Source organism: Dreissena polymorpha, chromosome 6 (assembly GCF_020536995.1).
Source record: "Dreissena polymorpha isolate Duluth1 chromosome 6, UMN_Dpol_1.0, whole genome shotgun sequence".
NCBI lineage: Eukaryota > Metazoa > Mollusca > Bivalvia > Myida > Dreissenidae > Dreissena > Dreissena polymorpha.
This window is the reverse complement of record NC_068360.1, coordinates 5,829,886-5,901,974: the sequence shown is the minus strand read 5'-3', so window position 1 is coordinate 5,901,974 and position 72,089 is coordinate 5,829,886. Positions and strand designations below refer to the sequence as shown.

Below are 72,089 nucleotides of genomic sequence, written 5' to 3'. Positions count from 1 at the left end.
ACTTTTCCGCGATTAAGTTTTATTTAACTGGATTAGTATAGGCCACATAACAGACGCTATTGTACTGATTTGTACTAAACAACATTTTGTCATAATCAACAGTTTTAACATGCCGCAGTTCTCCTTGGAAGTTAACCTTTGATTGAGTTATGTTAAAACATTAACACGGTATTTGTTGACAGTTTGTCCTGTCACAATTATATATTAGTTGAGCCAACGTGTGATAAAGATCCCTTTTGGGGTGGCGATAAATACTATTATATTGTTCAACAGTGGGAGACTAAGAAAACATACGTTACAATTAATTTGTCTACTTTGCCTGCTTCTTCTTTATATATTTTTCTTGCTAATCGTTTAAGTTTAGTTTTAGTTAAGTAGGTATATCAATTTACATTTTTTGATAGATATTTATTTGGATAGTAATAGTATGTTTTATTTGACTTGACATCATTGAACCGGTTTATTCATTGATAAGATCGGGATCTCCACAGGTGTTTAATCTCGATTGTTAGGTGGGGAGAAGGGTCCGAATGATAATGTTGTCGTCGGCTTACGAATCACATTTCACAAGTTTTAGACAAATATGCATACGTTATAAACCTAATTTAAGTATTACATAGATAATAACTTATCTTTATTTTGATGAACTACGTTTAAGGTATAAAACTATAATTATCTATGTGTTGTGTGCCGCATACATACCATCTTGCTTTTTTAAATTTGCTCACAACGGTCCGAAGTCATAAACATTCATTATGCATTGGTTGCTAAAGCACAGTGTATACTAACTAACCTATGTTTATTGTTGTTTGCTAGGGTTTATTATTATGTTTTATTTTTTTATTTTATTTTTTTGGGGGGGGAGGGCTTTTATAGAAGATTTCAACTAGTCCTTCAATTAACGAAAAAAAATATTGGTATAGGAAATATAAAAGAGTAATAGACAGCTTCATTCATGCTGTTCTATTATGGTGTTTTAAACGCATATAATTATGTATGGTTGATGAAGCACATTGTATGCTACCGATGTTTATTGTTGTTTGATGATGATGTTAAGTTGGTGTTGCTGTTGTTGTTAATGATGATGAGGAGGAGGAGGAGGAAGAAGAAGAAGAAGATGATGATGATGATGATGATGATGATGATGGTGGTGGTAGTAGTGACGACGACGACGATGATGATGATTTTGATTATGATAATGAGATTTGAATTAAATTAATGCGCAAAGATTTTTCTTTTTAGCGGCCAAGTGCAGATATCTGCGCTCGGCCGCTGTAAGGGTTATGTAATATTTGCAATCTACATAGGAGTCAATAGCAGATACCAAGCACCATATGCTATGAGAAACAAAAGCAAAATATTGGCAATCGCTGAAATCTCGAATATGACTTAATCATTTTATTAAATGAAAACCGGTAACTATTTTAAACGGTTATTATATTGCAACAACTTAGCGGTGTTTATCCAAAAGACCATTGTTATAATTACAGGGACGTCAATAGGCCAAACTATTCAGGAAATATGATTTGAGTCGTCAAGGATAGATTTTGAGATCAATGTACGTCCGATGAGATTTAAAGGGAGTTGGAGGCGTAGGGACAGATTCGTTCGAGTACGCGATCATTTGAGAACAAATTATGTTGAAGCTTTATCGGAATTCCGGAAATTTGCGATCGGTACCGATTTTTCCTGGTTCTTTTTTATTGATTCTGATAAGTTAGCGGCCGGCACGGACATGAATATTTACTGACGAAAACCTCTTCGCTACTTTCCGAAAATCTTCGACATGTTGCAAATATCCGTAATATTCCGCACTGTACTCACCAGAAATTGCAACTAGAAAGACTACAATAAATCAGTTATCTACGGCTCGGGCGGGGATTTACCTTTTATCCCTGTAAGGGACCTAATGCCCCAGACTACCGGCTATTTTTTCCGGAATTCGAACTTGATACACTTGATATCCCTGAATTAAATATTTATATCCGCAATTTTGATCTCTAGAGTGCTGACTGTTAGTATTGTATTTGACTGGAATGACTGTCGATTATGTGTTTTTAAGATTAAAACAAGCTTACGAAGAACTTTGTGTTTGCTTTTTTTGTACGCTTTCTTTTTAAAAATGTATTGTCCGCCACGGACGCAACAATTGACCAAATGTACCAGATTGTGGTCTCTTTAAAGTGCTATGTTTTTACTGCCGTGATATCTTTAACAAACTACACATTATTGATCGTGGACGTTTTATACTCTTATTGAATTTGTTTCCCCAAAATATGCTCTTCTATTAGTAGATGTTTAGGTGACGATGTTCTAATTATAGATCTTACACGGCCAAGAAACACTAGATAGGTCTTTGCAAAGAGAGCTGTTGGATATCGTGAATGCGTTCAATGTGGCCTGTTTATTTCAGAAAGCTATGTGCAATGTTTTATGGGGATTTCTATCAAATTGCCAATTGCAAAATGTGATTTAATTCATTCGGACCTACAAGCGGGAAACTTCTTCATTAAAATTCAATGGGCTTTTAAGAAGTTCGTTGAAAGGCCAAATTTTACGTTAAACGCCGAAAAAATTGCTACTCAGTCTTATTATCACTCTTTTTGTAAGATTTACCAGTAGACGTTCTTCAGTGAATTAAGCAAACACACAGTGCCGACAATATGGAAGGGTATTTAGGTAAAAATTACATCCTTCTTTGTGACTGTGTCAGGATTCTTGATGGTACTTTCAATTAGTATGTACACACCTTTTCATGCTTGATGACACTTACATCTTGCCTGATGTACAATGTCTATTTACATTCTGCTTAATGGTATCATGCATGTGTACAGATGCAACATTCTTGTTCGTTAATTGCATGCTGCATATGTGTATGTTGGTTTGTGCAGAGAGACTTGTACAATAGGCGCAGTGCATAATGGAATCAAATATTAATGCGTTTAATAAATTAACGCGATGGTAAGATGTGAGTTTCACCCAAGCACAAAGCAACATACTATCATGCATGATACAATGATGTCAATTGACAGTCATTCCGAAATGCTACGGAGGACTACGGAAATTTACGGCGTATAACGGAAATTTTATGTTATAGGAGAAATTGCGCACCTTTGTAAGATATTTGCTACTGAACCGAAATTAACCGCGTGTTTGTAGACTTAACTTTTTTTTGGTTAATGACTAACCATAATTTTTGTACAGTAATTTACCTTCAATAACCAAAGAAAGTCTATGGATATATTTCAATATATGCTACTAATGCATGTATGCAGAGCTCCAGATAAGACGCTTAAAGTCGTAAAAAATTGAATTAAATTTAGTAAAAAGTAGACTTAAATTCTGTGCGTACGGTTACACATTGGAAAATAAAATAAGAATTCAAAATTTGTGATCATGCGTAAAACTCAATATCAATGCATATAATGTAAACATTTTATCAATGAGTTCCCACTCGTCTAGGCCCTCATTACAATTATGAAATCAACAGCACTTTAACGTTATTATGAATAACAGACCATCTTTACAACAGTCGAAAAGCCGAACGTTTTCCATTATCTGGTCCTTTTATCGCAAAAAGTCTGCTGTAACCCGGCAATTGTCATGAGCTCTTCTTAGACTATAAACCTAAATGCGGATGTGCCAAAAATTATATTTACCTGAAAAAAAAAGAATTAATAATAGACTTTAAGGCTGGATTATTATAGAGTGTAAACCAAGATTTTGCTGAAAAAGTTATCTGGAACTTTGCATGTATGTTGAGAGGAAATCGATTACATAATTTCAATTTTACTAGAGTACTTTTATATTGCACCACATAAAATGCTTTTAAAACTATAATATTGAAGTGCACATATAAACTTTATTATAGATGGGTAGGTATTTCGTGTCAATCTCTTTCACATATGAAAGAGCTGTTGGTCATTGCTGCTTTAAGTACATATAGATGCATGACACAATTTAGATTAAGCAAAATAAAACACTAGGTATTTGCCAAGAGTCAAATATATACGAGCAGTAAGAGCGTAATCGTGCACAGCGAGACTTACTCATGTAGAATTGAAACTCTTATTGCTTTCTTTCGAAATAATTTCATGTGTCCGATCTAATATGCAATATGCCCGGTGTTTTTTTTTTGCGGATTAATGTTCCGTTTTAGATCCATAATTAACGAATGCCTCAATATTTTCAAAAATTAACACCGGAATAATGTTCACCGACATTTTTTCATACAGATTGGATATAAATATTATAGAGCTTAACAAAAAATACATTAAGCCCTGTTTCTCCCGGCACACGTGCTGGACACACAGGTGGTTAGCGTGTGGCTATGATAATAATTAGTGAAAACATCTTTTTGAATGATAAATAATCATATTAAAACGAAAAATCAAATTTTCTATAAAAAAAAAATCACTACCGTTTTATATATAACAAGGTATCCAACTCGAAATCATCCGAAAACGGGGTGCATCGTTTTGAGCGGCCATTACTAAATTAATTTTGCAGCGATTTTCATGACCCGGTCTTATTCAACGCAGAAATGAATTTCCGTTTAGGAAATGTATATATATTGTTATATTTCTACACATGCTGGGTCAAATTTTAAGAAATAAAGCTATACATAATTCGCTTGACCCAGTTGTGATCGATCAGACCGTATTTATGAATGAAATCTCCAGTTGTAAAAGACACAACTCCGCATTGGAGCAATGAAATCACTCTTGTGTTTAAAATGTCAGTTGGTTGAAATGTATGTAAACAAAGGTTTGAAAATGCGCTGGACAGTTAGTTTTGATGCATAATTCTACGGCAAGCACGGTAAGAATGTTTTGTTCATACGTTTTATTGAATTATGGTATCGAGGTTCGTGAACTTTGCAGGGAAAATGCCCATTTCCCCGTGAAGATTTCAGTCATGAATACTGTCTGATCGATCACAGCTGGGTCACGCGAGTTGTGTATCGTGTTATTTCTTAAAAGTTGACCCAGTATTTGTAAAAATATTGCAAGACATATACATTTCCAGAAAGGAAATTTATTTCTGCGTTGAATAAGACCAAGATCGTGAAAATCGCTGCAAAATTGATGAAGTAATGGCTGTTTTAAAACGATGCATCCCGTTTTCGGATGATTTCGAGTTGGATACCTTGTTGAATATATATTTAACTTATTTTTTTTAAGAAAAGTTGATTTTTCGTTATAATATGATTACTTATCATTCAAAAATATGTTTTCACTAACTAGTATTATAGCCACACGCTAACCACCTGTAGCTGGACACTTTTAAAAAACACTATACAAATTCAAGTACTTATGCACTTAATTGATTGTAAACAATGACGGTTGAAATCCGTGCGTGGGAATTTTTCTGGTAACCAAGAGCGACGTCAACGTTCATGACAAACCTGTTTATATGACATTTATTTATTGATTTTTTCCAACTTGATTGAAAATTATGTTTTATGATATTTTAATACATGTAGATGAAGTAGTTGTTTTCTCAACGAGGAGTACAATAGTTGTACAGTACTAGACACGAGTACTTGTAACTTTCAGGTTTCTCTGTATACCACAGACATTATATAGTCATAAAATGATAAATATGTGTTTATAGAAATTGTAATTATAGCATGGTAAACAGACTAGAGAAATCTGAAAGTTTCACGCACAGGTCTGTGGCAATGAGGGTTTGGGCTACTTTATAAATATGAGGTCGATATGCAATGCACATCGGTAGATTACGTCTACTGTAATTATTTTGACTAGGGAAGGGCCACAATTCCAACACATCAGCCCCGTTATGTTCTGAATAAAATACATGTATAATTTCTTGAGTGCCAATTGCATCTTACAAATATCAAAAACATTCACGGCAGTCAATTCATTGTGTAAACTTACTGGTCTTCATGGCAATAATGAACGTATTTAGTTTAATGGAGATTATATAACGAAGGGAACTAATTCAGCTTATTCAGTTTACTAGTCAAAATGATTCGGATGTTTTCGCTTTTTTTTTTCCGAAAAGTAATTTATTCAACATACGGAAAATAAACGCGCGCCACCTGATGTCATAATTTAGTAACTTGCATTCTGCTCACTGCCTGTTGCTAACTGCCGTTGTTAATGACGCTTAGTGGCAAAACCGATTATGACTGGTTTCAGGAATAATGAACACACAAACATTGGATAGTCACCAAGCATGTTGAAACAATCATCAAGTATAACCGATAGAGAACAAGCATGTTGGAACTGTCATGAAGCATGTTAGAATAAACATCACGCATAATGTAAATATTATTCATGAATGATATAATGTTGCAGCAATCATCAAGTATAAACGAATAGACAACAAGCATGTTGGAATTGTCATAAAGCAAATTAGAATAAGCATCAGTCATAATGTAAATATTCACCACGAATGATGTAACTTTTACCTAAATATCCTTCCATAGACATGTGTTGTTACTAAAATAGACATAGAGATTTGAGCATTGGGAGTGACCTAATCATACTGTGCTTTAGCAGTATTACGGAATACCGTTAGTGCCATCGTGGTTACACATTAAAATCCAGAGGGCGAGAACGCGAGAACGCGATAGTACGATGGCGACAATGTGACAATACGATGATGACAGGGTGACAATACGATGGCGACAATGCGATAGTACGATGGCGACAATGCGAGAACGCGATAATACGATGACGACAATCAGACAGTGCGATGACGACAGTGCGACAATACGATGGCGACAGTGAGATAGTACGATGGCGACAATACTACAGTTCGATAGTGCGAAAATACGATGACGACAGTGCGAAAATACGATGACGACAGTGCGACAATACGATGGCGATAGCCGACAGTGCGATAGTACGATGGTGCCAATGCGATAACGCGATAGTATGATGGCGGCAATTCGAAAATGCGATGGCGACAGTGCGACAATACGATGGCGACAATGCGATAGAACGATGGCGACATTGCGATGATACCACGGCGACAGTACGATATGACTATCGCATTGTCGCCCCCGTACTATCGCACTGCCGCCATTGTATTGTCGCACTGTCGCATTGTCGTCATCGTACTAGCGCGTTTTCGCAATCGTACGAACGCATTGTCGCCATCGTATTGTCGCACTGTCGTCATCGTACTTTCGCGTTCTCGCATTCTCGCCCTCTGGATTTTAATGAGTAACCACGGTGGCCCTAACGGTATTTTGTACAGTAAATTGCGTAAAATCTGGTTTGGAATAACAATTTATATGCCGAAAACAGATGTTGAAAACCCGACTTTGTTTTATAAGTAGTAGTCTAAATATACAATGAGTTTTCCGAGCATTAAATAAACATATTAAAATAAAATTCATGTTCGTATCAGTTGAAGTTCTTGTTAATAGTAGAAGCAAAGAACACAATAAAACGCTGATTGGGCTTACTAATTTGAGGCAAGAAAAAACACATCGCGCTATTATATATTACATATAACGCGCATCCGCAAAGTTCGAGCGCCCGTCTCGGTGCCGTCGTTTCCGGTGAAAGTTTCGCACAGGAGCTACCGAGTTTGGATATGAGACCACGAATCATGGCTTGACTTTATATATCAGTCAGCGTAGTACCTGACCAGACTGCGCGGTTGGACAAGCTAGGATGGACCAACTTTGGCCGCATATGACATAAGACCCATTTTCGCATGACGCGGGTCATCTGACCTTTATAATGTGTATATAGCTTTGAATGGAATTTGCACATAGTTTTTGGCATGGACTTATTGTTATGTTAATGTGTTGCACGCTTTCAAAAGCAGAGGGCATATATAAGATCAATTATACTACGGAGTTCATTTTCTGTTGCAAAATGAAATGCAATAAAGATTGTTACTCAGCGGTGTGTACAGTATGACAGCGTTGTCTGTCTGCGATGCATTTATACTGGTTCTAAGCTGGCATACTCACCAATTGGACTCAACCATCTACTCGAACAAGAAATGATAAGTTCTACTAGCATAAACCTTTAATTGTAACTCATTTTAAAAATATTCATGTTATTTATATTATTCAATTTATTATTCAAAATTATAATTATTATTTCCTTTATTGTTGTTTTTCGCATTAAGAAACTTATTCGGCTTACGAAACTGAAAAAATCCCATTGGAAAAAAATCCCATGGGAGAAAAAATCCCATGGGAGAAAGAATCCCATGGGATTTAAAATTCCCATGGGATTTTTTTTTTTTTTTTAAACACGACTAAACGCATTAAAATATCGTAGTTGTTCATCATTTCATAAAATATGATGTTTCTGAAAGTTTCATGAATAAATCTCTCAAAATAAGAAAAAAAATCCCATGGGATTTTTTTCTCCAATTTTAAAATGGGATTTTTTTATTACTATATATTTTTATATATAATTGGCATAAAACCAATATACAGTCCTTAAATAACGTTAAAATACTTGCAAACGCAAATAAAACACGTTTTTTAAAATGTTCAAAATCCCATGGGATTTTTCTCCCATTTGCAAATTATGGGAGAAAAAAAATCCCATGGGGGAAAAAATCCCATGGGAAAATCGAAAATCCCATGGGAAAATGCAAAAATCCCATGGGAACCCCAACTTTGCTTATAAATTTCATAGTGAAGAAAACGCGTTTTTTGAGTGAAAATAACCAATTATTAATCAACGATAAGACTTTTATCGCATACTATGTCTCAAAGTAGCAAATCTTTAAGAAAAAGGGTACTTAAGTTTGCGAAATTTCGGTTTCGCAAAGTTTTTCCGGTGGCCGTTATGATAAGATTTATGTTGTGTTTTATCACTGAAAACCTATCCTATCCTCGAAAGTACAAACTGTAATTTTAATAGAAAACTGCAACAGAGCTACCCGAAAATGCTAAATAAGCTTTATCGATGTGAAGCTTCAGCTTGTCGTTTTCAGATGCGTGTTTTCAATTTTAAATAAGAATTATGTTTTCCAGAACATGACCAGTTAAAATTTGAAAGCAACCTACGTGTACAAAAGTATAAGTAACACTCAACTTAGCAATTACATAGTATCTTTTTTAATAACAAAAACTCAAAATTAGTCGAAATTTGTTTTTTTTTCCACAAACATAAGATACTATATTTTTTTGCCTACCCTTAACTTCTGTGTGTGTGTAACTATGGGTAAACATTCTTTAATTTGGATAAATAAGATGTTATCATCTTAATTGATCATACATACTGAGTTTCGTGTTAACATAGTTGATTATGTGCTCTGAGTTTGTATATATCCTTAACCTATATATTTCCGTTAGAATGTCTGTGCCGTTTTGTTATCGCCCAGAGTTGTTTTTCATAATTAATACAATTCTTAAAAGATTGTAAACTGGTATAACAAAAACAAACTTCCGCTGCACCAGAAGGAGTGGAATCTATTCTAAGCCATAGACCATCATATTTTTGGAGCGACCTACTGACCAACAGTAAGGCCAAAAAACACCACAAAAACCGACCAAAAACATAAACAAGAACTTTGAAGTGTGGCCTGCATGCAAACAACATAAACTATGAAATGTACGTTTACTGCAAAGTATCACAATTCAAATCAATCGTACACATGATATAAACTGAGATATATTTATTAAACAATTGCTGAATGCAAATGATCATGAGAATCATGACGATCTGGGACAAGATTGAATGCAGATTGAAACTTCAAAACGTTTTGTTCAGTATGCAACATAAGATGCGCATAGCCGATTCATCTATAAATATTTAATATATATCGGACAACACATACAAAACTGCTGCTGTGTTAATATATCAAAGTATTTGATTTATTTTTCAGTAAATGATATACATATATACATAGCTTTTTAAGTTAGCTTATTCATCAGAGATTATTAAGTTATAAGGTTCCGTGATAATGAAGGGGTAAGAATTAGGCCAATAAACTTGTATACTGGTGTTGCGAACAGATAAACTCGTGATCTGGACCCATTCACATGAATGTATGTTTTTAAATTGTAAATTTATGAAATGCTAAAAAAAACATTCGGCGATTTTCAAATAACCTTATGTGCGACTAGTTGAACCACCTTTTCTACCTTTGAACAAGAGATGAACATCCGTTAGTGAACAATATGACAATCGTGAATAATATACATTAGCAAAGTCACGGTTTCAGATTGGTTTAGTTTTTCTTGTAGGATCATGTTTTTATGTTCAAAAATGCATCGGTATAATAAACAACTTCCTTCTTGCAAGTTCGTTTAAACCCAATCATACATGTTGTTCTTATTTCTTAATAGAAACAAGAAATATCTTTAAAAAAGATATACGGCGTTGATTGTGGTTGTAGTTAATGAAAGGTAAAATTTTCAATGAATGAGATCAAAGATAGCGAATGTCTTTTTCTGTGCAGTTCTTAGCTGCAGCAAACGCAGTACGGGATGATACGCAGAGTTTTCGCGGCTTATTTTACATTATTACATATTGCTGGTCATAAACGTATAGATACAAAACAGAAAACCAAAAGAAGAATGGAAGTGAAATTAAATCATATGAGTCAACCGGCCACACGCGAAGTATCCGTATATATTTTTAATATTTATACGCGCGTCCTTCGAACAAACCTGTTTTAGTGGTTTGTCTGGCGTTGCTATTTGATTCGATTATTAATAGTATCGAGAATCATTGCGCTCATGCTTAATTCATTAGTCAATATGATGGCATAATTCTTGTTAAATTAATTAAAGATAATATTTATCATGGTATTGTTGTAAAACACATTAAGAATCTATTATTGACATACCATAGGATATCGCTGGATATCTTCATTTAACATCTGTCTGGTCTAAAGAAAATTCCAGTTCACCTAGTTCACGCTATAGCGTCTTTATTATGTAACGATTATTTTCCTGGCCGCGAACTCCGATCAGCACATAGGGTAGACACGCAGCGATGACCTGTATGTAAACTCTGACATTCACACACAGTGGCCGCAAATTGACCCGATATACCTCGCGAGTTGAAATGCAATGCATTAAAAGTGAGTCTTCGCTTCCACTGCTCTCTATACTTTAACATGTTAACATGTTGACAGGAATATGGAAGTTAGTACTAAATATGAGAAAATAGCCGTTCTCGCGCTGAAAATCTTCTGAAAATAAAAGGTGGACGCACACACTGTATTGATGTCGAGATTGAGTGTAAAACTGTTCTATCTATTAAGCCTTTTCATTAGATATAAAATTGTGTCATGCTGAACACGCAGTAAAACAGTGTTACAAAGACGCGGACATGTTTCCAATGTTCTGGTCGTATTCTCAAATCAGCCAATGCAATCAATGAAGTGTATTCATCCGTACTTGGCCGCGGGAAGTTTTATTTGAATTCTATTGGACGCTAACAAAGGTCAGGCTAAGGTGAAAAGCTGGCGTATACAGCTTACGCCGAAAAAACGGCTTCTTTTTGGACTTCTATAAGAAGGGAGACAAAATATTTCGAATGGACAACCACTCAGAAGTGCGATTCGAGCAATGGGGCACAGACGAGCTAGATGGTGAAGATGAAACGTTCATAATTGTTTATTGTGGGGATCAATGGAAATGGCATGACATAGTATCGACCCGTGAATTCCAAACAGTTTGCGAGATTGAAACATAGTCTAAGTACGTCTATTTTAACTGTGGTAAGTGGTTATTCAATACATAATGTTTTCCGCCATACATGCACACAGTAAAACAGCATTGTAAACATTAGTCTATTACTGAGAGAAAATAAATTGTGTGTGTGTGTTATTTAAGGATATATTTCGTGTAATAATTAGCATTTGTTTTGTAAATATTGTTTATCATTCACCCAAAAACATTTAATTTTTACGAGGAATGCATGCTCAGCTTTTTAAAATAATCAAAGTTACCCTGAAAAATCTTATGCCTATGAATTCCGTCGTATGTATCGGCCTGTAACATTTATGTGTTTAAAAAGGGCTGGAGAAAATAATGAACGTTTAAATCCACAAATGTTTACCATTCATACATTGCATTTTAAGATTGCATATTATATCAATAACTTTGAAATTTTACAATAGTATTTGTTTTATGTATATTTTATAATTTATCACATCTCGTCTTCTTAGAAATTTGATTTTGAAATTCTTGTAGTTCATGTTCATGTACAGGTGTATTATGTTTCGCAACTTTTCCACTATCAAAATAATATAACTAAATGTCATTATCCTCATATGACATATTCATGTGTTATGGTTGCTTGATGTAGAATGTACTTACAATATATGGATTTTTATAAACAATACGTGTTCGGAATCGCCTTGAACGTACGGAATATACTTGGAACCAAACATTATTATGTTCATGGTTTCAATGAGGTATTGTTATGTATATTTATCAGTAAGACGCCCAATGAAAGCGGTTTCAAATCCAATTTTCTTATAAACACATTTTGGTATAATTACTTATGTACTGATACTTTTACTCAAACTCGATGTGAAATTTGTTGGCGAGCCATTTATTATTATGTTTGTATTTGTATATTTTTCTGCTTTAAATGTGTTTTATTGTTTGTCTTATAAACATGTTTATGATTTATATAGCTTTATGTATTTGATATGAGTTTAGATTGTGCAGTGGTGTTGTTCGTTTTAGCATTGTGTCACTTGTATGAAATAACCACCATTGTATTGGAAAACAATTTTCAACTGAGAAATAAACAAGAGGAGGGGGCTCCTTATGTTGATGTGAATGTAAATGTTAGGATCTAAATTATATCCCGTTTAAAATATTACTTATATGAACCTGCAAAATTGTTAATTCAGTAACGCTTTCTTTACTTATACATGTTATAAGCTATATTTTTACCGAGGATTTTGTGAAAACAATTCATTAACAAACGTTTAAACTACCTGTGAAAGGTCTCTTTATTTTACGAATGTGTTCAGCCTACTGAACATTCATTAACATTTGTGACTTAATGTATTGGAATGATATAATAATAATTCCAGATTTGTAGTATCGTATAAGTGATATATATTGTACGAAGAATGGTGACGTTTTAACAATCTATCTGCACTTTGTCATTCAGTCGTTTGCTAAATGGCGAGACATAATGCTTGCTTGTTTTCAATTAATTGCATCATATATTAAAAGGGTCGCACTTATTGCTGCTCTATCTATATAAATACATTACTTATTTTTTTAAAGTAAAGAATATTCATCTTTTTCAGTCCGTGTAAAGCGCACTGTAAACCACACCGACACAGAAAGACGTTTGTATAAATAGAATAACGCAAAGCATATCGAATATGTTCTAATATATGACCCAAATATTAAAACGGCAAGTATATGTATTTGACAAAAAAGTATTTAAAATTTACTCGAGTAATAATCGAAATCTTCCTGTAAAAGTGGTATACTGTTGATATTAACTGACGAACTAATCAATGACTTTTATACCGTTTTAAATATCTCAAATTGACACTCCATAGTGTCGCCACACAGTGTTGAAACGTAGTGGATTGACGTAATTGATCACAGATGTTCGTATTTTTTAACATTGTCATGAAATGAATTTACCATCTGCTTGTGGGAAGATTTATTCTTACCGGAAAACACTTAGAAGCGGGTATGCCAACCTACGCGCTATTCGGGCAGCCAAAAGCAAATTGCCATATACACTTGACGTATAAATATAAAGAAGCAGTAGTTAACCTTCTTTGCCAAATTTACGTTTTTTTTCTGGAATTCAACGTAATGCATTTAAAGATGAAACAATGCTGACACAATAACAATATCATTAATACAATTAATTAATCATGTATACAGAAATTTAATTTAGAAGCATTGTATCATACTTACATACAGTTTGGTGTGTAATTTGAATTGAACTTTGTAATCTTTATAGGGGATATATACCACGCGATTTATTTTCTTAGAGTCTTCCTTTTAGTAATGAATTGATATTTCTTTGAACAGTATGTTTAATTGGTATTACTAATATGTAATTTAATAATCCGTAGACTATGTGTTGCGTATTTGCGAGAGAAGATAACATATACAATGTTCACCAAATACATAATACAGGAACATAAATTCCTGCCTCTCACTTAAAGAAAATATGACATAAGATGACTGCTGTTAAGAGCTTATTATATAAATTTGCATTGTATTATTTAAGAAATAGAAAAGCTCAGTGAGGGCCCTATGGCAGAAGAGTGACCAGCCAGGCAGCCCAAAATAGTATATGGATCGAAGCCGAACATTTTTGTGTAGATAAATGTCAATAGAAATAAAAATAAATAACACAATATAAATTCCATCAATATTTATCAGTTACTATATATGTACCGTAGTATTGTTGTGCGCTTGTTGTCTCCCTGAAAAAGTTGGACACGGACAAATACTCTTCTTTATACAAAATTCATTTTTATTGTAAAGCATTTCACATATTGAGGTACATTTTATATAAAGATAACTGCTTATATCACACACAACATGTTGCAAAACATTTATCCTAAAAATAGCATTTAATTTTTGCATTTATTAAGATGTGGTTAATAATAACAAAACACATACTCGTGACCTGCCAAACGAATCGTGCGTTTACCCTAAGTATTTAAAGAAAAATCTTTGCTTTGTACCACTTGCACAAATGTTACAAATAACTAACATTCTAGCGGGCACTATTAGATGCGCGCGCATCTTTACAGGGCACTAAACAAAATAACGGACCTATGAAGTGTATATACGCAAAGAAGAAAACAAACTTATGTGAGGAATAATAGTTTTACTTATAGCAGTTGTACGCTAATTTTTATCAACTAGACTACGTATCCAGAGCCACTGATTTCCACAAAATGACGATTTATTCGAATTTAGAATAGATCAGACAAATGTTATATCACACAGATTTTTAAATGTAATTTTAAAAATATCGATTAGGGGTGGCTTATGTTAGTTGAGATGTCAGAGTGTAAGAGGGACATTATCTTTGTGGAAAAGTTAATCATACTTGTTTAAACCACAGGTAACAGCTGTCCAGGTTTATTCCAAATATGCTGGTTAATTAATGCTTGTGAAACATGTTCAACTGCATGATTATTTTATTTCATTGAATGAAAATCAGACGAGGAATCTTATTCAAGACTCGAAAGTGAAGAAGAAGAAATCGTTTAATGCGATAATTTAACAAATCTTAAGGACAAAAGTATTGGTTTAAGTGATGTGCGGACCTGTTCTTACAATTAAAAAATTAGCGAAGACGACGTCAAGGAAAGAACGTTTTACTCCCTGTATACGTATGGTACAGAAGCCGTTGCGCAAAATTTCTTAGAATGGACGGAATGGATGAATGTTCTAAAGGGAAATACTTCATTCAGAGCCATCACTAACACGGTAGATGACAAAGAGCGACTAGAAGGAAGCCTAGGAGCGCGCTATAGCATAAACAATATGCTGTAGAGTAAATAATAATATAAATAACGAGAATTGTATCTTTCCGGCGCGCTTTTATCACTTCTAAAGCATGAATAAACAAGGGAGGCAATTCGTGATGTCACAAATTTGCAATAAACAAACAGTCGCAATTTATTATTTCGCTTTACGTGTGTTTAAATCATGTTTAAAACCTCTTTTCTGATTGGATTGAACAGTCTAAAATCATCCAATCAAGAAAGTTGAGACATTAATCTTCCAGAACATTTAATGTCATTCTGCATGCAAGCTATATAAAAAAAACAATCGTAAACAAAAAAGTTCTGAATGTTTTTTGTTTCGCGGTTACAGACAGCTGAAATCAATAAAATATTACGTTTGAATCATGTATATCAAATGAGAAACAAATTCATACCTTTATAAACCAGTAAAAGTCGGTAAAACCAAAATCTTTGGGAACGATCATCGTGTTTTGCGGAACCGCGGCGTATTGTTTTTCGGAAACCGAAGATCGGTAATTTCCGTAACTTATCGGAAAAAATCAGCAGACAGGTTCTCGTTAAATATGTGTATGATTTTCTAAAATATTATACCATGAAATTGTTGTATAGCAATTCACAAGTGATTTAAAGTAAAATTTCATCGATTTCGGTGAGGAACACAGTCTGACACTGCTTTAAAATACGAATCAAGGCTCAACTTGAGTGCATAATATATGTAAAAAATCATATTTCAGTTTATCCTTCTATCCGATAGTTTCATCAACTCCTAAAGCTCGTTCACCCATTTATTTAGTAAATGGTCACACATATCTGATGAAACTTGAATTACTTATTTTTATTCAGAAACTTCTTTCACATAAAAGGTTTTTTTCTGTTTAAAAATGTCGATTTTCTACATTGTTTGAAAAATATAGGCAAAGATTTAATATAAAATGCCGATACTGTTGAAAATATTTCTTTTAATCAGTTTTTTTGGTTTTATAATTAACAAAATATCACTTTATTGATTAATATAAAATTTATAGCAAACATTTCATGTTTTCCAATACAATAATGACATAACTGATTGATAGGAAGACATGAACAAATCAGGATTGCTAGGGTTCTCGTCTGGATTGGTCATGTTAGTAAGGAAGAACCTGATATCTAAATTTATTCGCCTGTATTTGTTGTTTAGACATAACATGTTTAATTAAATGTCTCAAAGTTTTGACAATGTTTTCATACATTAAAAAAGTCAATGTAACTCTTTAGTGGCTGAGAAGAACTTGTTGCCGACTAAACAGGAAAAGAGGATATATGCTTATTGGATTTTATAAAAATATATGTAAAAATCATTATGCATTTATGTTCTGAGCAAAAGTGGTATTTCTAGTTAAAAGAGGAGATACAATTTTTAATAATAAATAATATAATTCTGGAGAATTTGTGCATTTCATTTAGTATAAGAATAGTACCAGTATTTTTAAAAACCCAATAACATTTTTTTGAACGTTTAACCCCTTGTTACCAAAAATATTTATGATAAATAGAGGTTTCAGAGCAATCTATTGAAACAAACAGAAAATGCTTTCTTAAACACTAGATATTGTTTATGCAGTAATTTGTCATCAATTACTTATGTTTAATAAAACATTGGTTCATTCTATCTTCTAATTAATTTGTCGAAGTAAAGTGGTTTAACCTCCCTTTCTGGAACGGACTTTCATTTAAGCACATTTAAGGACGGACTTTCAAACGACAAACACATCTTATACCTACGTTAGAAGGTGTTACACGAAATAATCGAAGTGAATGATTTCCGCACTGATACGAATGTATTGAAGAACGTTGTCTCATAAGAGGTAAAGAGTTTACATTTGTATTATTTTATTTATTGACCCGGTATGAAATATATGAAGGATTGGTTAGTTTAAGGTCATTAGCTCAATGGTGAAATAAACACTGATTTTAAAGTTTGCACACATACTTAACAGTAACATCTGACATGCGTTATTTAACGCATTTGACAGTATTATAACAAAGTGTTATTTTTCCATTCGTATTTTAAAACTTATTAAAATGCTTATTTTTAATATGCCTAAAACCGTTTAAGGATTTTTCTCTTCTTACGATAACAAGGTAACAAGAGGATGTCAAGGTTAAAAAAAGCGTTTCTACGTGTGTGCTGCTTTAGAAAGCGAAAGGTACATACACACACACCCATCAAACAAAATAAAATATAAAGTCCAAGTGCCAAACCTGTTAAATCATAAAACAATGACATACATGTATAATATACGTGGATTGGAAACACAACAAAAGTAAAACCCTTCGAAACTATTACAATGCAGAGGAGACAAAAATACTACCATTATTTCGATTCAGAATACTAATGCCTGAAGCGATTGGGAATACCCAACGCCAGCTTAGAAGGTGCATATCAGTAGATAGTGTGTAATTTGCAAAATTAAAGATTAACCGTGTATTATATATTAAAAAATTTAACGCTTTTCGCCACAACGATACTTATACATGTATGCAACTTTCATATGGCATATGTTGGACGACCGATTTTTGAAAAGTTCTGTATTTGGTTTATATATCATAATTCGAAAAAGTGAACTTGAAGTGGTTTTAGCAAATGCAATGCATGATATGATTTAAATAGAAATGATACATGTTTGCATTCATTTCATTTCTCTTTTATATGTATGTGATAACATATAAGTTAAGACGGTTTTTATAAGAACATAAAGTATTGGCACCTCCGGATAGGTTATTTAGTTTGTTCTAAACATTGCACGCTAATTTTATGTTTATGTTATTATGACCAATGCATAACCATTAATCATTTCCGAAATAAATTTCTATCACGTATGTTAGTGCCGAATACAAATGAAAATGTATACAGATGCATCATGGGAAATCATTACGTAACACAGATAATCATTTATTTGAATATTAAAAAAAAACGTAAAAATACCTGGACAATACCATATACGGAACGGAAAGTGTAGTTACGTAGCACTTGTAGCAATTATATATCAGACTTATCCACCGGTATGTAGAGGTAATAGAACACTACATACATCAGCTGTACATATGTTTGCTTGGTTTGTGTGTCTTTATTATCCGTTTAAGTTCGTCTCTATAAAGTGATTTCTTTGCATATTTTACATTTAAACTCATGTAGTCCATATATGGGGAAAGGTATCTCAGTCCTCCTCTATTTTCGAATTGCTTTTTACTTATACCGTAGCAGCAGTAGTAGTAGTTGTTGTTGGTGGTGGTGTTGTTGGAGTTGTGTAGAAAGAGTAATTCACGTTTTTTTGTGTTTTGTTGTAGAAGTATTTTCAGTACAAGTAGTTCTTATAACATTGCACTTCTTTATGTCAAAACTTGAGGTCGCCGTTTTTCATATCAAATGTTGTATTAAAACGTCAATTTTATTGTGTAACATAATCCGGACGTAACTTAAACCTCCAAAGAACTTGGACGGAACGCACTGAATATGCGATGATTTGTCTTTAAAGTAATCGTTTTGTGCATATGAACACCTGTCATATTCGCAACTTGCGTAAGTAACGCGATCTTTATTAGGGTAATAATCATAAATCTTAAGAACTGCGCCCGGTGGCAACTCATTTGATAACATTAAAGCTAGTACACGACGGCGGGTTTCAATTGTATTTTTATCATGTGAAAGGATTCATTATTTACACTGGAGTTTGCCGTTTACTAGTGTTATGGCTGCTATGTGTTTTATAAAATAGATCTTTATAGTATATAAAATAGATCATAACTAACTTGAGCTTTTTGCACGAATGTGAAACAAGTATTCGGTCTGAAACCATTATTTTGTTTAACGCAAACAGGAATTCAGATGAATACAAATAGTATTCTATTTAATATAAACAACTGAGCTGTGATCAAAGGATAAAATGAGGATCGTTTCAATCGTTTTAGGAAGTCTCATGATTGTTTTACTCTGCCTGTTGGTGTTTCAAGTGATACATTCTCGCAGAAATATGTCGGATAGTGATATGTTTATTCCACCCGCCCAGTCGCGACGCCTCAGTCAGCAAGGGACGTTCACAATCTCGATGACACATGTCGTTTATAATGCCTCAGTTGCTACAAATACCCAAGCGGACCGGAGGGACCACACCGACGTCATGATTCAAATACATGTAATATTATGTTTATCATCTAATGATTTATAGTGCACATACTTGTGTTGGTGAGGCTGAGATATTTGTGATAGAGGTGCTGGTTGTTGTGGTGTTAGAGGCTATGATAGTGATTGTGTTGATGGCTTTGTTGGTTAAGGTTATTATGGTGGTAGTGATAATTGTTGTGTATGCGGTGGTAATGGCAGTTGTGTTAGATGTTTAAATATGTTCATTAGTTGTTAAAAATGTGTTTACTTTAAGGTGTTTCCGTTCTATTTGCAATTTATTAACTGTTTGCTTCAATAGAATAATAAAACATACAAAGGCTTATACTAGAATTATTACTTTCTTTCTACAAACCTACCTGTTTTAATTCAATATCATGTTTTGAATTTCAGCTAATTAGGATATGCTTCTCATAAGAAAGCTTGATTTTTTACCTTATTGAGACATTCCGAACAATAACAAGATAACAATGTTCATGATAACAATTCGATTACAAGTGAACTTGCATTTTTTTCTTACAGGTGCTTGGTGACCGTGGTTAACGAAGAAGACCTGAACATGTGGTTTAATTTATCCTGACTTATACTAGCAGTATCATATCGTTTTGAACTCAACTGCCAGGCAGATATTCGACTGATGTTTAGCATGGTCTTCGTTAAATCCATGGCCCGATTATTCGTGTGATGACAATGCATTCATTTGCTTTTTATATTGTATATAAATAAGTGAATCTCCAGCTGCAGCAGCAGAATTGCATTCTTATTTTTTCACAATTTTGCGGTCCTTTATTTAAGGCAAGTGACAGATTGCCAAAACAGTACGACACAATACGAAACGGTCAATGTTAAGCATGGTGGGGGTAAACCGGTCTTAGAGAGCTCAACCTCACACTTGGCCCAGCCATATTCATGATACATATAAGTGTAAATAAAATGTAACCTCATAGAATTTTAACTCTAATTAAACAGTCATACAGGGGAATTGTATGTATCATTTCGTTATTTAATTCCAACTCTTATTATTGACAACAAACCATATATCAAGTGTCTGTTTCTATCGATGAAACTCAAACTGTGTTTCATAAAAAGAAAACATGTATTCTTTTAAGATGAGGAAGGATTTTCTGTTGACGTCAAGGCTAGTGTTTATCAATTTAAAAAAAATCATCAAAATATTATTTTACCGTTTTAGCAATTTAAACGTTGACTAATAACACACTAGAATAAAGATCAGATGACATGGTGTCTAAAAATCAACGAAATCGTAATTGTAGCAAATACTTTTTGTTCAGTATTCAATGCATTCTTGTAACATTAACATGCATAAAAAATAGCCCACAAGGTTGTAACAACTAAATGGCTGGAAATAGCATTTATAATTCAACCTTCGTCCCCAAGCTCTCGAGTGCTACTACACACTCCTGGTCAGCACATTAGGCGCGTAAGAACAAACTTCGAAATACACACACACTCACATACACGCGCGCGCACACGCACACACTTTCTAAACAATCAGTTGGGCTGTCGGATTAGCACAGTGGTTGTCTCCCGGGATTCTAAGCGACCCGTGTTCAATCTCTTCTCTAGGCGCATTTGAGCTTGTTTGTTGGTCACAATACTGGACTGGTGCGGCTTCATCCTGCTACTCCGGTTAAACCCCCCCCCCCCCCCCACACACACACCGAAGAAGACAACACCCACATTAAATATATCTTATTACACACTAAATAGCTGGATATTGCAGTTTTATCAGAGCAGGTATGAGGCCATACCTGAAAGCGCATCTAGTTTTATATACATGTAGTGATCGAGGACACTGAGTTTAATAACGTTTGATTATCATTACTTCACTGTTCCAAACCGATCAATTTATCAATCATAATGATAATGCCTTGTATAGAGGGATATTATTAATTCACGTTTAAAAAAATAGTTTTCTATGCAATATAGTGTCTAAAGCTAAACTTTAAACCCAAACTAGCACCATAAGATATACTTTCCATCATTTTATAAATTAAAGAAACAGTACTGTAAGGAAATAAACTATTATATTATCTATAAATCCCGGAACGGGATCCCATTAACGAGCCGTTAAATGAAATGTATAATTAAGGCCCGTTTAATAAGTTTGTTCACATGATTTTGCCAAAAATGTTGCATGTGGAATTGATTTACTTTATTGTAACCTATGATTAATTGTTAATATAATTTCAGACATCATGCACGAATTCGCATTAAAGGTAGAAATTTGTTAAAGAAGGCCAATCATTATTTATCTCCCATAAACAGAAACGCCACTCGTTTTTCGTTGTATCAAAGAAAATACACCCACTATTCATAATAAATGTTAAACATTGATTTTCGTTATATTCAGATTGAACAGAATATTTAGCGAAAAATTCGCATATATTAGCACTTATCTTGAGCGTAATCATTTCGGTCTTCATGAACAACATTTCATTGACGCATCTGGCGTAACAAATATGAGTTTTATAAATCTTAAAAGATTGCACATCTTGATCTGCTTGCAATAAATGTGAATAAAATTATCTTTTGCATGCAATGACGAGTTTGAATATTAAACTTGATACTAGGATGCATCATTCACAAAGTTCTTTGCTTTTACAAGTTTAAGCGCTATTTTGTCGGTGGAACGTAAAATGGATGATAATACTAAATAAAATAGATCATTACAACCTTGACCTTTTTTGCGTATATGTGAAACTTGTATTCGGCAAGAAACCTGTGTTCCGATTTAAGAAGATATTGCATTAACAAAGCAACTGAGCTAAAATCGGAGGAAGAGAATAAAAATCGTGCCAATCTTTTAAGGAAGCCTAATGGCTTTTTATCTTTGTCTGTAAGTGTTTTAAGTATTACATTCTCGCAGATGTTTGGCGGGTATGATATAGTTCTTTCTTTCGTTCAGACACAACGCCTTAGTCAGCAGTAAAATTTCACAAACTCAATGGCATCAGGCCTTTATAATTCCTCAACCTCTACAAAAATACAGACGAACCGGAGAAACCACACTGACGTCATTATTCAAGAACATGTTATATGATGCTTATTTTCTAAGTATTAATGGTTCATAAAGTTGGGTTGGTATTTTACTCTGGGTAATATATGGAGATAAGACGCACAGCTTTCGTTTTCTAGTTGGTGTTGCTGTGGTGATTGTGTTAGTGGTACTGGTGGTTTTGCCGTGAAGATTGTGGCAGTGGTACTGGAGGATTTTGTTGTAGAGGCTTGATAGAAATAGATGTGGTAGTTTTGTTGTTTGCGATTATGAATGCGGTAGTGATTGTTGCAATGGAAGCGGTGGTCATGAAAATTAACAAAGAGGACATTCATATTTGATTTAATTCATCCTTACTTATACCATCGAAATCATAGTGTATTGAACGAAAATTCAACTTGCACGCAGATATTTGACTGATGTCCAGCAAAGCCTTCGTCAGATCTATGTCGACATTACAAACAGAGTTGTAACAATGTATTAATATGCTTTCCTATTTTGTGTTTGCATTTATTGTATGCTTTCCGATGGTTTATAGAGATGTATTAGTGAACTAAAATTGATATTTCACTGTTTCAAAAAGTGAAACATAACAGTGAAAATTATCGATAATTTGCATTGCTTGACCGTTACTATTTTTTTACATATCTTTGGGTTCCCTATTGTGACCCCCCCCCCCCTGTTCCCAAGTCGATTATTCTCCATTGAATGTTTATGAAAACATATGGATAAGCTTCCCTTCAACAAACATGTAATAAAATTATAAAATTTTGGAACGCCCAAAGGGAGATTATATTGTCCGGAACGGCAAAAAATACAAAAATAATTATTAAGGAGCATAAAATATAAAAAAGATTTGTTGGATGTGGTGGAATACGCCCCTCGTGACAATACCATTTTCTAGGATCACTCGTGAATTAAATTCGATATTCCAGAAAATAAATCCAACAAATATCCTCTCTATATTTCATTATTTATAATTCTATAATATCTTATGATGGAAAACCAACGATGTTTCAAAGGTTTGCTTGTATCGATGAAAAAACTGTGTTTGATGAAAAACACATATTCGTTAAATATATGGAAGGGTTCTCTGTTGACATCATTTGCTAGCGTTTACCAATTTAGAGTGCTATGAAAACTTTCATGGTTTAAAACCTTGAAAATTAAAACGCATTAACTCTATAATGTATCTTATTTTTGCTTAGACTACATAACTAACAAACTTATTTACGGAGACATGCATTTAATGGCGATGAAACGAAAACATGATATTTTTTACATATTTCAACAAGAGATGTGTTCGTCAGAAACACAATGCCCCCTATTGCGTCGCTTTGAAATAAAATTTCAATACATCATTTGGCAGGTTTAGAAATTATCTTCCTTTAAAAGCTTATAAATTCCCTTGGATTTATTTTTTTGAATTTTAACATTGACGGATGACCTTGACCTTTACCTTTTACCACTCAAAATGTGCAGCTTCATGAGATACACATGCATGCCAAATATCAAGTTTCTATCTTCAATATTGCAAAATATATGGCAAATGTTAAAGTTTTCGGACGGAATCACAGACTGACAGACAGACAGACAGACAGACAGACGGACTGACAGTTCAACTGCTATATGCCACCCTACCGGAGGCATAAAAAGATTAATGATAACATCCAAGGTTTATTAAATTTTAAGCAATAACATGTCACGATTCGGAAAACCGAATTTGTGTCAGTCGTTTCTAATTATTGATTGTGTAATTTTAAAATGAATGAACTTTCAAGTGTTTGCATGAACGTTGTACAACTGTTGGAACGATTTCTTCTTTTCTTACTGCATTTGTGAAACCTTCTAAAATAGCGAAGCTATAAATTAATTAAATTTAAAAAGCAACAGAAGATTTAATTTATTAAAAGCAAAAACTGAAGTAACTTGTAAAACGGTAATAACATAACGAGAAATTTAAACATTGATTTATAACACACTAGAATGAAAAAAAAAACAATTGTGTATTGTGGCACAAAATAAGGACTCTTACTTAAGCATCAAAAGATCGTAGACGGATCATATCGAATATATGAGTATGTATCTTTAAAGCAATCGTTATGGGCTGCATGAACAACCTTTAACGTGTTCATCTGTTGTATCTAAAGTGAGGTTTATTAGGGTATTAAATCATGAATCGCGAGAAACGCGTCCGGTGGCAACTCATTTGAATAAAATTATTGCTAGTGTAGGACGAAGAGTTTTATTTTATGTTCATTATTTAAATGGATTCATTATTCACTACGCAATGAGACGTTATTTTTTTTATGGCTGTATCGTGTTACATTAAATGGATTTATGGTTTATACAATGGATTATAATGACCTTGAGCATTTTGCTCAAATGTTAAACAAGTATTCGTCCTGAAACGAGTGTTCTTCTTGACGATGAACTGGACTGATAAAACTAACTGAACTGTAATAAGAGAATAAAAATGAAGATCGTTTAATCATTTAAGTTAGCATAAGGGCTTTTTTACTCTGCCTATTAGTGTTTCAATTGATACATTCGCGCAGAAATATGTCGAAAAGTAATATCTTTATTCCACCCGTCAAGCCACGACGCCTCAGTCAACAAGATTCTTTCATTAACTCGAAGACACACGAGGTTGATGATGCCTCAGCTTCTACAAAGTCCCGGTCCGGATATAGTATAATGTATTTGTATGATGTATAGTGCATAAAGAGTTGTTTGATGTTTTCTTGTTTTCGGGGTATTAGAGGTAGGGGTGATCACAACTCTCTGTGTATTGCAAGTGGGGCTTAGATGATTGTGGTAGTGGTGCTGTTGGTTGTGTTGGTTGAGGCTGTGATATTTATATTGGTGGTTCCTTTGGGTAAGGCGTTTATGAAAGTAGTGGGCTAAAAGACGGGCTTATTATGATAGTGATGGATGTTAAACAATGTTCATTAATAGCTATAAATGGTATATACTGTGTAAAGAGTGTTTAAATTAGATGTGAAATTTCGCTACACGTCAAGTGAACAATTAAACATAGAACATCCTATAATAATAATAAAAAAGAAAAACAAAACAAAAATATGATGATCATCATCATCCTCATCCTGATCGTCATCCTCGTCATCATCACCATCATTATTATCATCAGCATCACATAATCATTATCATCATCATCACAATCATCAACATTATCATTAAAATAGATTTCAAAATCAAAATAATTTATGTTTAAATTGCCATACAAGTCATGATGTTCATAAAGGCATGCATGTCAACTTGAAAACATGTCCTCAATTTAAAACAAACAAACAAAAAACGTATTGATATACATATTTTCTAAAGTTCCAAACGTAGTAATACAAGTGTCTGATAATCTGTTACATTTTTCTATTATACGAAAATGTGTTCCGCACATTAAAGGCACTTTACAAAACACAATGAGGACATGACTAACCTATTTTTAACCAGGCATCAATGGTATCCTCATTCGAGAAGAATCAGAACTGTGACCGTGAGTCATCTCCGGACCAGCAAATGTGCGATTGTGTGCTAAAGCTTTTGTTTATTAATATAAACATATGAACGCAATAAAGTTTGTGATCGTATGTAACGTTTATATCATTGAAGTTGTTGTTGTAAAAGGCACAATACATTGTAAAAGAAAAAGTAGTTTTAGTAGTAGCTGTAGTAGAAGAAGTAGTAGTAGTAGTTGTAGTAGTAGTAGTAGTAGTAGTAGTAGTAGTAGTAGTAGTAGTAGGTAGTAGTAGTAGTAGTAGTAGAAGTATAGTAGTCGTCGTGTAGTAGTAGTAGTCGTACTATTAGTCGTAGTAGTCGTAGTATAGTAGTAGTGGTCGTATGTTAGTCGTAGTGTGTCGTCGTAGTCGTCTGTAGTCTTAGTCGTCGTAGAGTCGTCAGTCTCGTAGTCGTAGCAGTGGTCGTGTATAGTAGTAGTGTAGTGTAGTATCGTGTAGTGTAGCAGTAGTAGTCGTAGTCGTAGTCGTAGTAGTAGTAGTAGTCGTATAGTAGTATTAGTAGTAGTAGTAGTAGTAGTAGTAGCTGTAGTAAAAGTAGTATAGTAGTAGTAGTGGCAGTAGTAGTAGCTGTAATAGTGTAGTGTTTATTAGTAGTAGTAGTAGTATAGTAGTAGTAGTAGTAGTAGTAGTAGTAGTAGTAGTAGTAGTAGTAGTAGTAGTAGTAGTAGTAGTAGTAGTAGTAGTAGTAGTAGTAGTAGTAGTAGTAGTAGTAGTAGTAGTAGTAGTAGTAGTAGTAGTAGTAGTAGTAGTAGTAGTAGTAGTAGTAGTAGTAGTAGTAGTAGTAGTAGTAGTAGTAGTAGTAGTAGTAGTGGTAGTAGTAGTAGTAGTAGTAGTAGTAGTAGTAGTAGTAGTAGTAGTAGTAGTAGTAGTAGTAGTAGTAGTAGTAGTAGTAGTAGTAGTAGTAGTAGTAGTAGTAGTAGTAGTAGTAGTAGTAGTAGTAGTAGTAGTAGTAGTAGTAGTAGTAGTAGTAGTAGTAGTAGTAGTAGTAGTAGTAGTAGTAGTAGTAGTAGTAGTAGTAGTAGTAGTAGTAGTAGTAGTAGTAGTAGTAGTAGTAGTAGTAGTAGTAGTAGTAGTAGTAGTAGTAGTAGTAGTAGTTATTAGTAGGTAGTTAGAGAGTAAGTAGTTAGTAGTAGTAGTGTAGTAGTAGATTAGTGAGTAGTATTAGCAGTTAGTAAGTAGTAGTAGTAGTAGTAGTAGTAGAATTAGTTAGTAGTAGTCGTAGTAGTAGTAGTAGTAGAAGTGGTTAGTAGTAGTAGTAGTAGAGGTAGTAGAGAAGTAGTAGTAGTAGTAGTAGTAGTAGTAGTAGTAGTAGTAGTAATAGCGGTCGTCGTAATATTAGTAGCAGAAGGAGGAGTGGAAGGAAGAGGACCAGAAGGAGGAGGAGTAATAGGATTATTAATGAGACAAGAAGTAGTAGTTTGAATAGTATTGCTCTTTTGCATCTGTTTATTTTCAAGTTTTGTTGCTATTGTCATGTCGAAACAAGATGTTACCGTTTTTATATATCAGACGTAGAATTTTATCTCCGGCTTTGTCTGTAATGTGTATTGTGACACACACAAAATTAGGGCTGTAACTTAAGCCACAAAAGAACGTAGACGGGTCAGACCGAATATATGAGATATATGAGTATGTATCTTTAAAGTAATCATTTTGGGCTGTATGAACAACCTTTCTGTTTTGCATCTGTTGTAACTTAAGTGACTTTTATTAGGGTATTCACTCGTAAATCGCTAGAAAAAGTGTACGGTGGCATTACATTTAAATAAAATTATTGCTAGTGTAGGGATACAGGTTTTATTTTATGTTCTTTATTTAAATGGATTCATTATTCGATACGATTTGCGACGGTAACTTGTTTTATGGCTGCATCGTGTTACATTAAATGGATGTTTATGGCCAGTTAAAGGGATCATAACTATCCCTATATATTTTATAGTGAACAAAACATTTCAGAGAAGTTGATTTTTCGTTATAATTTGATTATTTTTCATTCAAAATGATGCTTTTTCTAATTATAATCATAACCACACGCTAACCACGTGTGATGAAAGCGGATTTTCTAATGATGGCAGTGACTAGCGCTTACCGATTTAGAATTTGTATAAACCTATATTGTTAAAGACCTTCAACACTTAAAAGCTTAATTCAACTATGTATCGTTATTTGTGGCTAGAATACATTAGCGACAAGGTTATTCACGGGTACCTACTTGTGATAGAAATAAAAGGAAAATATACACATTTTTGCATAGTTTAACAAGATAAATTATCGAATCCCGAGGATCTAAATTTGTAAAAATGCAATGTCACGTTTTGCCATAATGAATTCGTGTCAGTCGCAATGATTTACTTAGTTTGTACTTTAAAAACGATTGATCTTTCAAGTTGTTCGTTTGTATTTGGTACTACTGATAGACCGCCGAATTTGCCTGTTTGTATGTCTGCCTCGTGAATACCTGATAAATGCCAATATATAAAAAAGCATCATTAGGTTGTATTTATTGAAAACCAAAATAATTTGCTCTGTATTAATATAATAAACGTTGATAAATAACACGATATAATAAACGTTCAGATAACATGGTAGCTGAGCATCACCGAATTCAGACTTAACTTCATAGTGTGTGTGCAGTGAAACAAATCATTCGTGTAAAAACATGCACTATTTTATCCTGTTAAGATAGGTCCCACTGTTTTGATCATACAAGTATGTTCATAAGACACATCGACACAAAATTTGGTGCTACAACTCGATATGCGATAATCTTATCGGTATCTCTGTTCGGCGGGCTTTAAGCAAGCTAGTTTCCATTTTTGATGTATACAATTATTAAAAAAACACATACAATAATTCATTGAAACGAAGTCAATATGATTATACATCAGATAAAATGCAGTTTGTATTATAATAGCTAGAATGTTTTTAGTTCTCATGCCATTTAGCACTAAATAGGACGACTTAAATATAACTAAAATATAAGTTGTGTCAGGATACCGAATAAATATGCATGAACATGGCATTTATAAACGAAGAATGTATTATATAGAACATTGTTTAAGCTTTGCAAATGATGATTTGTTTATTTTGTAACTTAAATCTAAAATGCAGTCACACGGAGCTGTGTACCTCATTAATTATATAGTGACTAATTAACCTGTATACATCAAATAACCGCCACATATGCGCTCTTTAACACCAAGCAAAAATAAAATAGCAATTATGTTATTTACATCGGTTGCCACTAATAACGGTCATATATATGCGGTTTTCAATTAACGACGTCTCATTCTTGAAAAATTCACTTTGTACACTAAACTGAAAATAGATACAAAATGTGTAATATAATTATGCTTCTATGAAAAAGAATAATTTAAAAATGGCGATTGTGAGCGTGATAATGCTTATTATGATGTTGATGATTACGATAATGACGACGGTGATCCTCATAAACCCGTGTGAATAAAATTATTGATAGTATACGAAGACGAGCATTTGTTTTATGCATTGCACGTTCATGTATTCATTACATATATTAAAGTGTGTGGTGTACACGTGTTAGCGCTGTTAAATCAGTGTTATATAAACGGGATGTGTATTATAAATAAAATGGTGATGGATCATTACGAGCTTGCCATTTCTAGCGTGATTGTGAAACGTGTATTTTTCATGACACCTGTGTTCTGATATAAAAAGACATTTGAATCACACAGATACTTAACAGTGAACATAGGAAGAAAATGAAGATTGTGCCAATCGTTTTAGGAAGTCTCATGATTGTTTTACTCTGCCTGTTAGTGTTTCAAGTGATAAATTCTCACAGAAATATGTCGGACAGTGATATCCTTATTCCACCCGTCCAGTCGCGACGCCAAGGTCAGGATGGAACGTTCACAATCTCGAAGACACAAGGCGTTCATAATGCCTCAGCTTCTAAAACTACCCAAGCAGACCGGAGAAACAACACTGATGTCATGATTCAAATACATGTAATATTTTTTTAAGGTTTATATTTTACGTAGTTGTGTTGGTTCTGGCTTCTATGGTAATATATGTAAAGACGATATGCAGTTGTCGCTTTAATGCTGGTGTGGTTGTGATGAATGCTGTAGTGTTGCTGTTTGTTGCTTTGGTGTTGGTAGAGATTGTGATTACAATAGCGGTGTAGGATGTGGTGGTGAATGTAATGATGTCTCAGCCTGAACACATATCCAAGCGGATTGGAGAAACTACACTGAGGTAATCATTCAATTACATGCACATATGATTCTTCTTTTTCAATGATTCTTATTGCATAAGGTTGGGTTGGTGTTTGACTTTTTGGGTAATAGATGTACAGGTAATGTACAGTTGTTGTTTTACTGGTGGTTTTGCTGTGGTAATTGTGGTAATTGTACTTGTGGTATTGCTGTAGTGAGTGTGGTAGTGTTATTGTTGGTGTCGCTGTGGTGATTGTGGTTGTGGTATTGTTGGTTTGTCTGTAGTGATTTTTGTAGTGTTACTGTTGGTTTTGCTGTAGTGGTTGTGGTAGTTGTACTGTTGGTTTTGCTGTAGTGGTTGTAGTAGTGGTACTGTTAGTTTTGTTGTAGTGGTTGTGGTAGTGGTACTGTTGATGTTGCTGCGCTAATTGTGGTAGTGGTACTGATGGTTTTAGTCGTAGAGGCTTGGTAGTAATAGTGGTGATAGTTTCGTTGGTTGAGATTATGAATGTGGTAGTGGTTGTTTTAGTGGAAACGGTGGTCGTATGTATAATATCGGTTGTTGCTTACAAATTTAAATTAGTAATTATTGTACGGCGTATCCTTTGAAGAGATGTTTCCGTTCTCTAGCCCATGTGCTGACATTGTGTTTGAATGTAACAAATAATCATAGCACAGCCTTTAAATTACAAGAAAGATATGTATTTCCATAACCCAACCATAAACTTGTTTCAATAGCGCTTACTTTTGGTTACGCCTGAATACTTACTTTCGTGAAGTGCCAAACCACGAACAGGTAAAACGTGTTCATGGTGACCATTCGATAAATATTGAACTGGTAATTTTGTCGCTTCCAGGTACTTCGTGACCGTGGTTAACGAAGAAGTCATGAATTTCAACTTGCCCTATACTATCAGTATCATGTCGTTTTGAACAACAACTCAACTTTCAGACAGATATTTGAATGGTGTTCAGCATAGCCCTCATCAACTCTATGGCGGAATCACAAACCGTGTGCAGCCAATCGATTCGTGTGATCATTCTATTATTTTCATGTTTTATTTAGTTATGTTTAATTATTGTTCTCATGTGTGCTTGACAAAAGCTATCAAACGTCAGTTTAGATCGATCCATGCGTTCTTTCTATTGTTTATATGCTTTAATTTCGTTAGCTTTATATATATTTCTTATTATTGACTACCAACAATGTATCATACGTCTGTTTCATCCATGACGAAAACTGTATTTCATTAAAAAGGAACAAGTATAATATCAAGATGCAGAAGAATTGTATTTTGTCTTCAATCTCTAGTGGTCACCAATTAAGACTTTTAATTAACCTCAATTATTTAATAATTAAAACACTAACATACTAAATTCAAATATTTCGTAATATGTTGTTTGACTACATTGGCGAAATGCTAATTCAGTGGGACCTTATGATAGCAATAAAACTAAAACGTTTTGTTTTTTGCATATTTAAACAAGATGTATTATCGAATCCCGGGGATATAATGTTCATGCAATGCAAGGCCACTCTTTGCAACACTGAATTTGGGTCAGTCGTTCCAATTTACTGAGTACGTATTTTATAAATGAATGAACTTTCAAGGTTTTTAAATGTGCATTGTACATCTGATAGACAACTTTGTGTTTCTTTTCAAGACTGCCTTGTGAATATGTTTAAATAAATACTTTTAAATAATTTATTAGAATTGCGACACATAAAGGGGTTTCGCGGAATGAAATGAGTGGGAGATCAAGTTAATTTAAACATGATTATTTCGGTGCATTTGTTGATGGTAACCATTGTTATCGCAGGAATTTATTATTTATGCCACTATTTTATTATGTGATATTGTAACATGGTTTTTACAATAAACATGCTCTATAATATTGATTGACGGAAAAAGGCATCAAACAAATACTTGAATACAAATATTGTTCAACATCTTTAAACCTATTAATTTTAGTTTTATTGAATATACAAACGTTGGCTTATCTCAGTCTGAGCCAATCTTTTATTTTTTTTCCCCTTTTTGGCTCGAAAAAAATGGGTGCGCATATACATAGTTGCACGCTATACATGGTTGATTACGGTACGCAATTTATGGCGTATCTCGAGTGACGTAATTTCTGTGACGAAACATACTTTTTTGAGCAAGACTCTCTAGATTTTAAAGGGATCTTTTCACGCTTTGGTAAATTGACAAAATTGAAAAAAAGTTGTTTCAGATTCGCAAATTTTTGTTTTAGTTATGATATTTGTGAGGAAACAGTAATACTGAACATTTACCATGGTCTAATATAGCCATTATATGCATCTTTTGACGATTATAAAACCTAAAAAGTATAAAGCGTTGCAACGCTAAACGATTGGATAATTTGGAGAGTTCTGTTTTTGTCGTTACATTTTGTGAAACTACGAAGATTGCTTATATAAGGTATAAAATACTTCAAATATATGTACTCGGCGGAATAGCTCAGTAGGCTAAAGCGTTTTTACTTCAGGACTCTGGCAGGACTCCAGGGGTCACTGGATCGAAACCTGGTCCGGGCAATGTTCTTTTCCTTTTTTTAATTTTATTCTTGATTTTTTACTGGAGCTTTTACGATCCAATGTTTACATTTATCGATATAAAGCATTAAATGAATAAGTTAAAAAATGCCAAAATCTGTGAAAAGGCCCCTTTAAGGGAAACAATTTCGACGTGGTGGGTTTTCAATAGTATATACGTTTTAACGTTTCGAACGAATCCAAGTAGGGCAACAGTTAAACGTATTTTGGATTGTATGTTTGTTAAACATGATTGTAAAGGAATAAAAAAAACTATCGCGCTCGCGTTGTGTTTTGAGTTTTGACTTAGAATGGTAGACGAAAGTATTGTGTTACAAATTACTATTAAATATCTTTACTATTCAAAGTAACAAATTAGTGTCGATGGCGGGTTTTTAATCGTATCTAGCGGGTTAATAAGATCATTTCGGCCCTATGACCAATTGTGTCGCGTTCTGAGAAAACTGGGCATAATGCATGTGCATTAAGTGTCGTCCCAGATTTGCCTGTGCAGTTCGCACAGGCTAATCAGGGACGACACTTTCCGCTTTAATGGTATTTTTTGTTTAAATGAAGTCCTATTTTACCGAAAATCTAGTTTAAGTGGAAAGTGTCGTTCCTGATTAGCCTAAGCGGACTGCACAGGCTAATCTAGGTCGACACTCTATGCACATGATTTATACCCTGTTTTCTCAGACACAATTTGTCATACCTAGAGATGATCGGATCGCACGATTTCAATAGAACAAAATAGCGTGCACATTCAGTCTATAGCAACAGTTATATATAAAACTGTATACATATATAATAAGGTATTCAACACAAACAATCACCATTACCAGCACCAGTACCACAATCACCACAAAAACTCAAACAGCACCACTACCATAATCACCACAACCTCTACAAGAAACACTACCACAATCACCATAGCCTCTACCAGCAACACAACACAACCATAATCACCAAAACCTAAACAAGCACCACTACAACAATCACCGCAACCACTACCAGCAGCACTACCAAAATCACCTAAACCTCTACCAGCAATACTACCTTAATCAAAACAACCACTACCAGCACCACTACCACAATCATCACAACCTCTACCAGCAACACTACCACGCTCATCACAACCTCTACCAGCACCACTACCACAATCATCACAACCTCTACCAGCACCACTACCACAATCACCATAAAACTCTACCAGCACCACTATCACAATCACCACAACCTCCAGTAGCACCACTTCCACAATCACAACAACCTCTACCAGCAACACTACCATAATCACTACAACATCAACCATCACAACTATCACAATCACCACAACCTCTACCAGAAAACTACCACAATCAAAACATCCTCTACCAGAAAATTACCACACTCACCACAACCACAATCACCACAACCTCTGCCAGCAACACTTCCACAATCACCTCATCTTCTACCAGCAACACTACCACAATCACTAAAACCACTATTAGCATCACTACAACAATCACCACAAATTCTACCAGCTTCACTACTACAATCATCATATTCTTTACCAGCACCCCTACCACAATCAACACAACCTCTACCAGCACCACTAATACAATCACCATAACCTGTACCATTAACACTACCAAAATCACCACACGCCCTATCAGCATCAGTACCACAACCACCACAACCACAACCAACACCACTACCACAATCACCACCACCTCTTCCAGCAACACTACCACAATCACCACAATCTTTACCAGCACCATTACCACAATCACCGCAACCTCTACCAGCACCACTACCACAATCAACACAACCTCTACCAGCACCACGAATACAATCAACACAACCTCTACCATCAACACAACCTCAATACAACCTCTACCAGCACCACTACCACGTTAACCACAACCTCTACCAGCAACACTACCACAATCACCACAACTTCTTCTAGAACCACTACCATAATCACCACTACCAGCACCACTTCCACAATCACCATAACCTTTATCAGCACCAAACCACAATCATCACCACCTTTACCAGCACCAAAACATGAATCGCCACAACCTATACCAGCACCACTACCAAAATCACCACAACCGCTACAAGTAACACAACCACAATAACCACAACCGCTACCAGCAAAACTACCATAATCACCACAACCTCTACAAGTAACACTACCACAATCACCACAACCGTCTACCAGCACTGCTACCACAATCACCACAACCTCTACCACCATCACTTCTACAATCAACACAACCTCTACCAGCACCATTACCACAATCACCATCACCTTTTCTAATACCAATACAAGAATCACCATGATCTCTACCAGAAACACTACCACATTCACTACAACCTCTACCAGCAGTTCTACTATAATCACTACAACATCTACCAGCAACACTACCACAATCACCACATCCTCTACCAGCACCACTACCACAATCACAACAACCTCTATCAGCACCACCAACACAATCAGCACATCTTCTATCAGCAACACTATCACAATTGCCACAATCTTTACCAGCCCCACTACCACAATCACTACAACTTCTACCAGTAGCACTACCACAACCCCGCAAGCATGACAAACAAACAAAACAAAAACTATACGTACTATCATTCATTAAAACAATAAACATCACATTACATGTATTTGAATCACGACGTCAGTGTTGATTCTCCTCACCGCTTGTGAATTTCTGGACACTGGAGGGTTATAAACGCAGTGTGCCTCTGAGTTTGTTATATCGCCATGCTTACAAAAGCGTTGCGACAGTTTGGTTGGAGTAAAGGTTTCACTGTCCGACCTATTTCTGCGACAATGTATTACTTGAAACAGTAACAGGCAGAGTAAAACAGTCAAGAGGCTTCTTAAAGTGATTTTGACGAGCTTCGTTTTCAGTTTCTTTTATTTATATGTCTTCTTAAATCGGAACACAGGTTTCATGGTTGTTATGATTAGTAATGATACGGCATTAAATTTATCGACCATTTGAAGGTAACGCAAGTCACGTTTTATCTGCTGTCTTATTTGCGAGACATTGAACTGTTTACAAGATGCAAAATTAGCAAGGGCAAAGATTGAACACGGTGAATAAACAACCTTTAAACTAACAAAAATAACCCATTATCAACTCTTAAATTGATTGCAGCTGATTTCCTAACACTACTACTACTGCTGCTACTGATATTGAACGGCTACTTCTACTTCTACTACTACTACTACCACTACTACTACTACTACTACTACTACTACTACTACTACTACTACTACTACTACTACTACTACTACTACTACTACTACTACTACTACTACTACTACACTACTACTACTACTACTACTACTACTACTACTACTACTACTACTACTACTACTACTACTACTACTACTAATACTACTACTACTACTACTACTACTACTACTACTACTACTACTACTTCTACTACTTCTACTGCTACCACTACCATTACCACTACCACTACTACTACTACTACTACTACTACTACTACTATTACTAACACTACTACTACTACTCCTACTAATCAACTAATACTACTACTACTACTACTACTACTACTACTACTACTACTTCTACTACTACCACTACCACTACTTCTATTACTACTGCTACTACTACTACTACTACTTCTACCACTACTACTACTACTACTACTACTACTATTACTACTACTACTACTACTACCACTACAACTGCTACTGCTACTACTACTACTACTACTACTACTACTACTACTACTACTACTACTACTACTACTACTACTACTACTACTACTGCTACTACTACTACTTCTACTACTAAAACTACTACTACTTCCACCACCACCACTTCTACTACGACTACGTCCGTTATATTGGCGTATCACAAAATCACAAACTATATTACGTCATTATGTACCTATTAACACACACAAGTTCAAACACAATCGCACATCAACTGTGCAGATGCAGTTGATAAGTTCCGCTTGTTATCAAAATGTGATATAATTGTAGCCTTGTTGAGATATTAGCGTGTGTGTACGTGCTTTTTCGTCTGTAGAAAGATGAAGACTAATTATTATATAAGAAAATATAACATGCATAAGTGTACTGAAGCAAAGTAGAACAAACACTGCTTTAAACAATCAACAACCGAAGGTGATATTAATTTAAAACACAAACGTGATATAAATACCGGTATATATTAAACACATTTGTATATTTATATAAGGAATGAATCAATGCAAGTGTTATATAAGTTCACAACTTTATTCAATGTTTTTTTCTTCCGCTCTTTCCGCGTGCATGTAAACGAACACTTGCATTTCGCCTTCAAAAAGACAAAAAAAATCACAATTTTGATTAACGTGCTTATCTGTTTGCTTCATTATCTAAGCTGATACATATATGCGATAAACGAAATAAATATGCCTCTAGAATCGATGTTTTGTCGGATCAGGTAGGCTTTGGTTTAGTAAGTCGGGTCGAGTAATTTCGGGCCGTATGGGTCGAGTATTTAAGTAAACGTATGTCTGCATCAACGTCAAAACAAATTTAAGCTCGCCTTGGCGTAATGGATAAAGTGTCCTCCTAGCGATCGAGAGGTCACGAGTTCGATCCCCACTCCGGTAGCGTTCTCTAGATCTTCCTCAAATACATCAAGTACTGGTTATAGGCCCAGGAAACGGACTCGATAGCGTTTCTATAAGCGATGCAATTGAGCTAAAATAAAAAGGTTTAAACTAATACAAATAAATTACTATCAATCGACCTGAAAATAATGCATGCGCTGTGTTAACAAATTGTATGTTTGCAAAACAAGCAAATTTTCCGCTCATGAATAATTACAGCATACAATCTCATCATGTCAATTTCGCCATAATAAGTTTTCATATGATATTTCTCATCTTCTTTCCTTTATATTTTCACATTAATTCACAATATATTATTGTTCATATTAATATTATCTTATATCAAATGATATTCTTCGTTAGTCTTTTTCTTGGGCTTAAAAAAGTAGGTTGCAGGTAATTCAAACTAATTCGTCTTAAGTAACGGCAATGCAGATGCATATGAAATTCTTAATAAACACGATTAATGTATCTAACAGGGCACTTCAGTTGGTGTTGCATGCCGGCAACATGGTTATCATAAAGTTAAAACAAATGTATTCAATAGAATGACATAAAGCATACCTTTCATCAACATTATAGCAATAATGAATATAGTAACGCATTGCATATGGATTCGATGATAGTCCATCCATGAAAACACGTTTCCTTGTCAAAAATTGCTTACGGTACTATACACAAAATCAATTGCTTTAAATAATCTTACAACATAAAATAACACTCGTTTTGGAGCAGTATGGGTAAAATCCAGATGCATTTAATACACATTAACAAATAAAAATAGTGTTTCAGACCTGATTGCTAACTTACCAATGTGTACACTAAAAGCATTATTTGTATATATTTCTATATGTTTTTTCTTTGATTACTTAATTAGTTAGAGATATTTGCGATTTTCAATATTTTATTCATCAGAAATATGACGAGCGTGTAAACAAATGGCTTCTAATTGCGTCGCATTTTAACTCTGATCGTTATCACTCATACGTTATATTACACTTAATCATGTTGTATCTCTCCGTGTTCCAAAATAGTGCCTTTTTCTAAAGAGTACATTTTATAGTCGGGTTTAAACGCGATTTAGCGACCGTACCCATGTTTTTAGCGGTAATTTCCTGCATCAAATGTGCGTCTGCAACATGTTGGCGTATTTTCATAGGGAATTACGTTGAAAGATGTACGCTTTGGGTGCGTTTAAAGAAGTACGGGTCTTTTGTAAAATTCCTACTTCCGAAATTTTGTTTTTCCGATGGTTCTTGCCTGTTGAATTTCAATTTCTTAGAAGTGAGGAGACCATATAATTTGGACTGTGTTTTATAATAGGACCAATGTGGGTAATTGAATTAGTGTAAATCAGCCTATTCTGATTGCGCCAAACAGGTCTTAAATCACAATCAGTTAATTGCTGCATTGTTTATATTTCAAAACAACATCGATTTGCTTTCAATCCGCAATCCAGGAAGTATATGAGTTTGGTTGGTTACCCTATTGCCGGCCAGGTATGGTTTCTCCGGGCACATCAGCTGTAACCACTAAACAGCTGGACATGGCAGCTAAAATAGAAAACTCGCCCCAGCTTTTGTAAGCCTAGTAAGTTTATGTAAGTTTACAAAGTAGGATTGCTTGGTAAACCTCCGGGTCAACATATAGTGCAGCCTCAGCGTCAGGCGTAGAAGGACCTCATTATCTTCTAAATGCACTCTCTCGGTGCAACTAGTTTAACAATGTAAGACAAACTTTATCATTAGTAAGTCCATGAATTTAGATTATGTCATTGAATAAATTAATATATCAAACCCTTTCGACGGGAGTGCAAATAGGTTCGTGTCCGGAACGTTTCACTAATTTTATAGGTGGTATTGTTGAATAAAATGTCTTGATAATTAGTACAGTGCGTGGTCTTTCGCATGCATTTCATGGCATGCGTTCTTGCCTAACTTCCTGTGCTGTATTAAAACAAGAAACGTACAAAAAGCGATCACATGGTGTGTATTTAGTTCTGTTCAGATATAAGATTTCAGAAATTGTTGGAACATTTAGTCTAACGGCTGGATATATTTAATTCGTACTTGTTTTACATATAAAAAAATACGTAAAAAGTTAAAATGATATTATAGGCCATACAGGGGATCAGTTCGAGTCTTTATGCGCAAAAGCTACTCGTCACACAAAAAATCGACATTGCTTGTACAATTAATTATATATTTTTTAATGAAAAGAAATAAGATCATTGGAATCTGCGTAAAGCTGCAAAACACAAATTGTCCCTTTAAAGAAGACAACATTGCATCTGCCGATGATGATCTGATCCAGCACTCGGCAATAATTGTTGCCTTGGTGCCTTTCAAAAGCAAACACTTACAAAAGGATATATCATTGTCTTATATATAACTATTCATGTGTTAACTGTTATAAAATTACAGTTAATTCAACAGTTTTAAACAAAATCTTTCTACATCATGTAATTTATATATTTAAATTGTCTTGCAGACCAACATCTCTGGAAGTCGGGAAAATTAATAGTTGTTTCGTTTGACTCGCATACTAAAACATGGAAAGTCATGTAATATAAAATTCAAAGAGTAAAAAGGTAAATATGAGATTCAATTAAAACTCCTGCCAAAAACGTATTCCTGTTCATTGCCTCAATCCGCAACATTAAGGAAGGTATTCAGGGCTTTTCACCCTTATATAACAGATACCGAAATTCGGCTACTTCCCAATTAAAAATAAGGTCATTTTTGCCCATAATTGATAGAGGAACTTCCCAAATTAAAAAAAATTACTTAGACATATTGGACATCTCTCAAATTGAAAGCAAAGGGCTCTAATATGATTAAGAATGCACCACAATGTGTATTTTAATACTTCTGCACAATGAAAAAGATCCTGTTTCAAAAACTTTCAATAACACGGTCTTCCCAAAATGAGCAGATATTGCGCATGAAATTCCCAATTTGAAAGGCTATTACCTTTCCCCAATTTTCTGATGAAAAGCCCTGTATTTTGAAAAGTAGTGAACCGATCGGCCTACCAAAAACTCAAAAAAACAAAACAAATCAGGTTAAATTTGAAAGTACGGGTAATCATTGGGACTATGTTTAACTGTATGATATGATAAAAAAAATAAAGTAATACTCAAGGCTTAGACTTTCTACCAAATGATTGTGAAAGTACCTCAATCCGCGATTTAAAAGTTTAAGCTGCTTGGAAATATTTTTAATGTAATTCCATGTTTCCAAAGCAACTGCCGTTTAGTTAAGAACAGGTCAATCACATGTATGCACTAGATGAAGTTGAGTATTGTCACACAATGATATATCCGACATTTTACGCAGTATCGAATTTTCTTCTCCAAACAAGTGGTGGTATTGTACACACTTTTTTATACAGAATTTAGTTGAAAAAAGGAACAAATAAAAACGATTTGCATATACACATGTATACGCAGCGCGCTTAGCATTTCTTGTTGAAGACTGTAAACAATATAGGTTAATTTGAAGTCTAAATTGGTAAACGCTAGCCACTGACTTCAAAAGAAAATCCTTCAACATTTTTCTTCATTGATCTTTAACGACATTTTATTCATAATTGGCAGTCAATTATACTAACATAAACGCAACTCATTAAAATCATAGAAATAATATAAAGATAGCATCAATTCATTGTCTTATATCACACAGTTTGTAATGACGGCGTGGATTTGACGATAGCTCTACTGGACACCACTTAATTATCTTTCTGGAAGTTGAGATGTTGTTCAATACGTTTTGATTTTGATGGTAATAGTCGGCATGAATGAAACCACATGTTCACGTCTTCTTCGTTAACCACGATCACCCAGCACCTGCAAAGTTTCAATTTAATATTTATGAAATTGTCACCATGAACACATTTGATCTTTTACTGGTTTAAAATTTCTCAACTAGGTTTTAAAGCCATAGTTTTTAGGCAAATCATATCAAAATAAGCTTTGATTCAAAACACTATATTAAATCGAAACATGTAAATGGCGGGTGTGTGGAATAAATATTTCTTATAATATTAACCTGTTCTATGCTTAATTATTCACATCAGCAAAAATGTCAACAAATGGAACAGAGAACAGAAACATTTCTTTCAAAGTATATACAATTTATAACTATTAATTAAAATATATTAACATCCATCACAATTACTTTTCCACCACTTCCACTTCAACTACAACTACATCCCAAAAATCCCCTCTGACGCCGAAGTCACCCCCAATATTAATAGCGCAGCCTCTACCATAAAAACCAACAACACAACCACCGCAATCACCACAAACACCCCAGTATAAATACGTCTTTTTACGACTCAAAAACCTGAAAATTATAACGCGTTGCAACGCAAAACGATTGAATAATTTTTTAGTTATGTTGTTGTCGTTATATTTGTGACACTACGTTGATTGCTTATATAAAGTAAAAAGTACATCATTTCAAAATGAGCACGGATAGCCGAGTGGTCTAAGCGTTATGCTTTTACACCAGGGGTGGGTGGTTCAAGCCCAGTTGCGGGTAGATGTTTTCTTTCTTTAATTGAATTCTTGTTTTTTACTGGCACGTGTTAGATCCAATGTTTACATTTATCAATATAAACCATTTAATGACAAACTTCAATACATGCCAAAATCTGTGTAAAAGTCCCTTTAACATGAATTACCAAAAAAAATTCAAACACCAACACAACCAAGTGCCTTATAATTGATCAAATAATAAACATCATATTACGTGTATTTGAATCACGACGTCCGTTTGATTTCTGTGGCCCGCTAGGGATTTTGTGGTATCTGGAGCATTATTAACGTCGTATGTTTTCGAGTTTGTGGAATTTTCCGGTTGACTCATGCGTCGAGACTGTATGGATGGAATAAGGATATCACTGTCCGATATATTGCTGTGAGATTGTATCACTTGAAACACTAACAGACAGAGTAAAACAATCATGAGACCCCCTAAAACGATCGGCACACTCTTCATTTTCTTACTCCAATCACAGTTGAGTTTAATGTTAATCCGAGTTCTTCTTAAATAAAACCACAGCTTTCATAGTATACTATATACATATATACTTGTTTCATAATCACGCACAAAGGGCAAGGTCGTAATATACTTTACATAACACCGACGAAAATGTCCAAAAACGTGTTAACGGCAAACTCTATTAAGAATACTGAATCCATGAACAAAAAGCTCAAGGTATAAAATAACTATTCGACCTCGTACACCAGCACTAAATTTATTCACATGGGTTGCAACTAATAAAGGCCATATTAGTAACGCCAGTTTGAACCGAGAACGGTTGTTCAAATGGTCCAAAACGATAGAGTTAAAGATTTTCGATGACTCAAGTTACAGTCCGAGTTGTGTACACAATGTAAGCAATATAATAAGCCAGAGTTTAAATATGACCTGATAAACGGTGACTTCTGGTTTCACATTGAAATAAAGTCAGTAAAAAAGTAAACACATACCAAACATGAAATACTTTTCGGTGACAGTCCTTGTACTTAATGATATATTGTTAAATATATAGTGTTAATATATTGTTATGTTACTATTATACATATTATCAGAACAAGTATTATATATAGTTTCCTTCACATTACTGCTACTGCTGCTTGAACAACTTAATACAATCTTTCATGCGCCATTTACAATTCGCAATGAGAGTTTTTAAACCCCCGTCGTGCGAACATTGGTCTTATGTCAAATGCGCCCATAATAGCTATAAAGCCCACTCAGTGTGCGCATCTCTCAGTCTGGTCAGGAGATACATAATAAGACCATAAAACATTGAGTGAATTTATAGCGGACAGTATCGCCCCTGACCAGACTGCGCAAATGAGCAGGCTGGTCTAAAGCTACGCTAGCCAAAACGCCAAAAGACCCATTTTCGCATGACGCGGTATGAAAGTGTGATTTGAATGTGTCGAAAAAAAACTGCTTGTAAATAAAATATTAACATATGATAAATTTTGATGGTGAAGAAATAAACTCATAATAAGCCTTGTGAGGACATATATGGTGTGAACTCCCGTAGTATAATTTTATATACTAACACAAATGTGTGGTTTGTCTTTCATAACACACATTTCATGCGCTGAATATGCGACTAACAAGTGGAAAAAACACTATAGTTTAGCTTTTGATTTCAATTAAATTGTTTAGAAACTTAACATTTCAAACTTTATTTCAAAGTCAGCATTTACGCCCGATACCTTTTAAAAAAGGATATTTCTTGTTATATTTTGTTGTTTTTATCTTCGGTTTTAACGATTATAAAGCATTGTCGTTGTCTATAGTAAACATGTAGTTATTGGTGAACTCATGGTCAACTTTTTATTAATTGAGAACTGTGAAATTAAACAAACTTAACCTTAAATTATTGCGTTTTTACCACCCGTGCAATTAAGAATACAGGAGAGTTCGCCGCTGCCTGTTGAGAACAAAAGAACGTTTCCCACACATATCCACGCAGCAAAGAGTGGACTATTTTAATCATTCATAAATATTCTTTTACGCGACACTTATACACGGCCGTTAATCACGCGCGCCACCTCTTTTTTGCGATGCGTCAATAAATGAGCCAATGCTACGAGGTGGCGTTAATGACCGGATGTTTTGAAATTTTACGGATAAGTGTACAAGGTGAGTAGGTTTTATATGTTTTTTAAAACATATTTCGCATTATTTAAACAATCGGACAATGTAGTGCGATTCAGCGAAGATTTATTCATCCACAAATGTTCAGAAACATACAATCACAACCCATTTGGAAACGTGAGAACCTTTATAAGTTTGCATGTGTAACGAGCAAATGTCTATCCAAAGAAATCTCTAATGGCATCAAACAACTTTAAACTTATTTGATAATACTGACAAGATTTGTAATATCAAAAGTATACTTAAGATGAAGAATACATTTATATATGGCAAATGATGATGATGATGATGATGATGGTGATGATGATTATGAAAATGATGATGATGATGATGATGATGATGATGATGATGATGATGATGATGATGATGATGATGATGATGATGATGATGATGATGATGATGATGATCATGATCATGATCATGATCATGATGATGATCATGATGATGATGATGATGATGATGATGATGATGATGATGATGATGATGATGATGATGATGATGATGATGATGTGATGATGATGATGATGATGATGATGATGATGATGATGATGATGATGATGATGATGATGATGATGATGATGATGATGATGATGATGATGATGATGATGATCATGATGATGATCATGATGATGATCATGATGATGATCATGATGATGCTCATGATGATGATCTTGATGATGATCACGATGATGATCATGATGATGATCATGATGCTGATCACGATGATGATCATGATGATGATCATGATGATGATCACGATGATGATCATGATGATGATCATGATGATGATTGCATTTGACCTCTAGGGGTGAAAGTAGGGGGTAGGTCAAAGTAGCATTAGCCTCTGCAAGAGCAAACCGTGAGGGCAAGATTTTATAAATACATGTATTTCCGTTGAATTGATGTTTATCGGATACATATGCAATCAATCAACATATACAAGACAACATGAACATAGCCACTTGAAAAAGATTTTTAAGAGACATAAAGAAACAAACATGCACGTTACTTTCAGCTAATGTGGTTAAACAGTAGAAAAATCATCCTTATAATACGGATTTCATATGAAACCCGCGTATACATATATTGATTTAAAATATATGTTAACTTTTAAAATGGTGCAGTATGACAAAGCAACCAGCTTTTGGGTTTATGTAAATACTTTACGCAACCCCATATCAAAAAAATATAAAACGGCATTGCATCAGTGTCTGGGTGGTTTTGAGCTGAATACCTTATTATATATATATATATATATATATATATATATATATATATATATATATATATATATATATATATATATATATATATATGAGTCGTGTTCTGATAAAACTGGGCTCAATGCATGTGCGTAAAGTGTCGTCCCAGAGGAGCCTGTGCAGTCCGCTTAAGGCTAATCAGGGACGACACATTCTGCCTAAACTTGATTTTCGGTAAGGAAGGACTTCCTTGAAACTAAAAATACCAATAAAGCGGAAAGTGTCGTCCCTGATTAGCCTGTGCGGAACTGCACAGGCTCATCTGGGACGACACTTTATGCACAGGCATTATGCCCAGTTTTCTCAGAATGCGACACACATATATATATATATATATATATATATATATATATATATATATATATATATATATATATATATATATATATATATATATATATTGGTTAACATCAGGGTAGTTTATTTCAAATTGTATGAACAATTAGAGTCAATTTCAAAAGAGATAACACATGTCTCTACGTGATGCGGGTATACTTTATATAGATAGAAATGGTATGAAATTGATTTAATTGGTGGGGTAAGCTATGACGAATGTAAGACCAGTGCGCACTATATGCTTGCTTTTGTTGTCCTTAGATCGCCAATATGCACTGAATGTGGTTCGACAGATATATCCTGCGTGATGTTTTAAAACAAATCACCGTTATTTGTATGTTATACATTACACACCTTTCATATATAAGGTTCGTAACCACACTGAGGTACCTAGAGGTAGATTACTAGTGTCAAACCATGATAAATCCGACATTTCACACGGTATTTAATTTTATTAATTCTAGCAATATATGGAAGTTTACTCTTTTATATACAGAATGTAGTTGAAAGAAGGGACGACTGTAAAGATTTTTTTGTTTATGTCATAACTTAATTATTTATTGATGGGCAGTGTGTAAACAATATAGGCTGTTTTAGTCCAGATCAGATTGTTTTCAAAGTCTAAATTGGTTGTTTGAAAATCATTTTATGTATGGAACAAAGACTTGACTTGTTCGTTTTTAATGAAAAAGATTTTTCTCCATCTCTCTAAAGAGACGTTAGTTACATCGTTGGAAGTCAATAAAAAGGAAACGGATATGAAATTTAAAAAAATCGTACACAAAAGAGCAAATAAATCTACGTTCATCACACTGTTTGAAATGCATGCATGAATTCGACGAGTGCAATCCTGGACGCCAGTCAAATATCTTCCTGGAAGTTGAGTTGTTGTTCATTATTTATCGAGTTGTAACCATGAAAACGTGTTTGTCTTATTAAGGTTCAAAATATCTCACGTATGTATGAAAACAAGCACCACTACCACAATAACCACAACCTCTACTAGCACCACTACCACGCTCATCACAACCTCTACCAGCACCACTACCAGAATCACCACATACTCTGCAAGCAACACTACCACAATCATCACAACCTCTACCAGCACTACTTCCACAATCACCACAACCTCTACCAGCACCACTACAAGAAGCACCACAACCTCTACCAGCACCACTACCACAATCACCACAACCTCCACCAGCACCACTACCACAATCACCACAACCTCTACCAGCACCACTACCACAATCACCACAACCTCTACCAGCACCACTACCAGAATCACCACAACCTCTACCAGCAACACTACCAGAATCACCACAACCTCCACCAGCACCACTACCACAATCATCACAACCTCTACCAGTCACCACTACCACAATCACCACAACCTCAACCAGCACCACTATCTCAATCACCACAACCTTTACCAGCACCACTACCACAATCACCACAACCTCTACCAGCACCACTACCACAATCACCACAACCTCTACCAGTACCACTACCACAATCACTACAAACTCTACGAGCACCACTACCACAATCAGCACAACCTCTACCAGCACCACTACCACAATCATTACAACCTCTACCAGCAACACTACCTAAATCCCCACAACCCTGCAAGCATGACAAACAAACAAAACAAAACCTGTGTAGCATAATTCATTAAACATTAAACATCATATTACATGTATTTGAATCATGACTTCATTTTTGTTTCTGCGGACCGCCTGGGAATTCGTGGACACTGGAGCATTATAAACGCCGTGTGCCTCCGAGTTCGTGATATCGTCCTGCTGACTTAAGCGTCGCGACTGTTCGGGTGGAGCAACGGTATCAATGTCTAACATATTTCAGCGAGATTATGTTACTTGAAACAATAACAGGAGGAGTCAAACAGACAAGAGGCTTCCTAAAATGATTGGGACGAGCTTCTTTTCCACTTGTGTTTATTCAAATGTCTTCTTTATTCAGAACGCTGGTTTCAGGTGTTAAAAATGCAAGGTTGTAATGATTCATAATGATAAAGTAATAAAATTATCGACCATTTGAAGGTTACGCAAGTCACGTTTCCTCTTCTGTCTTAATTGCGAGACATTTAACTGTTAACATGATGCTAAAATACGACTATTACTACTTCAATTACTAAAATCTATTAATGCTACTACCACCACCACTTCAACAACTTCTCATTCTTCGATTTTATTGACGTATTACAAAATCACAAACTATGTTAACTACGTCATTATGTTACTATAAACAAACAAAAGCACGAACACAATCGCACATAAATGTAATATACTGTTGATAAGGTCCGAGTGTTATCAAAATGTAAAATTATTGAAGCGTTGTTGAGATACTAGCCAAGTGTGTACGTGATTTGCGTCCGTGGAAAGATGAAGGCTATTTATTATCCAAAGTCAAAAGAACATGCAAGAGTATTCTGAAAAACAAACTAGGACAAACACTTGTCTAACAATCAACAACCGAAGATGATATTTAATGAAAACACACTCGTGATATAAAAACCGGTATATATTAAACACACTTGTATTTTATATAGGGAATTTATAAATGCAAGTGTTATATACGTTCACAACTTTTATCAATGTTATTTTCTTCCAATCTTTCCGCTTGCATGTAAAGGAAAAATTGCATTTTGCTTTTAAAAAAGTCTTAAAAATCACAATTTTGATTAACGTGCATATCTGTTTACAAACAAGTTTGCTTTATTATCTAAGCTGATACATATACGCGATAAACGAAATAAATATGCCTCTAGAATCGATGTGTTGTCGGATCAGGTAGACTTTGGTTGAGTTAATCGGGTCGAATGGGTCGGGTATTGTCTGCATCAACGTCAATACAAATTTAAGTTCGCCGTAGCGTAATTGATAAAGTGTCCGCCTAGCGATCGGGTGGTCACGAATTCGATCCCCACTCGGGTAGCGTTCTCTAGATCTCCCCCAAAGACACTAAGTACTGGATATAGGCCCAGGAAACGGACTCGAGAGCGTTTCTATAAGCGATGCAATTGAGCTAACATAAATAGGTTAAAACTAATACAAATTAATTACAGCATGCACTGTGTAAACAATTTATATTGGCAAAACAGCAAATTTCCCATTAATTAATGATACAGCATATAATCTAATCATGTCAATTAAGCCCGAATCCGTTCTCATATGAGGTATCTCATCTTTCCTTTCCATGTTCACATTAATTCACAATATTAATATAGTATTAAAAATACTGATATAATATCAAGTGCTATTCTTCGTGAGTCTTTTTCCTGGTCTTAAAAATGTAGGTAGCATTCGTATTTTTCTTTGATTTCTTTATAAGTAGGATATATAAACAATTTTCTATATTTAATTGATCAGAATACGGACGAGCGTGTAAAAAATGGCTTCTAGTTGCGTCACATATACCCTAGTTTGATGAAATTTGATCATTTTGTACCTCAACGTGTTCCACAGTAGTGCCTTTTTCTAAAGAGTACATTTTATCTTCGGTTTTAAACGCGATTTAGCGACCGTACCATGTTTTTTACGATTATTTCCTGCATCATGTGTGCGTCTGCAGCATTTTGGCGTATTTCATAGGGAATTACGTTCAAAGATGAATGCTTTGGTGCGTTTAACGAAGTACGGGGCTTTTGTTAAATTCCACTGCCGAAACCGGATGGTTCTTGCCTTTGGGCGAATTAGAATTTCTTAGACGTTAGGACCCATATAGTTTGGACTGGGTTTACAATGGGACCAATGTGGATAATTTTGATTGCGCCAAACAGGTATTCAATCACAACCAGTTAATTGCTGCATTGTTTATCTCTTAAAACAAAATCGATGTGCTTTCGGCAATCATGTTCAATCCTCGTTCCATGAAGCATATGAGTCGCGTTCTGAGAAAACTGGGCATAATGCAGGTGCGTTAAGTGTTGTTCCAGATTAGCCTGTGCAGTCCACACAGGCAAATCAGGGACGACATCTTTCCGCTTTTATGACAGTTTTCGTTAAAATCCAAATAAAATCTTCGTAGCAAAAATCCAATTTAGGTGGAAAGTGTCGTCTCTGACGACACTTTACGCACATGCATTATGCCAAGTTTTCTCAGAACGCGACTCATATGAGTTTGGCTGGTTGTCCCAGTGCCAGCCAGTTTGGACTTCATCCGGGCACACCAGTCCCCCCCCCCCCCCCAAAAAAAACAACAACAACAATAACCCCTAAATTGAAGATCTTTCAGTAACCACTAAACAGCTGGACATGGGAGCTTAAATAAATAATTCGTCCCGGCTTTCATGAGTCTATTAAGATTATAAAGTAGGAAAGCTGGTTAAATCTGTGGGTCAACATATCTTGCAGCCTCAGGCGCGCAAGGACATCATTATCATCGAGATGCACTCTTTCGGTGCAACGGGGTTAACAATGTAAGACTAACTTTACCTCTGGTAAGTCCATGAACCTAGATTATGTCATTGTATAGATTAATACATCAAAACCTTCAGACGTGGGTGCAAATAAATACCAGTCATGATATTGTTATCAATTAAAACCAATAATTGTAAAAAATGCGGTATTTTAGAACTTTTATTTTTTCGTCAATCGCGGTTGACTGTCCCATTAAAGCAACACAAATATATATAAAAAAGCGAGCACATGGTGTGTGTTTAGTTCTGTTCAGAAATTAGATTTCATAATGTGTTGCAAACATTTAGTCTGACGGCTGGATGTATTGAATTCGTACTTGTATTAAAATCAAAAAAGTAAGAAGTTAAAAAGATCATTAAAGCGGGTATATACGATTTTTTATATGTGTTTAATTGTAATATATTGATAAAATATGTTACAATAACACAAAATAGGCCAGAAAAATTATACATTAAAGCCGAATTTCATAAAATGCAGCAAAGACAAATTAGCGCCCCGAGCCGATAGTGACGTACATATTTTCCTACAATAACCGAAGCATTCGTCTTTGTATTAGGATCGGAGATAGTGTTCGTGTGTCGTATGAATAGATATCGTTGCAGAATTTCAAATAAACCGTTAAACTAAGATTAGATGCACATCGTACATGTATGGTATACATGCTGGCGAATTCGGCTGTACAGCCGTTTTCAATTTCAGAATTAAATATCTGGCTTATTTCGCATTTTTCGACACATGTTCTTCTTAACTTTTATTTTAATTTATATTGAAATATATATATAATAAGTTTTTTACACAGTTTATATAAATTCATAAATATTTGACTAAATCGTATATACCCGCTTTAAGGCTATACAGTGGTTCAGTTCGCGTCTGTATGCGCGAATGCTACTCGGCACAAACATGTATTTCAACTATAAGAGAATTTCATTTAGCGCACGTTTCACTTCAATCATTTCTATCGACCTATGGTATATCTTTTGCGAAATACAGCATCATTTGCATGAAGAAAATGTTTGTTAAACTCGACATTGCTTTTACAATTAATGTTATTTTTTTAATGAAAAGATATAAGATCATCGGCATCTGCGTAAAAGCTGCAAAACACAAATTGTTCCTTTAAAGAAGACAACATTGCATCTGCCGATGATGATCTGATCCAGCACTTGGCAATCACAGTTGCCTTGGTGCCTTTCAAAAGCAAACACTTACGAATGGATTGCGTCTTATACATACCTATTCATGTGTTAACTGTTATCAAGTTAAAGGCTCTATATAGGTCACGATCCGTAATTATTTACCGATTTTAAATTATTGTTTTTCATATTTTATTTATAAAGGTTATCAAAAACAATATGTATATGCAATTGGACATAACCATACAAAATAAGCAATGCAACTTGTTTTGAGCTCAAAATATAGTGTCCTCCAAGTCAATTGTGTTTACAAACAATCAGTTTATTTACATCGCTGTTTACTCGGAAAGTGAAAGTGAAAGTCACTCAGGTCACCAAAAATATATCGTTGATTTTCTACGTTTTCCGGTATCACTCACAAAGTTGGTCTCTTCTAAATGGTTAAAACGTTTGTAGTGATCTAATAAGTAACTTTCTGCTGGTTAAAAATTGTTTAAAACAGAATTAAAATTTAATTTTCTTTCGGGTATTTTTAGCATACGTAAACGCTTTGAGGCTACACATCACGTTAGTTGCAAAGTTGTAAACATTTCTACCAATTATGAAACGGGTATATCTTCCATATGTCTTGACAACGTTGCACTTAAGCTGTGTTATGAGCATTTTTTATGCACAGGAAACTGAAATCCGGTAAAAATTAGACCAGTTTATATGCATAATAATTTAATTTCTCACCTTTATAGAGCCTTTAAAGTTAATTCAACTGTTTTAAACAGAGCTTATCTCGTCGTGTAATTTATTATTTAAATTGTCTTACAGGCCAACATCTCTGGAAGTCGGGAAAATTAATAGTTGTTTCGTTTGACTCGCATAGTATAACATGGAAAGTCATGTACTCTAAAATTCAAAGAGTATAAAGGTAAATATGAGGTTCAATTAAAACTCCTGCCATAATGTATAATTGTTCAGTGCATCAATCCGCAACATTATTCCATCTATGCCTAGCGTCTTAAATAAGGCCTTGGCAAACAGCGTAGACCCAGATGAGACGCCGCATATGCGGCGTCTCATCAGTGTCTGCGCTGTTTGCATAAATTAATTTCTGTAAGAAATATTCTAAAAATATGAATAAATATACTAGACATCCCTTATTTTGGAAATAAATTGATCCAATTCAGAAGAATGGGAGAGTCCACTAGGCATACATGGGTTAAGGAAGGTATTCGAACGTTATTTTGTAAAGAAGTGAACCGATCGGCCTACCAACAAAATTCTGCTTCAATTTGAATTTATGGGTAATCATTCGGTTCATTTTTACTATATGTTATGGTAGAATTATACTGTGAGAGTCAAGGCTAACACTTCCAACCAAATGGTTGTGAAAGTGCCTCAATCCGCGATTTAAAAGTTTAAGCTGCTTGGAAATATTTTTCACGTAATCCCTGTATCCAAAGCAACTGCAATTTAGTTAAGGACATATCAATACAATGTATGTACTAGATGATGTTAAGTATTGTCACACAATGCTATAACCGACATTGTACACATTATTGAATGTGCTTCTTCTAACAATTGGTGGTATTTTAAACACTTTTTTATACAGAATTTAGTGTAAAAAATGAACAAATAAAAAACGAATTGCATTCATACGCGGTGCGCTTAGTATTTCTGGTTGAAAACTGTGAACAATATAGGTTTATTTGAAGTCTAAATTGGTAAACGCTAGCCACTGCCTTGAAAAGATAAACCTTCAAAATCTTGATCGAATACTTGTCAATTAATAAAAAACAGTTTTCTTCATCAATCTTAAACGACATTTTATTCATAATTCATTTGGCAGTCAATAATACAAATATACTTCAATATAAAGATAAAAATTCACACAAGCATCTGCAAGAAGACATGAATCGATCGTAACACACAATTGATACATTGCAGTCAAAACTGAGAAAAAATAATCATAACGACTAAACAAAAACGTACCGGTAGTATTAATAATATAAAGATAACATTATTGGATCGTCTTAAATCACATAATTTGTACTGACGGCATGGATCTGACGAGGGCTCTGCTTGACACCACTTCAATATCTTTCTGGAAGTTGAGATATTGTTCAAAACGATTTGATTTTGATGGTAATAGTCGGGATGGATGAAATCAAATGTTCACGTCTTCTTCGTTAACCACGATCACCCAGCACCTGCAAGAGGCAAAGTTTCAATTTAATATCTATGAAATATTAGTATTGTCACCATGAATACATTTGGTATTTTAATGGTAAAGAATCTCTCAACTAGGTTAAAAACGTCATAGTTTTTAGGCAAATCATATCCAAATAAGCTAATATTTAAAACACTATATTAAATCGAAACATGTTAATGGCGGTTGTGTGGAATAAATATTTCTTATAATTATAAGATATTCTATGTTTAATTATTTACTTCAGCAAAAATGTCAATAAATGGAACAGATAACACAAATTATATCAAAGTATATACAATATATAACTATTAATTAAAATATATTTATATCCACCACAATTGCTATTCCCATCGATTTCATTTTAACTATCACTAAATCCCAAAAATAACCTCTATTGTCGAAGCCAACCCCACTATTACTAGCAAAGCCTCTACCATAACAACCAACAATACAACTACCCCAGTATTACAACAAAATTTGTACATTAACACCAATTACCCACAAAATCAAACAGCAGCACATCTACGTGCATTATAAATTATCAAACAATAACCATCATATTACTTGTATCTGAGTCATGACGTCCGTTTGATTTCTCTGGTCCGCTTGGGAATGTGTGATATCTGGAGCATTATTAACGTCGTATGTCTTCGAGTTTGTGGCATTTTCCCGTTGACTCATGCGTCGCGACTGGACGGGTGGAATAAGAATATTACTGTCCGATGTATTGCTGTGAGATTGTATCACTTGAAACACTAACATACAGAGTAAGACAATCATGAGACTCCCTAACACGATTGACACACTCTTCGTTTTCTTCCTCCAATTACAGTTGAGTTGTATGTTAATCCGAGGTCTTCTTAAATAAAACCACAGCTTTCATAGTAAACTATATACATATATACTTGTTTCATAATCACGCACAAAGGGCAAGGTCGTAATATACTTTACATGACACCGACGAAATAGCCCTATAACGTGTTAACGACAAACTCTATTAAGAAAACTGAATCCATGAAAAAAATGCTCAAGGTATAAAATAATTATTCGACCTCGTACGCCAGCACTAAATTTATTCACATGGGCTGCAAGTAATAAAGGTCATATTAGTAACGCCAGTTTGAACCGAGAACGGTTGTTCAAATGGTCCAAAACAATAGAGTTAAAGATTTTCGATGACTTAAGTTACAGTCCGAGTTGTTGACACAATGTAAGAAATGAACTAAGCCAGAGTGTAAATATGACCTGATAAACGATGACTTCTGGTTTTACATTAAAATAAATCATGCAAAAAAGAAAACACATACCAACAATTGAAATACTATTCGGTGACAGTCCTTGTACTTAAATAATATATTGTTTTACGATTTGTTACTATTATACATATTATCAGAACAAGTATTATAAATCGTTTCCTTCACATTACTGCTACAGCTGCTTGAACAACTAAATACAATATTTCATGAGCCATTTACAATTCGCAATGAGATTTTTTTAACCAGCGTTATGCGAAACTGGGTCTAATGCAAAATGCGCCCATAAAAGCTATATAGGCCATATATATATATATATATGTGTGTGTGTGAATTTTTATCTTAAAAGCAATCGGTTTGGGCTGTATGAACAACCTTTCATTTTTGCATCTGTTGTATCTACAGTGACTTTTATTAGTGTATCACATCATAAATCGCTGGAAAAGCGTACGGTGGCAACACATATGAATACAATTATTGCTTTAGTGTAGGACGACAGGTTTTATGTTATGTTTATTATTTAATTAGATTCATTATTCACTACGCAATGTGGCATGAACTTGTTTCATGGCTGTATCGTGTTACATTTCATCGATGTTTATGGTATATTAAATGGATCATAACAACCACTATATATTTTGTATCAAACAAAATATTTCAGAGAAGTTGATTTTTTTGGTATAATTTGATTACTTTTACTAAATACAATTTTAACCACGCGCTAACCACATGTGATGAAAACGGATTCTCCATTGATTGCAGTGGTTAGCGCGTACTGATTAAGAATTCTTATACACCTATAATGTTAAAGTATCTATGTTAACTATGTCATTATGTTACTATTGACAAACAAAAGTACGATACTAGCCAAGTATCTATGTTAACTACGTTATTATGTTACTATTGACAAACAAAAGTACGATACTAGCCAAGTATCTATGTTAACTATGTCATTATGTTACTATTGACAAACAAAAGTACGATACTAGCCAAGTATCTATGTTAACTACGTTATTATGTTACTATTGACAAACAAAAGTACGAACACAATCGCACATAAATGTGAAGATACGGTTGATAAGGTCCGAGTGTTATCAAAATGTGAGTGTGTACGTGATTTTTCGTCTGTGGAAAGATGAAGACTATTTCTTAAACAAAGTAAACAGAAGTAAGTATACTGAAAACAAGTAGAACAAACACTGCTTTAAATAATCAACAACCAAATGTGATATTAAATTAAAACACAAACGTGATATAAATACCGGTATATATCAAACACATTTGTGTTATTATATAAGGAATGAATAAATGCAAGTGTTATATAAGTTCACAACTTTAATCAATGTTGTTTTCGTCCGCTCTTTCCGCATGCATGTAGACGAATACTTGCGTTTTGCTTTCAAAATAAACTCACAAATCACAATTTTGATTAACGTGCTTATCTGTTTACAAACATGTTTGCTTTATTATCTAAGCTGATACATACATGCGATAAACGAAATAAATATGCCACTATAATCGATGTTTTTTCGGATCAGGTATACTTTGGTTGAGTTAGTCGTGTCGAGTAATTTCGGGCCGACTGGGTCGGGTATTTATATAAATTTATGACTGCATCAACGTCAACACAAATAAACTACGATCAATCAACCTGAAAATAAAACATGCACTGTGTGAACACTAAATGTTGGAAACACAAGCAAATCTCCCGTTCATGAATGGTTACAGCATATAATCTTTTCATGTCAATTTAGCCCAAATCAACTCTCATATGAGATTTCTGATCTTCTTTCCTTTTCTATGTCCACATAAGTTCACAATATTAATACAGTATTGTTAATATTAATAGTATCTTATATCAAATGCTATTCTCTGTTAGTCTTTTTCGTGGTCTTAAAGAAGCAGGTTGCAGGTACTTAAACCTAATTCTTCTTAAGTAACGACAATGCAGATGCATTTGAAAGTCTTAATAAACGTGATTAATGTATCCAACAAGGCACTTTGTTCGTGTCATGCCGGCAACATGGTTACCATAAAATTAAAAAAAAATTCAATAGTAATGACATAAAGCATACATTTCATCAGCATTATAGCAATAATAAACATAGTAACGCATTTCATATGGACTCGATGAAAATCCATCCATGAAAACACGTTTTCTTGTCAACATTTGTTAACGGTACTATACACAAAATCAATTGCTGTAAATAATCTTACAACATAAAATAACACTCGTTTGGAGAAATATGGGTAAAACATCCTATGCATTTGATACACATTAACAAATAAAAATACGCACGCATAGTGTTTTCAGACCTGTTGTTAACTTATAAAGGTGTCCACTAAATGCGGACATTTGTATATCTGTCTTACATGTGCATAAAATAAGCAGGCGATTAATGAAAGAAATAGCATACTGTTTTTTTCTTTGATTACATAATAAGTTAGATATATACACGATTTTCAAAATGTTATTTATCAGAATACTGACGAGCGTGTAAACAAATGGCTTCTAATTGCGTCGCATATCAACTAGTTTGATACAATCAGATTGTTGGACTACTTACATATTATATAACACTAAATCATTTTGTATCCCTCCGTATTCCAAAGTAGTGCTTCTAAAGAATACCTTTTATCTTCGGGTTTAAATGCGATTAAGCGACGATACCCATGTTTTTTTAGATTATTTATTGCATCATATATGCAACATTTTGGCTTATTTCATAGGGAATTACCATTGAAACATGTACGTTTAGGGTGCGTTTAACGAAGTACGGGACTTTGGTTAAATTCCGATTCCGACACTTTGTTTTTCCGATGGTTCTTGCCTTTGAACGAATTTAAATTTCTTAAAAGTAGAAAACCATATAATTTTGTCTGTGGTTAATAATTGGACCAATGTGGGTAATTTAATAAGTGTAATTCAACCTATTCTGATTGCGCCAAACAGGTCTTAAATCAAAACCAGTTAATTATTGAATTGTGTATCTCTTAAAACAAAATCGAGTTTCGTTCGGCAATCATGCCCAATCCTCGTTCCATGAAGCATATGGGTGGCGTTCTGAGAAAACTGGGCAAAATGCATGCGCGTTAAGTGTCGTTCCTGATTAGCTTGTGCAGTCCACACAGGCTTATCAGGGACGACACTTTCCGCTTTTATGACATTTTTCGTTACAATGAAGTCTCTTCTTAGCAAAAATCCAATTTAGGCGGAAAGTGTCGTCCCTGATTAGAGTGTGCTTACTGCACAGGCTAATCTGGGACGACACTTTAAGCATATACATTATGCCCAGTTTACTCAGAACGCGACTCATATGAGTTTGGCTGGTTGTCCCAGTGCTAGCCAGTTTGGGTTTCCTCCGGGAACACCAGTCCCCCCAAAAAAACAACAACAACGAAGATCTTTCAGTAACCACTAAACAGCTGGAAATAGCAGTTTAAATTAAAAATTCGTGCCATCTTTTGTGAGTCTAGTAAGATTATAAAGTAGGAAAGCTGGGTAAATCTCCGGGTCAACATATCGTGCAGCATCAGGCGCGCAAGGACATCATTATCTTCGAAATGCACACTTTTGGTGCAACGGGGTTAACAATGTAAGACAAACTTTATCTTTAGTAAGTCCATGAACCTAGATTATGTCTTTAAATAGATAAATGTATAAAACCTGTTCGACGGGAGTTCAAATAGGTACGTGTCCGGACCGTTTCACTAAGTTGTATATGTGGTAAGAGCAAATCTTGTGCGAAATATAGCATATTTTGCATGAATAAAATGTTTGTTTAACTCGACATTGCTTGTACAATAAATTATATTTTTAATGACAATAAATAAGATCATCGGCATCTGCGTTAAGCTGCAAAACACAAATTAACCCTTCAAAAAAGACAACACTGCATCTGCCGATGATGATCTGATCCAGCACTCGGCAAGTATTGTTGCATTTGTGCCTTTCAAAAGCAAACACTTACAATTGGATTGCGTCTTATATATAACTATCCATGTGTAAACTGTTATTAAGTTTAAAGTCAATTAAACTGTTTGAAACAGAGCTTATCTCATCGTGTAATTTATTTATTTAAATTGTCTTGCAGGCCAACATCTCTGGAAGTCGGTAAAAATTCATTGCTGTTTCTTTTGACTCGCATCGTAAAACATGAAACATCATATAATCTTTAATTAAGTAAAAAGGTAAATATGAGATTCAATTAAAACTCAAGCCTAAAAACGTATACGTGTTCGGTGCATCAATCCGCAACGTTAAGGAAGGTATTTGAACGTTATTTTGTAAAAGTAGTGAACCGATCGGCCTACCAAAAAATTTCAAAAATCAGGTTCATTTTGAATTACGGGTAATCATTCGGTTCATTTTAGTTATATGTTATGGTAGAAATATCAAGTGATACTCAAGGCTTAGACTTTCTACTTACTGATTGTGAAAAAAAGTTAAAGCTGCTTGGAAATATTTTTCACGTAATCCCTGTTTTTAAAAAGCAACTGCCATTAAGTTAAGGACAGATTAATCTTATACATGCACTAGATGAAGTTAAGTATTGTCACACAATGGTATATCCGACATTTTACAGAAAATTTGAATTTCCTACTTCAAAGAATTGTTGGTATTTTACACACTTTTTTATACAGAATTTAGTTGCAAAACACAACAATTAAAAAACGAATTGCATATATACGCAGTGCGCTTAGTATTTCTTCTTGAAAACTGTAAACAATATAGGTTAATATAAGTATAAATTGGTAAACGTTAGCCACTGCCTTCAAAAGAAAAAACTACCACATCTTGTACAAATACGTGTTCGTTAATAAAAAAACACAGTTTTCGTCATCAATTTTAAACAACATTTTATTCATAATTCATTTGGCAGTCATTAATGCAAATATACTTCTATATAAAGATAAAAAATCATAAAAACAATGAATCAGTTGCAATAATATTTTAATTGATTTTAACCAACTATTGATAAATTCAGACAAAAACTAAAAGAAAGAAGAATAAAACGCAACTTTATAAAAACCTAGAAATAATATAAAGAGCAAATTAATGATTGTCTAAAATCGCACAGTCTGTAATGGCGGCGTGAATTGACGAGGGCTCTACTAGACACCACTTCATTATCTTTCAGGAAGTTGAGATGTTGGTCAATACGATTTGATTTTGATGGTTATTGTCAGCATTAATTAAACCACATGTTCACGTCTTCTTCACAAGATCACCAAGCACCTGCAAGAGGCAAAGTTTCAATTTAATATTTATTTAATATTCACCATGAATACATTTGATTTTTTAATGGTTAAGAATTTATCAACTAGGTTAAAAACGTCAGCGTTTAAGGAAAAATCATGTCCAAATTAGCTTAAATTCAAAACACTATATTAAATCGAAACATGTTACTGGCGGGTGTGTGGAATAAATATTTCTCATAATTATAAGCTGTTCTTTGTTTGATTATTCACATCAGCAAAAATGTCAAGAAATGGAACAGAAACATCTCTTTCAAAGTATATACAATTTATAACTATTAATTAAACTATATTAACATCAACCACAATTGCTATTCCCATCACTTCCACTTCCACTACAACTGCATCCCAAACATAACCTCTAACGCCGAAGCCACCCCCACTATTACTAGCACAGCCTCTACCATAACAACCAACAACACAACTACCACAAACACCCTTGTATTACTACAACATTTGTACATCACCTTTAAGGGACATTTTCACGTTTTAGTAAACGGACACAATTTTAAAAGAAAATGTTTCAGATTCGCAATTTTTCGTTGTAGTTGTGAAATTTGTGAGGAAACAGTTATACTGAACATTAACCATGCTCTAAAATATCCATTATATACATCTTTTGACGATTAAAATACCTGAAAATTATAAAGCGTTGTAACGCAAATCGATTGTATAATGTTTCGGGTTCTGTTGTTGTCGTTATATTTTGTGACACTACGAAGATTGCTTATATAAAGTAAAACAAATACATTATTTCAAAAAGAGCACGGATAGCCGAATGGTCTAAGCGTTATGCTTTTACACCAGGGGTCGGTGGTTCAAGCCCCGTTGCGGGTACCTTTTTTTATTTCTTTAATTTTATTCTCGTTTTTTACTGGCACGTTTTAGATCTTATGTTTACATTTATCAATATAAAGCATTAAATGACAAACTCAAATACATGCCAAAATCTGTGAAAAGGTCCCTTAAACATCAATTACCAAAAAAAAAATACCAACACAACTCAGTGCATGATAAATTATCAAACAATAAACATCATATTACGTGTATTAAAATCATGACGTCCGTTTGATTTCTCTGACCCGCTGGGAAATTTGTGGTATCTGGAGCATTATTAACGTCGTATGTTTTCGAGTTTGTGGCATTTTCTTGTTGACTCATGCGTCGCGACTGGACGGGTGGAATAAGTATATCACTGTCCGACATACTGCTGTGAGAATTTATCACTTGAAACACTAACAGGCAGAGTAAAACAATCATGAGACTTCCTAACACGAATGGAAAACTCTTCATTTTCTTCCTCTAATCACAATTTAGTTATATGTTAATCCGAGGTCTTCTTAAATAAAACCACAGCTTTCACGCCGAATACTTGTTTAATAATCACGCACAAAGAGCAAGGTCGTAATATACTTTACATAACACCGATGAAACAGTCCGAAAACGTGTTAACGGGAATCTCTATTGAGAAAACTGAATCCATGAACAAAAAGCTCAAGGTACAAAATAACTATTCGACCTCGTATACCAGCACTTAATTTATTCACATGGGTTGCAACTAATAAAGGCCATATTAGTATCCCCAGTTTGGACACTTAACGGTTGTTCAAATGGTCCAAAACGATAGAGTTAAAGATTTTCGTTCACTCAAGTTACAGTCCGAGTTGTGTACACAATATAAGCAATGAACTAAGATAGAGTTTAAATATGACCTGATAAACGGTAACTTCTGGTTTCACATTTAAATAAAGTCAGATAAAAAAGTAAACACATACCAAAAATGAATTACTTTTCGGTGACAGTCCTTGTACTTAAAAAAATAATATATTGTTGAACTATTTGTTACTATACCATTATACATATTATCAGAATAAGTATTATTTATCGTTTCCTTCACATTACTGCTACAGCTGCTTGAACAACTAAATACAATCTGTCATGAGCCATTTACAATGTGCAATGAGATTTTTTAAACCCGCGTCATGCGAAAAAGGGTCTTATGCCAAATGCGCCCATAAAAGCTATATAGCCCACTCAGTGTGAGCATCTCTCAGTCTATCAGGAGATAATTAATGAGACCATAAAGCATAGAATGATTTTATAGCGGACAGTATCGCCCCAGACCACACTGTGCAAATGCACTGGCTGGGCTAAAGCTACGCTAGCCGAAACGCTATAAGACCCATTTTCGCATGGCGCGACTATGACAGTGTGATTTGAATGTGTCGAAAGAAAACTGCGTGTTAATCAAATATTAGCATATGAAAAATTTCGATGGTGAAGAAATTAACTCATAATTAGCCTTGCGAGGACACATATGGTGTGAACACCCGTAGTAAATTTTTTATATACTAACACTAATTTGTAGTTTTACTTTAATAACACATATTTCATGCGGTGAATATGCGACTAATAAGTGGAAACAACAACACAATAGTTAGCCGTTTGTTTTCAATTTAATTGTTTAGAAACGTAAATTTCAAACTTTATTTCAATGTCAGCATGTACGCCGAATATCTTTTTACAAGATATTTCTTGTTATATTTAGTTGTTTTTTATCTTCGGTTTTAACGATTATAAAGCATTGTTGTCGTTGTCTATAGTAAACATGTAGTTATTGGTGAACTCATTGAAAAAAAATTAATTGAGAACTGTGAAATTAAGCAAAATTAACCTTAAACTATTGCGTTTTTACCACCCGTCCAATTAAGAATAATAGGACAGTTCGCCGCTTACTGTTGAGAACAAAATAACGTTTCCCACACACATCCACGAAGCAAATATTGGATTATTTAAATCATTCATAAACATTCTTTTTCGGGACACGTGTAAGTCAAAACAAATTATCAGGTTTTGGGTCTCTAACAAATCTGGCTTGCAAAACGTGGTATTTAACCTTAGTTAACCCAAGCGAATAACCAAAACCGAAAAACGAGTGGCGCTGTGCTGCTTTCCTGGGGAGGTAACTCATGAGTGCCTTGTTACGCATATTTGTGTACCTTATATAATAATAAATAGTTAATTTCCATCAGCATGGCTTATTTCGTTCTGTTGTCGGTGAGGAAAAGGCACACTGAAAGGGTGAAGATGTGGATACTTTCCAGATATTTATCTAAGTATTGTATTTTTCCAAATTGAAATGGTCATAATCTTGGCATCTAAAAGCTGGTATGTAAATTTAGAACGTACTTAACAAAAAAAACGCGTTTTAGTCCTATTATCAGAGGGAGGGCCTTACATTTCAAGAGATGTGATACTCCTTTTCCCGAGTCCCGTATTCCTATGAATTTTACCTTTTAGAGCTCCATGCCGTTTGAAGGAGAACAATAATCGGCGGCTATTAAACTGGCCCCGATGTTTTAGTTTTAACGTCAACTTATATTATGCAGGTTAATGTTGAATTAGTACCGCCAATATTCAAAGAAAGAACCAGACAAAATGATGATAAAAAAAATGTTTAAATATTATGGACTGGTAAATGGCAAGGTGTATAATATATATAAGAGTTGAAGAAATGAAAATATGCTAATTTTAATAACTTTGCAAATTTATTAACTTATTAAACAACATATTTTATGTTGCAAAAAGAGCCCCCAATATTTAGTTAATGCGAACATATTATTTACCTTAGAATGATCCAATTAACCGCCGCTTTTTCTACTTTTTAAAGGTCAAGTTACGTAAAAAAGACAGGCAAACATACAGAGAGACAAAGAGACAGAAAGACAAAGAGACAGAAAGACAAAGAGACAGAGAGACAGAGAAACAGACAGACAGACAGACAGACAGACAGACAGACAGACAGACAGACAGACAGACAGACAGACAGACAGACAGACAGACAGACAGACAGACAGACAGACAGACAGACAGACAGACAGACAGACAGGCAGACTGACAGACAGACAGACAGAAAGACAGAAAGACAGATAGACAGACAGACAGACAGACGGACGGACGGACGGACGGACGGACGGTAGGTAGGACAGACAGACAGACACACAGAGTGACAGACAGACAGACAGATTTTTTATTCAAGACTTGTGCATAGTACATCATCTTAACATATACATTTGCAAAAAATATGTCAACATGCTAAGACATTATCATATCCCAGAATTTACACCAATGAATTAGTAATTATTTACTAAACTATATAATATACAATTGTCATGTTCTTTTCTTTAGTTATGCACTGATCCGTCGACAAGAAACTTTTAAATTGACAAATTGTTATTTCTTCGATGTCCAGATTCTTCTGAATTTAGTGTTTCCTTTATGTGCTGATCGGACATATTAAAAGTTTACGTTAATATATAATAAACGCGCGCAAAAAGAATTAGCTGAGTTCAAACATATTGATTGCTGCGATATGAACAAGATATTGAGCTCTTTCATGGAGAGAACCAGAACTCTTAGCAATATATTGCAAACGCTCCCTGTTATTGGAATGCAGCCCGAGATCTCCCGATTCAGGTACCTATATGAACGGCGGGTTTGATGTTTGCACACGGTGAAGAACAGCTAATCTGCAACATCTTCAACATCAATCAAGCAATTAATACGTCTACTGCTTTTTATTTCCATATGCTCCTCAATCTTCTTTCTAGTTAGGCGGAACGAACGCGTGACATGGACATTTCAGATGCACGAGGACACTTCAATAATTGAGTACCTATTACTACTATTCAAATTGTATGACTAAAAGGAAGTGAAACTCATTTCTAATGTTGTTCAATCAAATATGTAGAAATTGAGTCACGATGCCAAAGTGCCATAGTACATAGAACGTGTCATCATTGTGACAAAAAAGGCTTATTTAAAAGGGAAATAATTTTAATGGATCAATAGTTCCATTTCTTATCGATCAGTAATCCATAAGTTTCGAAACCATCTTACCCAAGAGATGGCATTAAATGCATAATTTATCCGCACATATTCGTATCATCGATGTGGAACAGTCCTATCTTAGAATCAACATCAACTACTACTAAAAGAATTGCATTTTAAATAATCGTGAATATGGTCCACTTTGGTTTTCGCCTGTAAACGCCTGTTATCTACCCTTAAAGAACAGTGATCTGAAATTTGATATCTTGCAACAATAGTAAAGTAAAAAGCTTAATTTAAAAAAGAAACAACTATGCTTCCATTTGGATTCGAACCATAGTCATCCTGATCCCATCCATCAATCCAACAACGACTTATGCGACCAAAAAACACAACAAATTGATCCACGTCGAATACATTTGTCTCTTACGAAATAAAATCAAAAGTAGACAAGCATTCTCCCACTGAACCACCTGTTCGACGTATTGAGCGTGATCATACAAATTATAAATGGAGCACCGGTCATGTGTCAATGCAGCAGTAATTATGGCTAGCATTCCATTGCTCCTGCCGGTATGTTAAAGGGTCAGCAACACGTCAGTGCCTAATCATTTTACAGTAAATATTAAATTGACCATGCATAACAGGTGACACTGTTCTTCACCTGAAATACATAAGGTTAGTTACAACAGAATAGTTTGTAAATTTTGAGAACAAGTTTGTAAATCACCAAGAACTCCAAAATCATAGTATATTAAAATAAATTTAGTTTTAATAACACTCAGATATTCAATCTTAAACTTTTTTACCTCTCAAATTCATACTTTGCCCTTATGTTGTAATTGTTGTACAACGTTTACATGCAACTCAAAATCGTCAGTAAACCAAGGAAAACCAGTCAACTATTTCAAGAACACTTATTGACTTCTCATAAACACACTCAGTAAGTGTTTATTAAGGGTTTTATGTTTACTCCCGGTCTCGCAAAACGTCGGTTGTTCATTATCTCAGTTTCAAACAAACATATAATTCACGGGGCAACACAACTAATGACACGGTCAAACCTAAACATATGGTATATGCTGATGGAAATTTCCAAATAAACATTTACCAATTAAACAACTACGATTATTTTCCAAATATTTCAGCTAACCAATTTTTGAGACCGATTAATAGAGATTATGTATAACATGGTGCGTATTACTAAAATCTTATTATATGCACACAATGAATGACGCATAAAATAATAACTTATACAAAACGGCCTTTGTACGGAACGGTCTGGCCACATCCAAATTGACATATACACTTTTTAGCGAGAAATCAAGATAAAAAAATAAAAGTATTTGTATTCTGTTTCCAATATCATCTAAAAAGAAGTGTAATAAACAGAAATGTATTAATGTCTTTTTTAGTAGTTATGTTTTGAAAGAAATTAATCCTGAAGGTAATCAATTTTTTTATCTGTTTTAAATGGTGTCGTTTAACTACATAATCATTAAATAATCATTTAATAGTAATTCCGTATTCGCATATGTTTGGGGTAAAATGGATTCTTAAGATTGAACACACCGCCAGCCATAAGTACGCTAGGTGAAGACACGCATACGTTAGATACTGTTTTAAATCTGTTTAAATCAAATATAACACTCCTTAAATACACCCCTGAACATGTAAATAATATCCCGCATGTGTACTATTTCAGTTATTCCTTATTTAATTGACTTTGACGGAAGTAATGGAGTGTGCTATGACGATTCCACTTCGATATTTTCACGAGCGGAAAGGGTACAATAACAAATACGTATGCTTGTGTCCTGACTCCATACTAACTGCACGTTTCTGCAACGTTATATAATTTTATGACACCTATTACACAACTAAAAATAGCATCGGGTTTAGAGCAGATCGACGTACCGGTCCAGTAATAGGACAGTAATGGAGGGAGCACGGGTATTAAACTATGTTAAATGTGTTTATTGAATTTTCAGGGACATGTCGGGAAAAATTTTAACTAATCATTATCAGGTGAACTGAAAACGCATGTTGCTGAAAACGAAATACTATTGATAACAGAAACATGGTTTTAGTAAAACCACAAATCGAAAGAAAACATCGAAGTTGCCAAAACATATGCGGTAAAATGCCCGGATGTAGTAGAATTTTAGCAGACGAAATACGTATGGTATTTAACATTAATTTTCTAATTTTGAAAATTTTTCACTTGAAAACTTTTCTCTAAGATTTTCGTCTCCGAATTTTTATATCAGCCTAAAAGGTGAAAAACTTTGTTAGAAAATACAACGAATATCGTTCGTAAAAACATCAATACTTGGCAAACGCGAGAGACTGTCTAAAACGCATACGGTTAACGCAGACAATATACAATACACCGGTAGGTAACGTTTAAAAATGCATACTATATTAACAAAGAAGGAAAATGCAGACGGTGATTGGCGTCCGTTATTTTGGTGTTTATTATAATTTAGTTGTTTGAATTTTAATGTCTGGCGTTAAAAATACACGATTGATACTTAAATATCGATGTTTTGTTGAAAACGTGGCTCGGAATAGAGATTTCGACCCATTTGGAGCCTAGTCGTTTTCGAGTGAAACGATGTGTCCGTTATTATGACGTTTATTATGGTTTCGTTGATAAAATTTTAATGTTTGACGTTAAAAATTCATAAATGATTATTAAATAGGGATGTTTTGTTGAAAACGTGGCTCGGAAAGAGATTTCGACCCAGTTGGAGCCGATTCGTTTCCAAATGAAAAGTTGTTAGGTTGTTACTACCGGTTCGCGCACTATGTCAAACCATTTATAAATCATAGCTTTTTAAAAAATAAAACCTAAACCGTTTTATTAATTATGGGAAATAATTATTAACCTTGTGTTCTTTTAATGTTCAGTGGTGTAAATTAACCTGACGGCATGTAAGAATGAAAACAGTAGGGCATAGATCAACATTGTTAGTTTTCGGACAAACTTTCTGGTTGTTGTTAAGGTAGGAGTTTTCATGAATTTTGCTTCAACAAGAAGTCTGTGGGTTAAAAATTTATTTTAAACGGAATATGTCATCAATCATAACATGTGTATAGGACGTTTTGGCTCTTATAATGACGATTTTGGCTCTTATAATGACAACTTTAGGCGATATTTCTGTCTGTATTACCCGAACGTTATTAAATCTGAAACGCTTTAAAGGGGCTGTCAACCAGATTGACAAAAAAAGAAAAGTTCTAAAAAACCGTATTATTTACAATTAATAGTTTATATTGATTAAAATATCACGACTGGTATATTACATAACTTGAAAAAAATTGTAAAGTTTTCATATTTTCAGAAAATTTGGTAGTAAAATTTTACTAGGTATGTCAACCAGCACCCGATTGTATAAACGCTGGTTAAAGTAACCGCTCGGTAACATTCAAACCTTGGTAAGTTTGCGGTTATTCAGGTATAGTAACCTTCAAGGTAACTCGATTGTATAAACACGATATACCGCAAAGTAACCTAACCGCGCATAGTGGAATTTAACCACCGGTAACTTTAACAAAAACATTCCCACGTTGCATTTTCTAATGACGTAATTTTCGCGCGAAGTGTCACGCTTATAAACAGCAACATGTATTTTTTTTATCAAATTCATTTACAAATGAATTCACAATAAAATAAAGTGTACATTTTAACTATGAGTTCATCAAAATGACCAGGGACAAATTGATAATGATGTCGGGATTTGCGTCATTTAGCGGAATCCCTGGTGCTTCCAAACTGCAAGAGAGTGCTTACAAAGACGTCAGTTCTTCTAGTTGTTCTAGATGTAACATACAAATTATACATGGTCGTCGTAACATGCTAGGCTATTCTTCTTATTTGGCTTATGTTTGCAATAAACTCACTTACTTTCTTGTACAATAAGGGAATTTACCATAGACAAATAAAACATTGTTTAAGTTTAAATATATCTTTGTATGCAGAAATCTGCAAATGCAACCGAGTTTACCAACGGCTATTATTTGTGTCGTGTTCTGAGAAAACTGGGCATAATGCATGTGCGTAAAATGTCGTCCCATATTTGGTTGTTAAGTTCGCACAGGCTAATCAGGGACGACACTTTCCGCCAAAAATTGATTTTTGCTAAGAAGGGACTTCATTTTAACAAAAATGTCATAAAAGCGGAAAGTGTCGTCCCTGATTAGCCTGTGCGAACAGGCTAATATGGGACGACACTTTAAACACATGCATTATGCCCATTTTTCTCAGAACACGACACATTTGACAAACTGCTCCGGTTCATTTTAACAGCAGTAATGTACATAGAGTACATGACGTAGCGTGTGACGAAGAAGAAAGTTTATTGAGTTCTCATTTGAATATAATGATATGATGGCATAAGGGTATTTATTTAACTATGCTAAAATAATTATCAAAGACCCTAGATGCAAACTCGTCAATTATTGAATAAAATGGAATATTTATGGATTTTAAAGGATTATTAAAGGTAAGATACTAGTTCGAACGTGTTTTGTTTTTTGTTTGTACTTTTGTTGTTCCCTGTTCTCGGAGAAATGATTTTAACATGGGCGCCATTGATGCATCGGATCACACACGGCATACCCACAACAGAATATAAGAAACACGTTCTGTGCGTCCTTAAATTCGTCGTCAGAAGTCGGAAATCGTATTGCCCTGTAAATAAAGTCAAATAAAATGTCAGTCGCTGCAATTGTCTGTTTACTCGTCGAAATTGTTAAGGTCGTCGATGGTTAGCTTTTATAATGTCGCGCGCCGCGGCCATTTTGTGTAAGTTACCTCTCGGTTACTTGTACTTACCCATCTATGGAAGCAGGTTATGTTTTAACTGGGTTTTAACCGATCGGTATAACTAACCAAATTTTATACAAACGCTTACCGACCAGTAACCAACATGTTACCGACTTTTAACCGCCGGTATGTGGTTAACCGCCGGTTTAACTGTTTATACAATCGGAAGCAGGTAACTACCAGTTAACTATATATAACGCAAGTAGATTGATCATCATCGTCACGTGGTAAACCCAGATTGCAAATTGCGCGAGCGAAGTAAATTGTATATAGTATATATATAAAATGATCAATCTACTTGCGTTATTTATAGTGTGTATATCGTTATATCACATACTTTCGCGATGTACTTTCGATTTCACATCGCGAATATTTATTACCGAATATCATGAAAATATAAAAACACAACTTTTTTCAAGTAATGTAATATATCAGTCGTAATATTTAAATCAATACAAACTAATAATTGTAAAAAATACGGTATTTTAGAACTTTTCTTTTTTCTTCAATCTGATTTAAGTACACCATTTGTTATTGAAAAGTTTTTACAATGAAAGTAACTGTATTAACAATTCGTTGATAAATTAAAGCGCATATATGCCATTACAAGTGTTCTTCTTTCACGTTATGTTTGTTAAGATGATTGTTTAACTTTTGATGAGTAGATAGCTGACAGATAGTGAAATGAAAAGGGTTGTATAATCGTATTTGATGCTGGTCAACTAGTACCTTAGTCAACTCGCAAGGTAGTTAGCACACCTTTTTTTTTGTCAACTCGCACGTTTTTGTAGCAATCTTACACTAATGGAATGTCAATTCGTAGACGAAACAAGAGCTGTAACCATAGGATGACATATGCCCCCGATAAACGCTTTGATAGAAGTTATAGCATTTTTCGAAACCTAAACGCAGATTTCGAAACCTAAACGCGGCCCCTAAGTTGAAGGTCAAGGTCACAGGGGTCAAAATTTGTGTGCTAATGGAAAGGCCTTGTCCATATAAACATGCATACCAAATATGAAGGTTATATATCAAGGGACATAGAAGTTATGAGCATTTTTCGAAACCTAAACGCAGATTTTGAAACCTTAACGCAGACCCTAAGTTCAAGGTCAAGGTCACAGGGGTCAAAATTTTTGTGCGTATGGAAAGGCCTTGTCCATATTCACATGCATACCAAATATAAAGGTTATATCTCAAGGGATATAGAAGTTATGAGCATTTTTCAAAACCTAAATGCATATTTCGAAACCTAAACGCTAAGTGTGACGGGAAGACGGACAGACAGACAGACAGACGGACAGTCCGATCACTATATGCCCCCTTTTCATTAAAAGGGGGCATACAAATCAGAAATAGATTTAGAATGTAAGATGCAGGATGTAATATTATCATTAGTTTATAAGTATAAATCGAAGAGATGATGTCTTTTTTAATAATCTGAATATAGGGTTGTCACAATTTATTGTGTTGCAAATTGTTTTATTTGTGTTAAGTTTTCATACTGTTTATTACCGGATGGACAACGATGTTGACAGCCCAATGTTACCAGCAATCAATAGAATTATGATCAAGTAACTAATAAGCATTATACTTTATATTATTGTTTTAATATAAAATATTACCTATACTATAATCACTGTGTATATCTGAAGGAAACAGGATGTAAGATGTCGGATGTAATATGATCATTAGTTTATAAGTTTAAATCAAATAGATTTTGTCTTAATTAATTATCTGAATGTACGGGTGTCACACTTTATTATGTTGCACGTTGTTTATTTGTGTTAAGTGTTAATACTATTCATTACAGGATGGACAACAGTTTACGATCTTGATGAAGCAGCCGGGCAAGGGAAGAGATAACCGTATAACCAACTTACTTGTAGAACACGTTTGTTGTCAACCCTATGGTAACAGCTATCAATACATGTATGATTAAGTAATTAAAAAAGCATTGTACTTGTTATATTATTGTGTTATTATAAAACATTCCCTAAACTCTAGTGACTATGCAGTGTAAATTATATACAAACAAGAACTTATTTTCATGTTGATTAATAATGTGTTGTGTTATTTTCACAAAGATTATGTTCAAAAAGAAAGGCAACAATGCAGGGAAAGATGAAATGTGAGCACAATTATATGATGTATTATTGATATGATTGTAGAAGATTGCTAATAGATAATCACTCTTTTTATATTTAACATTGCAGCTCTTCACAAATAAATTTTTCGAATCCAGCTACAACCTGACCCTACCTACTTTACTTATACCTGTCAGTTTGGCCTGAGT

The 72,089-nt window shown here is 34.3% G+C and overlaps 1 protein-coding gene and 2 long non-coding RNA genes across 3 annotated transcripts; 1 reads left to right on the top strand and 2 right to left on the bottom strand.

Annotated features, from left to right (window-relative positions):
* The first annotated feature begins 29,598 nt into the window (after nucleotides 1-29,598).
* On the top strand, nucleotides 29,599-33,194 carry LOC127836184 (uncharacterized). The gene is made up of 2 exons (XR_008028640.1): nucleotides 29,599-30,144; nucleotides 31,212-33,194. It is a non-coding gene; the product is annotated as an uncharacterized LOC127836184 (long non-coding RNA).
* A 1,569-nt stretch (nucleotides 33,195-34,763) lies between these two features.
* On the bottom strand, nucleotides 34,764-38,129 carry LOC127834175 (uncharacterized). The gene is made up of 3 exons (XM_052359818.1): nucleotides 38,117-38,129; nucleotides 35,102-35,485; nucleotides 34,764-34,942 (listed from the first exon to the last, which is right to left on the bottom strand). Exons 1-3 carry the CDS (start codon nucleotides 38,127-38,129, stop codon nucleotides 34,764-34,766), a joined length of 576 nt encoding a protein of 191 aa, XP_052215778.1.
* A 21,681-nt stretch (nucleotides 38,130-59,810) lies between these two features.
* On the bottom strand, nucleotides 59,811-62,044 carry LOC127836183 (uncharacterized). The gene is made up of 2 exons (XR_008028639.1): nucleotides 61,177-62,044; nucleotides 59,811-60,112 (listed from the first exon to the last, which is right to left on the bottom strand). It is a non-coding gene; the product is annotated as an uncharacterized LOC127836183 (long non-coding RNA).
* Nucleotides 62,045-72,089: the final 10,045 nt, after the last annotated feature.

Excerpts from the sequence above, each read along its gene's own strand:
- LOC127834175 (XM_052359818.1), bottom strand. Across the intron at positions 34,943-35,101 it reads AGTGCTGGTAGACGGTTGTG|GTGGTGATGATTGTGGTTTG; the intron begins GTGATTGTGGTA and ends GTGCTGGTAAAG.